This window comes from Callorhinus ursinus, unplaced genomic scaffold (genome assembly GCF_003265705.2).
Source record: "Callorhinus ursinus isolate GAN/ISIS: 27379988/994484 unplaced genomic scaffold, GSC_fseal_2.0 scaffold56, whole genome shotgun sequence".
Lineage (NCBI taxonomy): Eukaryota > Metazoa > Chordata > Mammalia > Carnivora > Otariidae > Callorhinus > Callorhinus ursinus.
This window is the reverse complement of record NW_027397118.1, coordinates 719162-789031: the sequence shown is the minus strand read 5'-3', so window position 1 is coordinate 789031 and position 69870 is coordinate 719162. Positions and strand designations below refer to the sequence as shown.

General features: G+C 53.0%; 2 protein-coding genes across 2 annotated transcripts in view; one reads left to right on the top strand and one right to left on the bottom strand.

The window, feature by feature from the left end:
- The first annotated feature begins 11296 nt into the window (after window positions 1-11296).
- On the top strand, window positions 11297-58026 carry SLC6A2 (solute carrier family 6 member 2). Its single transcript, XM_025852421.2, has 14 exons — window positions 11297-11570; window positions 23280-23411; window positions 25324-25561; window positions 37305-37443; window positions 44282-44416; window positions 46126-46229; window positions 47351-47475; window positions 48269-48381; window positions 49613-49741; window positions 50247-50346; window positions 51658-51758; window positions 52281-52448; window positions 53819-53890; window positions 54486-58026. The coding sequence occupies exons 1-14, from the start codon at window positions 11297-11299 to the stop codon at window positions 54507-54509; spliced, it is 1854 nt and encodes a 617-aa protein (XP_025708206.1). The 3' UTR covers window positions 54510-58026.
- A 5557-nt stretch (window positions 58027-63583) lies between these two features.
- The window catches only part of CES1 (carboxylesterase 1), a 33052-nt gene continuing 26765 nt past the window's right edge, over window positions 63584-69870 (bottom strand). The window contains exons 8-12 of the mRNA XM_025852382.2: window positions 69519-69599; window positions 69099-69246; window positions 65227-65358; window positions 64194-64266; window positions 63584-63947 (exon numbers count right to left, since the gene is read on the bottom strand). Coding sequence (XP_025708167.2) covers window positions 63764-63947; window positions 64194-64266; window positions 65227-65358; window positions 69099-69246; window positions 69519-69599 — 618 coding nt within the window. The 3' untranslated portion in view covers window positions 63584-63763. The remainder of the gene's footprint in view (window positions 63948-64193; window positions 64267-65226; window positions 65359-69098; window positions 69247-69518; window positions 69600-69870) is intronic.

The following is a 69870-nucleotide window of genomic DNA, read 5'->3' as shown; positions in this document are numbered from 1 at the left end:
AAGCGAGCCTTGGGGAGGAAGGAATGGAGAAGACAGTCGCTACTGATAGACAGTGCTGGGGTTCAGACTGTGTCAGCCACAGCCTCCAGACCCCCTGCCACAAAGGGGGCAGGGCCCTGCTGAGCTGGGGAGCTCACATGGGGAGGGGGCAGTCAGGAGGTGGGGAGGAAGGGGGAGAAGCTGGGCCACCAGAAAGAACAGTGATCAAGAACGTGTGCCTTGGAGCCAGCCCAGATCTGGTTTCAAATCCCATTTTCTGTCCCATCTTCCCCATGCGACCATGAACAAGACATCTAACCATTGTTGGCATTAAGCTATAAAATGGGGATAATGATGGTGAGTATTATACAAAATAATACTGGTACTTAGAACCAATACATGCTCAGTGAAGGAAGGACTGCCAAAAATGGAGCAAGTATCCATGTGTCTTTAGTATGTGCCAGACACTGCTGAGGCACTTCATCATCCTGATGCTTTCACGCCTTTCAACTACCCTGTGGGGTAAATACTATGATGGGCCCCATCGTATGGAAGAGAAAACAGGTGCGCATCAGCCCAAGGGGGACACAGCTAGGAGGTGACGGGCCAGGACTTGAAGCCCCACTCAGTGTGAAAGTTGAGTGTCACTGCGCTGGCTTATCATATTAAGGAGACTGGAGATTGGCAGTCTCCTAAAAAACCAGAAGGTGGGGTGCCTGGGTGGCTCAGTTGTTTAAACTCAGGTCATGATCTCAGCATCCTGGGATTGAGGGTGTTGTTGGGCTCCCTGCTCAGCGGGGTTTCTGCTTGTCCCTCTGCCTCTGCCCCTCCCCAGCTTGTGGGCTCTCTCTCTCTCTCTCTCTCTCTCTCTCAAATAAGTAAATAAAAGCTTTGGAAAAGAAAAACTAGAAGGGGACAGTGATGGTGTTTACCACGAAGAGCGGGAGAAAATCACCGCCCTGAGCCCGGCTCCCTAGGTCCCCTGCCCTTGCCCTAAGCCCACTCAGCTTCCACCGTGGGGGGAGAGGGTACACGACCAGGAGGACATGCTTCCGGCAGGTGTGCTCTGCGTGTGGTCTACGGCCTGAGCTACCATCACTAACTGCCTTCAGGTTCCTGGGCTCAAAGGCAGAGAAGGACCAGCCCAGACCAGAGGCAGCATCTCCAGCCCTTAGCTTCATTGTGAGCCACCTCATGCTGAGGCCTCATGATGATCACCTTGATGAGGGTGCACTTCCCACCTCTGCTCATCCTCTCTACCTGCTCTTGGGAGCTTTATGGCCACTCCTGGTACTTCCAAGACTGTCACCCTGAAGTTGAGCATGAAGCAGCTTTTCTCCCTTCCATGCCCTAGAGGGCACCCGTTCACCCGTCCTCCGCCAGGAAGCGGCTGTGTGCTTTTTGCTAAGTGTGGCCGGAGCAAAAAGGAAGGCGTACCAGTGTGAGAGAAAGAAGGCACTCGGGCCAGGCAAAGCCCGTGTAAATCGCTCCAGCCACGCTCAGCCTGGGACTGTGGTCATGCAACATATCACTGACGTTGGAATTCTATTTTTTAAAAACAGGAATTAAGCATGCTATAAACATGCAGATCCCGGGTCCCCACTGCAGATCCACTGAATCCAAATTTCTGGGATGGGACCAAGGAATCTGCGCTTTGAGCCGTCTGCTAGACTAGCGTGATCTGCGATCTGGGAAAGTGGCAAAGAGGGCAAGCCTCTAGGAAGAAGCAGTGACCGGGGCGCCTGGCTCGCTTAGTTATTGGGCGTCTGCCTTCGGCTCAGGTCATGATCCCAGGGTCCTGGGATCGAGCCCCGCATCGGGCTCCCTGCTCTGCAGGAAGCCTGCTTCTCCCTCTCCCACTCCCCCTGCTTGTGTTCCCTCTCTCGCTGTGTCTCTCTCTGTCACATAAATAAATAAAATCTTTAAAAAAAAAAAAAAAAACACAGCAGTGACCTTTGGGGACACAGCTGCGGCTGGCATCACGGAGTCCTGATAAACGAGTCTCTTCCAGGAGTGCTCTCAAAGTCCTTGTCATCGGTTCTCTTATTGAACAGGTGTGTTACCCCCATTTTACAGATGGAAAAACTGAGGCTTAGAAACCAAAGTCCCTCAGCATACAAGTCGTGAAGCCAGGCTTTGAACCCACCCAACTTTTTCTGAAAAAAATTTCCCATTCCATACTCATAATTGTTATACCAACCCATATCTGCCATGCCATCCCAGTCCTGGAATGTGAAGTCCGATAAACTTAACTTAAAATTCTGGAGAAGATCCCTACAGCAAGAAGTAACCCGTTATGGGGTGCCAGGCACTGTTCTAAATGTCTTGCATGTATTTATTCCTTTAATCTCCCAGACAGTTCTGTGGGTGGGGACTCTTGCCATCACCATCGTACCCATTTTACAGATGAAGAAACCGAGACACACAGAAAAGCAGAGGAACATGACCAAGATTTCACAGACAGGAAGTGGTGGAACCAGGACTGGAGCTCATGCTGTGTGGCTCTTTAATCTATGCTTTTAGCAAGTTCACTGCTGGGCATCTCCAGGCTGCAGAAAAAGCTAAACTTGGTCAGTTTCCTAGGAATGGATATCAGAGGGCCAGAAGGGGGAGCGGGAAGGAGGTAGGGGTGGCTGTGAGATTGGGTCCATATGTATTACTGGAAAAGAGAGCATGGAGGCCAGCAGGCAGTAATGTTAAGGGATTCCGGGACGGGTTTCATGCGGGAATCTGCAAATCCCCCAAAACTCTATTTAAAATGCTGTGTCTATTAAAGATGGGAAATAGAGGGAGATATGTGTTGTGTCCTTGGATAGAAAGACTGAATACGGGAGAAATGTCAGTGCTCCCGAAACTGATCTATAGAGATTCAGTGTAATCACAACTGAAATTCCAAAGGGATTTTTCAAGGAACCCAGCGAGCTGATTCTGAAATTTGTAAGGAATAGTATTGCCAAGACACTTCCCCTCCCCCCTTTTTTTAAGATTTTATGTATTTATTTGAGAGAAAGAAAGTGAGAGACAGCACAAGCGGGGGAGAGGGAGAAGCAGACTCCCACTGAGCAGGGAGCCCAACGTGGGGCTCAATCCCAGGACCGTGGGATCATGACCTGAGCCCAAGGCAGAGGCTTAACCAACTAAGCCATCCAGGTGCCCCACCAAGACACTCCTGAAGAAAAAGAGCTGGAGAATCTTGCCCTATCAGATAGAAAAACACATTTTAAAGAAATGCTGTTTGTTTTCCCAGCTTTGTTGAGGTATAATAGACAAAGTTGTATATATTTAAAGTGTATAATGTGTTCATTTGATACACATATACACCCCGATATGGTTACCATAATTAGGTTAATTAACATATCCATCGCCTCACATAGAGTTACCTTTTTCTGCGTGAGCGGTGGAAACAAGTTAGATCTACTCCCTTAGCAGACTTCAAATATGTAATACACTGTGTTAATTATAGTCACCATTCTGTACTTCGGGTCCCCAGCACTTATTCATCTAGGAACTGGAAGCTGGTACCTAGAAAGCAACGTTAGTTAAAACATTGAAGGGAAGTATGAAGGGGAAAACTGTCAAATTTTAAATTGTAATTGAGGAAAATACCAGGTAAGGAAGGATTTCTTAAACAAAGCATAAATACATAAGCCAAAAGAAAAGTTAAAGTAAGATTACATTAAATTACATGAAAATTAGTAACCTTTATTTATCACAATCACCATAAAGAGAGAAAAGACATAATAAGACCAAGTAAAGATGTTTGCAATATAACTAGCAAATATTCGTGCCCAGAATATTAACAACTTCGGTGCATCAGTAAGAAGAGACAGACAAGGGGCGCCTGGGTGGCTCAGTGGGTAAAGGGTCTGCCTTCGGCTCGGGTCATGATTCCAGGGTCCTGGGGTCCAGGCCCGCATCCACCTGGCGGCCTGCTCAGTGGGGAGCCTGCTTCTCCCTCTCCTTCTTCCCCTCCTCCCTGCTCCTGCTCTCTCTCCCCCGCCAAATAAATAAATGAAATATATATATAAAAAAAAAGAAAAGACAAACAAGCCAATAGAAAATTATACAAACAAAAATTACACAAACAACATGCTATCATTTTACAGGAGAAAAAGAAACGCAACTGGCCAGTATGCATATGAAAAGATGCTCCACATCTTTAGAAGTCCGGAAAATGCCCGTTAAAGTCACATCCAAAAGAGTGGCAAAAATTAAAAGTTTAAATAACACCAAGGGTTAGGGAAGATGTGAAGAAATTGGAAGTGAAGAAATAACTCTGCTGAGGAGAGTTTTAATTGGCACGACCATCTTAGAACATAGTTTGACGTTCCTTGATAAAACTAAACAAACACATACCCTACAAACCAGCAATCTGCAAAGTATAGAAACTCTAAAAACTCTTGCCTATGTGCAAAGGAGTTGTCTGTACAAAATTTTAAAGGCAGCATTGTTCAAAAATAAAATAACTGGAAGTAATCCAAATGCCATTCAACAGTTGGATGAATATGAATTAGTTATTATTCATAAAATAGAATGAATATATGCAGTCACGAAATGAGTGAACTCCACCATCATGGGTGAGTCCCAAAAACATATTCAGCCAAAGAAGTCACAAAAATATCTGTAGTGTGATCCCTTTTATATAAAGTTCAAAGAAGGACAAAATCATGTATTGTTAGGGAAATACTGGTAGGTGGTAAAGGAAGACCAAGAAATGATTAGTTGCTGAACGCAGGGTGGTGATTACCTTGGAGTCAGGGAGAGCAGTGAAGGGGTATGTTGAGGGGTACGTTGAGGGAGGCGGATGCAAGGGCTGGTAGGGCACAGGAAATTCTCTATTTCTTACCCCACAAGGTGGGTTCTTACACGTTCATGTCATTAATATTATTTAAACTGGAAACTGGTCTTACCTGCTTTATATACTTTTTCTTAAGTATGATAAATTTCACACTAAATTAAAAATGCTGTGTGTATGTGCATATTTCTGGGAGAATCCACATTTTATCAGATTATCTAAGGAGTGCCTGGTCTTCTAACAGAGGGCACCTGGGCATAAAGGTTTCTGGGGGGTCCCCCCTGCTCTGATATTCCCCAGAGGGGCAGAGTCCTCCTCCTATGGAGGAGCGACCGATAAGCCTCCTATGGCTTATCCTGGTCAGCTGATCACAAGTCCCTCTCCCCCGGAGACAGATGCAAACTAAGTGCGAGTGCCCTGTCACCATAACTCATGTGACCACTTTAAGGCCAAAGGATGTATTAAGGTGCTCCTGCAGTGGAGGGAGGGCCCCCTCTCCTCCCAAGAGGCGGAATCCCTTTGCCTTGTACCCCCCCCTTCCCTTTCTACCTCCCCGCTCCTCTCCTGACCTGCCTTCTTCTTCCTGGGGTTCATCTCCATGTTGCCATTGGACTTGCCCCGGATCTCAAAGCCTGACACCAGCAGAGCAGGAGTCAGGACCCTGGGTGCTGACTCCCAGCCCAGGGCTGTTTCTGCCACACCACCTGCCCCTACCATTCTCATCCAGCTCCTCTGTCCTTGCCTGATTCCCCTGCCCCCCGGGGGGCCACAGGGCTTGGCTGGGCTTGCATTGGCAAGTCCACAAAAGGATGCATTGTTTTATGCTGAATGAGACAGGAGCATGAGAGAGAGGGACAGGATCTGAACTCGTCCCCCAAAGGTCTGGTGCTGGGTAGAGCTTAACCTTCAGAGGCAAGGAGATAGTGGGGGAGGCCCCTCGGAGGCTGTGCAGTAATCCAGGTGAGAGATGGTGGCAGGCCAGGCCCCGTGGAGGTGGGGAGAGGTGAGGCGGCTCCAATCCCCAGAGTGTGCAGGAGCATTGGACGTGGAAGTATGAAAAAGAGGAATCAAGGCCAACTCCAAGGTTTTTTGGCTTGAGAAGCTAGAAGGAAGAAGATGCTATCACCCGGAATGAGTGAGAACCAGGAGGAGCACGTCTGTGGGGAAGCCAGGAAGGGGAGCTTAGGAATTTGATTTTGGACACAGTAAGTTCCAGGCACTTTTTATCACCCGTGTAGAGACGTGCAGTCTGTAGTTGGACCCAGGCAGAGGATGTGAATGTGCAGGTCAACGATGATTGGATGTTCTTTAATGCCAGCGCCTGATTGTGGTCCGTTGGGGTAAGAGCTCGGCAGAGAAGAATCTAAGGCCTGAGCCACCTCTGGGTAAGCTGGAAGCCTCGAGGACCAGGGGGCTTTTGCAGGGGATGTTCAGCCTATGGGGGTCTTTTATTGAGGGGTTTTATGCTATCTGTAAATGCAATATGTAAATGCAAAAGTTGTATCAGTGACTGATGACCCCAGGGCAGGTCAGCTACAAGGACATAGGTCTAATGCCCTGGGAAAGAAAGGGAGAAAGAAAGAAGGAAAGAAAGAAAGAAAATGAAAGAAAGAAAAGAAAGAAAGAAAAAGAAAGAAGGGAAAAGAAAAGAAAAAAGAAAAAGAAAGAAAGAAAGAAAGAAAGAAAGAAAGAAAGAAAGAAAGAAAGAAAAGAAAAGAAAAAACAAGGAAAAAGAAAGGAAGAAAGAAAGAAAGGAAGAAAGAGAGGAAGAAAGAGAAAGAAAGAGGGAGGAAGTGAGGGAAGGGAAAAGAAAGGAAAAAGGGAGGGAGGGGGGGAGGGAGAGAGGGAGGGAGGAAGGAGAGAGGAAGGAGGGAGGAAATCGACAGGCAAACCTCTCCTCTTCTCTGGCCTTAGTTCCCCCATCAGGGCAATGAAGGCACAGGTTCTGAGAGTATCCTCAAGACACCTCCAGTACCCCAGCCCCTTGGACTCCAGGTGTCTTCCAGCGCGTATCGTTTGTGTGTCAGGGTCTTGGCGTCGGCCTGGAGATGTCCAGAGCTGGACTGACAGCACCAGCCATCACCTTGTGCCCATGGCCTGTGTCACCAAGTGCCACCGTAAGTGGAAGTGACGCCTTCCCAGAGATCAAGTTAGCTCTGATAATGCTCCCGCCGTCTGCCCACCCACTTGCCCTCAGGCCACCTGGAAGGGCAGAATGCAAGGTATGGAGAGAGGCCACATGGCCCCATGGCTCTTGGAGTGCAGGGCAGGGAGTCTGGGCCAGAAAGGGAGAGAGACGCCTTCCCCTTCAGTCCAGCCCCAGCCTGGTGTTTCCACTGCTGTCCCCCAGAAGTCTCTGAAAGCACCAGGCGGAACTCTCAGGGCTTGCTGATTGGCCCTCTCTTGGCGTGCAGGAGTGGGGGGATGCCTCCCTCCATCCCTGCAGCAAACACTTCCGGTGCCCCGCCCACACTGTTCCTGCCAATGCAGACCCCACCCCCAGCTTCCTACCGCCAATACCTGGGATGCAGCTAGAAGCCTTTTCCTGGCAACTGGAACATGCTCAGCCCACACAGCCAGGCAGGCTGAAAATGCTGGCAAGTTAGCACCCCGGGCACAGACTTAATGGATAAATACTCCAACTTCCTTCCCCAGGAGTGGGACAACAGAGGCAGGCTCTGTGCAGTCTCCCAGAGGTCCCCGACAGGGCTGAACACCAGCTGCCCACAGCTGTAACTGCTCCTTCATGTCCCCTCTGTTGGTTCCTTTCCCTTTCTTGCCTCCCGTCCCTACTCCTATATAAGTGCTTCCAGGAATTGCCTCCTAAATAAACGACTTGAATTCAAATCTTTGTTTCAGATTCCACTTCTGGAGGAATCCAACATAAACAACCCCAACCAAAGATACCAAACCCAACCAATGATTGAGATCTCTTCTAGTTCTGTTTTGTACACATATCTAGAGCACGAGCCATGTGACAGGATATATTGGGCACCGTCCTCGTCCCTAGTAAGGAAGTCACACAGATGACTGTACTAGACACATAGACAATGCAGTGTAAAGAAGGAGGTGGTTGGGAGGTGGTGGTTATCAGGGAGCTTTACAGTGGAGGTGACATCTGAGGTTTTGAAGGATGAATAGGAGTTCTCCGGGTAGACAAGAAGATGGGGACAGCATAGTTAAAAATCCAGAGGTGTAAAAAGGCACAAGATATCCAGAATACCACTAGTAATTGAGTATCTCCTATGTTGCAAGAGAATAAAGTATATTTTTGGATCCAGTAAAGGGTTTGTAGGGAGAATGAGGAGAGAATTGGAATAGCAAGAGATGCGATTGAATAGACAGGCAGAATCTTGTCTGTACTGCTAAAGGTGTTTAGATAATATCTCGAAAAGACCTGAGGATTTTAAGAAATTGTGCATTATCTTTTTCTGATTGCATAAGTATCTAATGCTCATTGTAGACAAGTTGGCAGATAAAGAGAAGTATAAAGAAGCAAATCAAATTACCTTCAATCCAGGATTAATGAAATCACATTGGTGTGTTGTCTCTGGGGGGAGAAAGAAGAGTGAGGTGATCAGACTCGAGTTTTAGAAAGAGCTCTGGCAGCTGGGGAACATCATGCGTCTGGAAAGATACTGGACATGAGGCGGTCAGCTGGGAGGCTGTTGCAGTGAGGGGATGGGGATGCTGCAGTGGGTGGGGGAAGGCTGGGGCTTCCTGGGGTGCGCAGAGGTGGGAGACTCGGGACCAGCTGGGTGGGGCAGGGGGTAAAAGTAGAGGAGGGAAATATGATCCCTAGAGAGATTCTGAATATCTCCATCCACCAATTGGGGGAGGCAACAGGGACTGCGAGCCGGGAGACCTGGATCTCATTTCGACTTTGTCATTTCCAGCCTGTGAGACCTCAGGCAGGTCCCTTGAATCCTCAGAGCCACAGTTCCCTGACCTGAAAAATGGACAGATGATTTCATTCCTGTTTCCTCACAGGCTTGTCAAGATAGCCCAGGGGTCAAAGGAAATTGACAACCCTGATGGATGGGAACCTGTGACTCTAGGCTCTCCTGAAACTTCGGCTCAGTCCTGCCCCTGACCTTCCTCTGCCTCTCCTCATCAGCCCCCAGAAGGCCAGGGCAGACTCACCATCCACTCATTTTTCCCTTCCTCTCTGCATCCTTCACAGAAGATATTTGTCATGCTGGTCCCTCTGGCAAAAATGTTCTCAACACCCTCATGCACCACCATGAATGCATTCGGTTTCCATACTAATTGATGCCTTAATATGTTCCAGGTATTAGGAACACAGAGGTATATAGGACAGTCAAGGTCCCTGCCCTCAGGGAGCTCATATGCTACCCAAGAGGAGACATATAATAAACAAATACATCTGTATACTGATGTAATGAAGGGAATAAAATAGGGTGACGTGATAGAGAGTGGGGGTGTATTTTAGATTTGAGTGGTCAGGAAGGGACCACTGAACTAAGATCTGAACAACTCAGGCAGAGGAACCGGCAAGTATCAAGGTCCTGTAGTGGGTTTGAGCTTGGACTGTTTATAAAGAACAGAAAGGTCAGCATGCCTGGGTTTGCCAAAATTCCTGCCCATCCCCCTTAGAGGTTGTCACCTCTGTGACACCTTCTTGGCTTACCTCTCTGCCCCCACCCTTTACTTGCTGATTCGCCTCCAACCAATTCCCATACCCCGGTAGTTAAAACCAATCCTGACTACATTGGGTTGTGATGGACTCTTTACACACTGGACTGTTAGCTCTTTGATGGCAGAAACTATCTCCCTGGTTCCAGGAGCCAGCACTGTTCAGGCACACAGCAGGTGTTCATTTAATGACTGAAGAAATTAACCAGCAGACAAACAAGTGAAAGAATGCGTGAACACCAGGTCCAAATGGCTCACTCCTTTACTTGTTTAAATGTTGCCTTCTCAAAATCCCTGAGCAAACTGCATCCCCCCTCCGCCCCACTACCCTTCAACCCCTTACCAGGCTCACTTTTCCCTTTGCACATATCACCTTCCCACACACTGTACAATGTGTTTATTTATTATGCTTCTTCTTATCCCGCCCATCAGACAGAATGTAAAGTCCACCCTGTCAGGGATTTTTGAGTGAGTTGTGCAGGAATGTCTCCCAAGAGCCTAGAACAGTGGCTGTCACATAGCAGGCATATGTAGAACAGATGAGCAAGAGGTAAATGAACGCGTGGATAAATGAATAACGTTCTCAGCCTCAGGGAACAGGAGTCACACCCGCGAATCTGTGTAACAAACAGAGGAGGTCAGGGCTGGGGTGTGACCTTTCAACTCCGAGCCAGCAGGTTTGCGGGCCTAGGTAGGCACTGAGCAGAGCATTCCCGCTCTGTTGATGGAGAAGCTCCGCAGGGTAGTTTAAGTGGCCTGCGGCGGATGACAGCGCTGGTCCTGACTCTGGTCAATTGCTCTCCCTGGTCTTTTCCCGGCCCCCTCTCAGACGCGACTCTGACCCCAGTTCTGGGCGTCTCGCTCTCTTCCCGTGGTGGGAAGTCAGAGCCCGGTGCCCCCGGGAGCTGCGTCTGGCGCGCCGGTGCGTGCTGGCAAGGGAGCGGGCGCCCGGGTCCCCGAGTCGCCCCCCGAGCCCGCGCCGCGCCCCCGCCCCTGCCCAGCCCCGGCCGCGCTGTCAGTCCCCATTAGCGCTAACAGGCTCCAGACGGAGCGGGCCCGGCGCGGGCTTAATGCAATCGGCGCGTTACCTGGGGCGCAGGCTACATTACCAGCCCGGCCCCCGCCCGGCGCGGCCAGAACCAGCCAGCCCGCGCCCCGCCGGCCGCCCCGCGCCTCCCGCGCTCCTCGGGCTGTGCCCCAGCGCCACGCGGCGGAGCCCAGCCCCGGCCCGCGCCCCACAGCCCACCGCGGCCAGGCGGGGAACCCGGGATCCGGGCGCTGCCGGACACGTGAGTGCGCCCTCCGCGCCGCCTGGCCGAGGTGTGCCGGGGAGGCCCCGGCTGCGAGCGCAGAGCGAGAGTGGCAGCGAGTTTGAAGTGCAGAAGGGTGAGTGTCCGGGAGGCTCCTGGGGCAGGTGGAGGCGGCACCGATCCGAGCTGGGGGGCAGGGGGCGGCAAACGGCACTGGCAGGGTCCCCGCCCCTGGGAAACCTCAGCCTCCGCGTGTCCCAGCCCCGCCATCTGGGGGCGAGAGGGAGCGGGCGAATGAGGGAAGCGCTGCGGGGTCCCGAGCCGGACCCACGGGGCGGACGAGGGCGGTCTCCACCTCTCAGTTCCGTCTCAGTTCCGCGCGCCACTACCACTGTTTCCAATTATTTTTTCCAACAGACGCGCTCCCGTTTGGGGGAACCCCGCGTCCGCCCAGTGCGCGCTGGCCTCTGCGTCTCCGCGCTCCCGGGAGGTCCCGGGAGGTCTCGAGAGGCGCAAGCTGGGCGGGATGGCTTAGTGACCGCATCTTTTCCTTTCATCCGCGCAGAGCCTCGGCGTGCTCCCAGTACCGCTGACGTTCCCCTCGCCAACCGCACCCATGCTTCTGGCGCGGATGAAGCCGCAGGTGCAGCCCGAGAACAGCGGGGCGGACCAGGGGCTCGAGCAGCCTGTGCAAGGGCGCAAAGCCGCCGAGCTGTTGGTGGTGAAAGAGCGCAACGGCGTCCAGTGTCTCCTGGCGTCCGGCGCTGGCGACGAGCAGCCCCGGGAGACCTGGGGCAAGAAGATTGACTTCCTGCTGTCGGTGATAGGCTTCGCGGTGGACCTGGCCAACGTGTGGCGCTTCCCCTACCTCTGCTACAAGAACGGTGGTGGTGAGCCCCCTGATGGGCTGGGGGTGTGGACGTGGGAGACGACCTGTCCGCAGCAGCGGCGGGGGATAGGGGCTGGGATGGAGGAGCTGGGATGCGCGCGGGAGCGGAGGAAGCACGCGAGCGAGTCTGGAGCGCAGGCAGGGTCTGGACAGGGCACGTGGAAATAGGAGTGGAGGCCCCGGTGGAAAAGGGAAGTGGAGGCTTGCCCCTGAACAATGATAGGCGCATGGGTGGAAGGACAGAATCTGGGGCCCTAAGCTGGGTGAGAAACACTGATCTTTTGATGGTTCGCAGGAAGAGAGGTGGAGATCTGGAGAGCTCTGGAAGGGGCACCAGAAGTGCACAGGAAGGGACAACCAAGCACACAGGGACCCTAACTCCAGCACTCTGAGCCTTGGGGCAGGGGCCTCTGGGCCAAAAGGGGAGAGGGGACGTGGGCTCCCTGAAGGCACTTGGGGGGCCCTGCACTACTGGGGACAAACACTCTGGAAAAGAGACACACAGAGAGAAGCTAGTGCCAGAGGGAACTCCTGTCTCAGGATGGTGGTTGTGTTGCTGGAGGCGCTAGGATGCGTCATTAGGTACCAAGAACTGGCCTGATCCTGGAGGCAGGAGGCCCATCTGATGGGGATGAAGCCTTTACCTCCGGGGGTCCTGGCCACAATGCAGGGTAGAGTGGGAGAGGGGCCTGGAGAAAACTCCAGTGGAAGCAGCCAGGCTCTCTCCTCTATCCCGAGCTGGGTGACAGATGACCTACCTGCCTGGGATGCGAGTCTAGAGACGAACTACGGCCCATTCAAAGGGCAGAGCCCTGGAAGAAGGGGCCTAGGGGCAGGGCATAAGGTCCTAAGACCCTAGCTCCTTCTTGAGAGCCTTTGTTCCTGGGTGCCCAAACCACCCCAGTGTTCTGCCCCTTGCTGGTGTGAGTTCAGGGGTGCCTGCAGAGAGCCTGGGAAAATGGCAGGGAGGAAGAAATTGGCAAAGGGGGGCCCAATTCTGGAAACTTCTATCCATTGGGTCATCCTGCCTGGCAGTGGCTCTAGCTCACGACTCCAGGTGGTCAGAGGCAGGCAGGGTGAGGATTTGGAACCCGGTAAAGGGAAAGCTTGTGACTGGTCCCATAGGGTCTGGGACCCAGCTGTTTGCTTTGGCGCTTGCTCTGGACCCTCGCTCTGGCTGAGAAATGGGAAGCACTATCCAGAGGGGACACTCTCCCCTGGTTGGCTGCTGCAGCCTCTCAAAAGTCTCTGGTTGGCCTTAAGAATTCTGGCCCTTTGGGCCCAGGGAGGGAGGAAAGGCAAATTCCACGTATTTTTAGCAGGTGGGGAGAATGACGAATGAAAGACATACCGAGACCCTAAGATGCACCATCCAGCAGGTCCTCAAGGGGCCGTCCGAGACTGTGTGTCCCTAGACAGCCCTCTCATGAATCAGCGATAGTTCTCAGGTTCCTCTCGGTGTGAGGCACAGTGCTAGGCTCTGCAGGGGCCCCTTATGTATGTTCATCACCACATCTGCCTGCCAGGAGCTTTAGTCACCTAAAGTGTCACGCCACTACATGCCATTTCCACTGTTGTAAGTGTTGGTTGAAACTAAATGCACCCCAGATGGCCAACTGGACACATTGGCTAGATGGATATTCTAGAGCTCCCACTGACACTTTGAGCTCCCAGGGCCATTGCCGCCAAATGGGAGCACCAACTGCATGCACGGTGATACACCAGGTGCTGGGGGTGGGGGTGCATTACAAACACAGCCAATTTGTCACAGGTTCTGATCTTTAGGCAAACTGGGTGGGAAGCTCCCTCTCTTTGGTCTGAGAACCCTGCATATCACCCACCCGAGTTGTTCGGTCATTTATCTCTGTGTGTTTCGGTCACCCAAACAGACGGGGGCACATCAAGAGCATAGACGGTGGCTTTTTCCTGCCTCTATTTTGAATGCTCAAAATAAGGTCCAGATCCTAGGAATGTGGTAGAAGGTACCCAACAGCCTTCTATTGAATGAGTAAATGAATGGAATGATCCAAGCCCTAACGCCAATCCAGAGACAGCGGGAGCCCCCCCTGCAGCAACTGACCAAGAGAGGGCGCTCGCTCGGCTGGGGTGGGGCCAGCAGGCTAGAGGTCAGGGACCTTGGCGGGCTTCCAGCTTCTGTCAGCGGGACTTTGGGCGGGCCCTCCTGCCTCGATGTCTTCATCTGTCAAATGGAAAGAATGGTTATCACCTCAGAGGGTGAGCATGGGATAATGTGATACAAGGATTGTGGAGAGCCAGACAGGGAGTCTGGCCCCTAGTAAAGGTAACTGCTTCTCTTCCTTAACCACATTTTGATGATGTGGGAAATGGCTGGGAGAGGTGACAAGTGCTCTAAAGGCCTGAGGAGGGGCTGCTTGGGAAAGATGGGGAGGTGCATTGTCCTCGGAGCTTAGCCCCTCGGGATGGGAGGTGCATGGATTAGCCTTGAGACGGTAGGAGGCATTCTTGTTGTTCGAGAATGCATGTGGTATATCATCTCAAAGATGAGGAGCGCGGGCTTGGTGGGAGGGCAAGCCAGCAGAGATAAGGGCAGAGAGGCAAGTTGGGGCCCGGCCCTGGAGACCTTGAATGCCAGGCTAAGGGGCGGGGAAGTTGTACCAGTGAATTTCCACTTGTGGTTGACCCAGGGTAGCTTCACCCTCCATCTCCGAACTCGAAGGCAGCTCCTTTTCTGAACTACCCCTCAGCCCTCTGGGGGAGCTCAGCTGGCCCCTTTGGACCTGCATCTCTGCTGAGCCCTCCTGGCTGCTCCTTGGGGATCAATTCTTAACCCTAATTCTAGAGGGAGCCCCTGAGATGGGTCAGCAGGTTGGCAGGTGGGTATCCTGTAATTGTGGAAGCAGCCCGAAGACCCAAGTTTGAATCCCAGCTCTGTTTCTCTGGGCATGGCCCAGCCCCTCTCCCAGCCCGAGCTCCCCGCTACAGCTGGACCCCCAAGAGCTATCCTTCTCCGATGACCTGGCTCAGTGCCACACCCAAGCCAGGACTCCGCCGCCCTGTGATTTACTAGCCCGGGTGATCTTCGGGTGCCAGTTTGAACATGGTAACCTCCAAGTCTGGCTGTGCATGCTGGTGCAGACCAGAGCGTGTTGTGAAATGTTAAAGGTGCCAATAGTTTAGGCCCCCGGCTAATACTTTCTGAATAAATTCCTGGGAATGATCAGCCTGCCTGAACATCTTCCCAGAGGCCAGCTGCTGGGCTGCACACATGCGGGATGCTACCTATGGGGAAAGCCAGTCTTGGAAATCCCAGAACCTTCTCAAACAGAGAGAGAGTGCCAGGCCGTGGGGGCTGTTTTCAGGGTGCTAGAATCTCCCCTGCACCTGTGGTCTTGGGCCTGGCCTGGGCTGGTCGCCGGGGAGGCGTGGGCAGATCGCCTGGGTCGCCACGTCTGCCTTCCTTGCCAGGAGTGGGGTCTTGGCAATGGCTGCTTCTGTTTGAGACGAGTCCTGGGCTGTTAGACACATGGTCTCTGGTTCAGACAGACCCCAGGTTTGAATCTGAGCCTGACACTTCCTGGAAATGGAGCCCCGGACTCATCCTCTCTGGGTCTCAGTTTCCTTGTGCAAAGAAGGAGAAAGCGTCTACCTTGTGTCAGGGTGATGATGTCGATGACATAACGCCCCCCAGTGTCTGGCTCATAGAAGGGGCTCAGTAAACGGGCTTGTTCTTATTATTGTTATTGTTTGATTATTTTTTTCAAGATTTTATTTATTTATTTGACAGCGAGAGACACAGCGAGAGAGGGAACACAAGCAGGGGGAGTGGGAGAGGGAGAAGCCGGCTTCCCGCCGAGCAGGGAACCCGATGATGCGGGGCTCGATGCCAGGACCCTGGGATCATGACCCGAGCCAAAGGCAGATGCTTAACGACTGAGCCCCTTGTTTGATGATTTTTAATTACAGGCTAGACCCAGGGGTACAGTGGGGTCCTGAGTTTGGCGGGAGCAGAACTGATTCTGGGAGGAAATTAAGGAAGGGGAGTCAGGACAGCAAGGCCGGACAGCAGACACACCTCGGCCCAGGGAATTGAGAAGCAAGAGCTGGGCTCTGCTCTGTGTTCCGAGAGTCTAACCTCCTCCCATTGCTCTTTGCTCACCTGGAAGATGGGGATTAACATTCCTGCCCGGGGGCCCATGAGATGTGGTTCTGGTCCCGGGTAGGGTTCTTCTCCTTCCCTAGTATGCTGAGGGTCTCAGGTGCCCATAGCCCATGGGGGTGGGAACCCTCTTGGCCAAAATACCTGGGCTTCCGGAGGCTAGATGTGAAGTGGTGGCTGTTGCAGAGGTCAGAGGTTTACAAACTCAAGTGCTCTCACATCCGGCCTGGCTGTAGGAGGCCGTCTACACCCTGAGCTTGCCAAACTGATTGGTTCAGCTCAGGCGCACGGGGCCCTCCACCGACGAGTTTGCAGGAATGAGGAGGTGCTCATCAGGGACTAGAGCTGAGTCTTGAATCTGGGGTCATCAGCATGATGTGGCTCATTGCTCTGAGCTGGCCAAAAAGATCTAAAGAAGCTGTTTCCAGCAAGATGGGGTTTCATGGGGATAAATGTTACACCCTTTCCTTTGGTCCCAGACCCAACTGCCTAAGTAAGGATTAGGTCATGGTGCAAGTGGAGGAAGGCCCTGGGACTTTCATTAAGCCGCATCCTCCACGTGAGTCACTGCAGGGAGCCACCTACTGCACAAGAAAGCATTTCCAACATGCCCACCATATGCCCAGGATGAGCATATGGTGATGAGATGAGCAACAGAGATGAGCAAAAGGCAACCCCCTCCCCCTTTAGGGAGCTCATAGTCTAGGGTAGATATCCTAAAATTTAACGTCAAATTGGATTCTGTTATTGGAGGTATCATATCCCGAATGAGGGAGATGAGGGTCTACTATTCTTTGTGGGTAGCATTTCCTTCCATAATGTAGTTCCGAGCATCCGGAACACCCCCCTTTTTTTTTTGTTGTTCATTTTAAAGAGACCAGGACCGAGATGGGAAACCTCAACCTTCAAGGAGCTCTAGGGAAAGTCTCAGCTTCATTAATAAAAATCAGGCCAGACCCTGCAAAGTTGACAGCAGAGGGAGGATTGTCACATGGGGAGGAGTACCCCAACATTAGTTCCCCTGAATTTCACCCACAGGGCCCTCCTGAAAGGAGCCGGAGGTGTTCATCTACCAGGAAGTGGGCATGTTTCCTCGCTGGGGGTGTTCCCTGGTCTCAGAGCCAAGGTCAACTCAGAGGTCAGCTGGAAGCGCCTAAGCTGAATGTGTAGATCACTCTGTGGGGAGCTCCCTCCTGGAACAGCAGGAGTGTCTGCGGAGGCATGTGCCCATGCTCCCGGCTGATCTCAGTGAAAGGCAGGAGTCCAGGGCTGCAAGACTCCACTTGGGCGGAGGTTAGGGGGATCCTAAGGCCCGTGGCCAGGGGCCCACCGTGGTCCTTGAGGCCCCTAAAGAGAAGATAAGTCTTGTGGGGGAGGAACCACGAGGCATCACCCCATGGTTCCGATACCCTGCCCTGGACGGCGTCTGTGTTGACAAACTTGAATGATCTGCGCTTGGTTTCATATAAGAACTGGAGCGTTTCGCTAAAGGAATGGCCGCATGAAGCCAGCTATTTAGCTGGCGAAGGCTCAGAGCGGGCATGCTAAGGCGGACACCCGGTGCTCAAAGCATTGCTTTGGACAAGACCGATCCGTTTTGTTCTCCGTGGCTCTACGGCCAGAAGGAAGGCGGAGGGACAGGGGAGGCTGCTGGGGGAGGGGAGGGATTGAGGGAAGGGGTGCTGGCCAGGTGGAGAGGTTGGCCACCAGGTTCAGCAAAGCCTCAGCTGACCGTGGGGAACTCGGAGACTGGAATGGCTCCCCCAGACTTGTCCTGAGTTGAGGTGAGGAGGCCGGGACTATGCCCTGATGTCAGCTGGTCAGTGGGTACAGCTGTCTTGGGAAGGGGACGTGGCCTTGGGTGCGGTGGCTCTCTTGAACTGAGGCACTGGCCAAAGGCCTGACGACTGAGAGCTGAGCAGTCCTAGCCACGGGGGAGCAGCTCCCTCATTCGTGAGGGGCCTCTGGGCAGCACTGTGGGAGCCCTTTGTGGTCATGGGGCTGGCGGTGGCCTGGGGGGACCCTTGACCCTGTTCCTTCCCGTGGTCCGCACTCTTCTTTGGCCGCAAGGGAGTAGCCAGCCTCCCTTGGGACGGGGACGTGAGGCCCCAAGGGACTGCCTCAAAGCCCCTCCGTGTTGGCGAGCCTCCAGCAGGCGTTCAAGGCTGTGCTCTGTGAAGGACCCGGCCACCCTCAACTCCACGGGCGGTGGCCGACTTGAGATTTCCAGTTTGTAGAGGTGCATTGCGTGCGCTGTCCTGCATGATGGCGGGACATGATTCTCACGCACAGAGCACCTCCTGAGTGCCTCCTAAGTGCTTCTCCTTCATCATCGCCAGGTATCGCAGCAAACTGGTGACACGGAGCCTGTCCTCCGTGCTTTCCCCCACAGACCAGCGCTCCAACTCCCCAGGCCCCAGCCGGGTGTCAGCCTGGAGTTAGCAGACCCCACGGGTTCAGGGGTCTCCCCACTTCAGATGCCGGTCAAGGTCTCCAGCTGTCACCTGTGCTTCTGACCACCTGGCTGTAAATCAGGGGTTTCCAGGATCCCCTCGTCAGGTGCCGTCACTGGCTATGGCAGCTCTTAGAACTCAGGGACGTACTGACTTATATTTTCCAGCTTGTTATAAAGGGTATGAGAAAGGATCCCGAGGAGCAGCCAGATGAGGAGGTACGTGGGGCGAGGTCTGGAAGAGTCCCGAGCGCAGGAGTTTCTGCCCTCGCGGAGTTGGGGTGGGTCACCCTCCTGGCACGTGGATGTGTTCTCCAGCTCAGAAGTTTTCCGAGTTCCATAGTTCAGAGATCTTTACGGAAGCTTCGACACGTGGGCATCATCAGTTTTAGCTTCATCTCCAGCCCCTCCTTCTGTACCAGAGGTTGGAGGCTGGGGCTCAAAGTTCCAAGCTTCTAATCAGGGTTTGGCCTTCCTGGGGACCAGGCCCCCACCCAGGAGCCCATCAAGAATTATCTCATTAGAACAAAAGATCCTCCTATCACCCAGAAAATTCCAAGGGATTTAGAAGTTCTGTGTAAGACGCTCCTATCACTCCCACTTAGAAAATTGCGAGGGTTTTTAAGAGCTCTGTGTCAGGAACGCAGAGCAGAGACCAAATATCTATATATCACATTATGTCACAGGGGGTCTGCCCCGGGCCCTGTGCTTTAGAGAGCCCTGTTCAGCCCTCCTCTGCTTCGCGCTGAGGGCCGGGCAGAGAGAGCCTGCCCGCCTCCCCCCTGCACCACTCTAGGTACTCAGACCCTGGATTTCCCTGCGCAAACACCCCACCCTGCTTCTGGGTCTTCGTGGACCTCCCACCTCATTCCTTCTGTCACGTGGGCCGTGCTGCAGGTGTGCAGGGCCCGGGTCCCAGGGGAGGCCAGGGGCCCACTGTCTGCAGGGGTGTGGACAGAGCTTAGACACGTGGATGCAAGAGTCCACACGTGTGTGCAAAAGGCCTTGCATGTCATTGGACAGCGCTGAGGTGGGGAAGAAGCAGGGTGCAGGCAAATGGGCCCCCCCCCACGCTATCACACTGCTATGCAGAGCTATAGAAAGGGAGGGAAGGTTCTAAAATTGAACCTTATAATAGAACCATCATGAAGGTCTAGTTGTCAAGGTAAGAAGACAGAGCATGTTTGATTTAGAAGGTATGGCCTGATGTGTCGTGTTGAAAAACGTGGCCACATGGGGTGTAGATCTCCACATGTACTCTTGCCCCTGAACCCACCCGTGCGCCTGTGGGGAGCAGCACTGTCTCCTACAGAAATCTCGCCCTCTCTTGCACCCTTATGTCTACTATGCCTCTGGAGTGTTTGGGGAGGGGGCACAAATCTGGCTAAGTATTGGTGTGGACCAAGGTTTTCATGGAGATCTGGTGAAAGCCACAGGCAGTGACCATCCATAACTGAGCTATGGGCACCAAGGAAATAGTTTTGTGGGTTTTTACTTCTTGGTAGATCAGGGTGTGGCCAGAAGGCACAGTTTGAGGAATCTGGCCCCCGGCAGCCTGGGAAGTGGGTTCAGCTAGGTCTCAGGGGACCCTCCTCTCCTTCCTGCAGCCCCTCCCTGATCACACTCTCTCCACCTCACCCCAAATCCCCAGCAGGCCTGGGCCCTACCCCCTCTAGCTGAGCCCCCTACAGGCATTCGCTCTCCTTTCCCGAGCTCCTCCTCATCTGCCCGGGTGCATCCCACTCAGAACTTAGTCACCACTGGGCTTCCCTTCCTGCGGACTGCCATGGCATAGGCACAGAAGATTCCAGAGGCCCTCTCTGACCAGTAGGGTTCCCCTATAGTGGTGGGGTGTCAGGCAGTGTGCACTGGGCTAGAGGTGCTGGGACAGATGCTTTTCTTACTAAATTCATCCAAGCCCATTTGTCAGAGTCCCTTTTACAGCTGATGGTTCTTCTCCTCATGTGTTTGTGGGTGCCAGTGTGCAGAAGGACCGTGAGTGTGCACAGGTGTGCATCTGTGTACATGCATATGAGCTGAAGGCTCGGGAGGTATGCCCCGCAGGGGTTTCTCCAGGTCTGCACACCAGCACCTGCACAACCAGAGCATTCCAGAATCAAGACAGGATTGTGGGCTGTGGCCCCTGAGGTCTTCCGCTCTCAGGACCCATGCGAGGCTGCTTGCAGCTGTTGCAGTGGACAGTGCTACACATGAAGATGTAGCAGGCCCGTGAGAATGTGGTGGTTATAGGCCTTGCAGGACTGTAACTTCTAGAAAGTTTGCAATCCAGCCTCAGTTTCTCTAGGAGCTGCTGCAGGCCTGTTTCTAAGAGAGGCCTCCTCAGCTGACCTCAGTCACCCCTGAAGTCCCTTTTCGGCTCTTCAGCTCTGCCCCAGCTTCCTCCAGATCTTTCTGCAAAGGGGTTTGGGCCAACCAGCTGGTCAATGTCTTCTTTGAGAATAAGGCACTGGCCACAGAGCAGCTTTCTGGTGTTTAGCCACACTCAGCTGTTTCATCTTTCTGGCGGGTTCTTGGGCTGTTGCCTCCTGAATCAGTGGCCGGCCCACATCAAATGCATTCAGAGAAGAGCCTCGGGCTTTTGCAGACCCATCCTCCCTCCTTCTCTTCTCTCCCTTGCGGGGACTCCCAGCCAGGCGCAAGAGGAGATGAATCTCAGCCTGGGCAATCTACCTACCTGTTGGCAGGTGCCACCCAGAGGTGTAAGAGTTGAGAAAACTGGCCCAGGTGAGACACCTGGTTGGCTGGTTGATGTTGCTCTTTCCCTTTTGTTGTAGAAAAGAATGTCACGTCATCCGCAGCAAACCGCAGGGCCGAGATCTGAGCCGTGATTCCCGGCTTTTTCCTTCCCCACTGTCCCTTGGGCCACTGACTTCAGTCTTCAGACCTGTTCAACAGTCGGATAGCTCTATGTCCTCTCCTCTCTGGCTGCCATCTCCCAAGGCAGGTGGCCACAGACGGAGTGGGGCTCAAAGAGATCCAGGTTTGAAGCCCAGCTGCATACTTCCTCGTCTGGACAAGCTACTTGACCGAATTAGTGGTAACTCTCTCGCAGGGACGGTTTTACATGAATAATTCGTGTGTGGCTTAGCATGTAACAGGTACTCACCAATGTCACCACCACCAACTGCCTCCATCAGCATCGCAGCCCCAACCGGGATTGCTGTCCCACCGTGGACAGACGTGGGTTCACATGCCAGATCAGCCCTCTCTGTGTGGGAGAGGGGCAGGGGCGGAGTTTGAAAGCAGGAAATGAGGAGGGAACGAGAGACGTGGGCGCCTGGGCATTGCAGAGAAGTCCAGCATGGACCAGGGGTTGGAATATCGGACCAGGGTACGATCAACAGTCTAGACAGCTAAGCTGGCTCCAGATCCCCAGGGTCAGAACACCCTCCCCTCTAAGACCCTGTTCAGGCTCATGGCCTTCACTAACGCTGGAATGTTCTGGAATCTGCAAAATATGTTGGGAATGGCTCTGGAGCTCTGGAGGCAGGCAGACCTAGGCCCGAACCCCACACCCATCCCTGACTGGCTGGGCGACCTTGGTCAAGTCACTTGATTTCCCCAAGCCTCAGTTCCCTCCCCTGAAAAATGGGTCTGTCCGAGTTTTCTGGGTAAGTTAGATGGGATCCCAGATGTCCAGTGCTTAGTGTCTACTCGATACATAGGAGGTACTCACTTTCTGGTAGTTTCTTTCCTATGCCCACCATGCTGATCCATCTCTTGCTACAGAAGGGAGAGGGTTTCTGAGCACTGAGGCCAACATTTCATGTTTTGTCCTTAAGAGCCCTGGGCTTCCTGAGCAGGAGCCCTGGGAAGAAAGTGGAGATTGACAGTCCGTCCTGGGCGTGTTTGACCCGGGGTGCCATGTGACTTCGCCATGATCCCCTGTAAAATCGAGAACCCTCTCTGCATCTTAGAGTTGATGTGAAAATGGAATGAGACCTTGCCCGGAAAGTGCCTGGAACACAGCCCAGGACGTTCCAGTCCTCATGCTACCGTCATGAAATATTTCCCAGTTTCTGCACTTCGCTGGTGTGGGTGGGCCAGAGAGCGTTTGGTTTCCAAGGTTACGGCATCTTAGCCAAAGGCCAGAGGCGGGGACGAGGTGCACCTCCAGCTGCGTCAGGAAAAGGAGTTGGCATTTGGCTTCGGTCCCGCTTGTAGCCGGGCCTGACATGGCACGTATCCCAGTGAGTCACCTCGTGGCCTCAGAGCCCCCATAAGCTCACCCCGGGGCTGCCGGGCACACGGAGAATCATCTCTGAAACTCACCCATGTCTCATCCCACCGGCAACTCTCTCAGGGATGAGTCGCTGCCCCTTCCTTGCCAGGGGCCCCCTCTAGTTTCTGCGATGCTCTGGGTGGGCTCCTTCCCTGCTCAGACACTTGCTCCGGGGTTTACTTACCTTCAGCCCCTGTAGCAGGGCGAGTGAGCGTGACGTGTTGGAAGACCTGAATGCGAATCCTGCCTCTGTCGCGTACAGGACTGATTCGACTCTCCTTCTCTGCCATCAGTTTCCTCCTGGGGGTAGGGGGACATAGCGACCCTGTCTGATTATGTCTCTTAGTGAAACTAAGAATCCAGTGACCTGAAAATGAGACATATGGAAGCAAATTTAGAAACTCAATCATAGGTAACTTTGGGCACTGTCTCTCTCCCTGTCTGATCTCAATTTTCTGCCCTCTACAAGGAGGCTTTGGGGCGATCGGCATCCCCAGAGCGACGGTTCGCGCAAGAAAAGGTTCTGCAGTTATAGGAATCTGGGGAAGGCTGTACCTCTAAGCGTCCTCAAAGGCCAGAAGAATCCTGCAAGAAACAAGCCTGTTCAGCTTTGATGAAGCCAGATTTTACTGCTCTGACCACAGAACCTCATTAGCATGACTGATGGCTATTCTTGGTACCCCCACAATTATCATCAGTGTGGCAATTATTTGTATTCATGGCTCTGTGTCACTCTATTTCTCTACCACAAAGCACCTTGGGAAGTGGCCCAGGACCTGGGGAATGAGGACCCTGAGGCTCTGGCAGGCGCTCTGAGGGGCAGGCGCGAGGCTGGGCAGGGCTCTGGGGGGTCACGCGCTGCCTCTGTGTCCTCCAGGTGCCTTTCTGATTCCATACACCCTGTTCCTTATCATCGCCGGGATGCCTCTGTTCTACATGGAGCTGGCCCTGGGCCAGTACAACCGAGAAGGGGCAGCCACGGTGTGGAAGATCTGCCCATTCTTCAAAGGTAAAGCATGGGTTGGGGGGAGTCCAAGGTTGTCCAAAAGATTTCCTCGGTGCCCCTTGGAGCAACTGCTCCAGAGGTGGGATCTGAGGTAGACCAGCTCTCGGGCGGGGGTGGGGTTGGGGTTCACGGGTATTGGCACAGTCAAGAGCATTCACCGCTCAGAGTTACGTGGAGAGTGTTTGGTGTGTCAGGAACAGCTTAGCCTAGAAAGTCTAGAAACCTGGGGACCAGTCCAGCTTCCACCGCTGAGTGACCAGGGGGTGTCTGTTTCCCACATGGGAAATATTTACAGGAGTGTCAGAAGTACCCAGCGCACCCCACTCCTCTCCGCTCACGCTCCCACGGCAGAGACATGGTAAACTACTCATGGGCCTTTCTGGGCTCAGCTAGAGACCTGTCTCACAGTCCTTAATCCATCAACCACCACTGATTGATCACGGTTGGGAGACATGGTGAAGCCTGCTTGCATTTGGGACTTGGAGCACATCTGGAGAAAGTAGCCATAGCAACTGGCATTTCTTGGCTCCTGTACATCGATGAGAAGGGCATGGAGTCAGAATTAGTGCCTCCCAAGCGCTGGTTAGTGACCCGGGCCCAGATGGCCCTGAGGGCCCGTATGATTCCTATGCATCTTTACTCAGGTGGCACGTGTCTCCTGACCACCTTCTCTGTACTCAGTCCTGTAGTAGACAGGGGCTGCTACAAGAGGCTTATAAGACATGTGTATTAGTCAGGACTTTTTAGTTTAATTTCCAGAAATCCCACTCAAAGTGGCTCTAATATAGAAGAGAATTAATTGGCTTATGATACAGTAAAGTCCAAGAGGTTTCTGGCTAGCTTCAGGTGCATCTTGATCCAGGTGCTTGAATAAGACTACCTGGAATCTCTCTTCACCTCTCTCCATCAGAAGTCAGTGTCAGCATCCATCTCAGGCAAAGTCTTCTCAGGTGCCAGCAAAACTGGCCATCAGCAACAATAAGATAACCTCCTACCAAGTTTAACAGTGACACAAGAAATCAAAGACACCTTCTATCATCCTTAAAGGTCCCAAAGAGGACTCGCATTGGCTTCATTTGAATCATAGGCCCCTCTATCAACCAATCCTTGTGGCTCTGGCTAAGCAGAAGTCTGAGTGGCCAGGCCTGAGGCATGTGCCCATAGCTAGGTCAAGGATGTGAGGGATTAGCCTTACCCAAACCTCACATGCTAGGAATGCTTGAGGCTACTCCCTTAGAGCAATGCTGCACAGGCAGGAAAAAATGTCTACTCTAGGCAAAGGCCTAGAACTAGCTAGCCCAAGAGGAGCTCCCTGTATCTTCAGGCAGATGGGATTGGCACATGCACAAAGCTGAAGGTTGAAAGTAGGGCCCAGTGCTAATCAGGGAGTTTGTTTGGTATTCCCCAGAAGCAGGTCCTGAGACAAGGATTTGTGTAGGGAGTTATTTTGGGAGGTGATTGTAGGAAGGACTTGTAGGGCCCAGAGAAGGGGAGTCAGCCAGTAAAAGGTGTGTCATCAAGCCCATTCCGCCATGGACCGGGGGCTCATCCCCCTGGGGAGAGAGCATTAGTGGGCCTCACTGTTATTCCGCCCCAGGGGTGAGGGACGCAGGATGAGGGGTCACTCCAGTGCCTCCATCCACTCCGGTACTTACATCCGGCGGCTGCCTGGGGGCAGTCAGGGCCTGGCACTTCTGGCCTACCTGATGAGGGGGCCGAGGGGCTCCAGGGGCGAGAGAGAGCACTCCGGCGAAGGGCTGGTGGGTTCCCATGGCCTACGGGTGGGGCTGCGGAGAAGGAGGGGCGGAGGGGTCGGGTCATGCCAGGGTCGGAGCTGGCTCCCCAGGAGACGTGAGAGGCTCTGGGACGGGGCCTGGGGAAGCCCCTGCCTGAGCGCACTCTGCCCCCCATGCAGGAGTGGGCTACGCCGTGATCCTCATTGCCATCTACGTTGGCTTCTACTACAATGTCATCATTGCCTGGTCACTCTACTACCTCTTCTCCTCCTTCACCCTCAAACTGCCCTGGACCGACTGCGGCCATTCCTGGAACAGCCCCAACTGCACCGACCCCAAGCTCCTCAATAGCTCCATGCTGGGCAACCACACCAAGTACTCTAAGTACAAGTTCACGCCCGCAGCAGAGTTCTATGAGTAAGTCGTCGGCCGCGTGTCCTATTCACATGGGCACTCCAGCCCCTGTGCGGGGCAGGACCTGGGCCAGAGGCTAAGGAAAAACCCCAGCCCTGGTTTGTAAGGTGTGCTAAGTAGCCAGCACCTGCTAGGAGCTGAGGATCCGGCCGTGGACGGGGCAGTGGCGGGCCCCGTGTTCACGGGAGAGTGGGACTGGGGAGAAATACACAAGTCAGCAGGTAGGGAAGCAAGAACATTTTAGAGAGTCAGCAAGCCCTACATGAAATGAAACACATTTTCGGGAGTGTAAGTGTTCTTAAGGAACTAAAACCAGGTATGTGGTAGAAAGGAATGGTGCTGGGGGGGGAGGGACATTAGTTCAGGTGGTCAGGGAGGGCTTCTCTGAGGAGGTGACAGGAGAACTGATGAAGCCAGCCAAGGGGTCATCTATAGGGGCTCGGCCGATGGAGCTGTAGCTCGGACCCGAGCGGAACTGACCTCGAAGCTGTCTCTTGGCCGGCTTCATGCTTCTGTCTCTCTGGGGATTCCAGCGGGGCGAGGAGCTGGAGCTTGTGAGTGAAATTCGGGAGGTGGGAGGCAGGCCAGCTACGTGCAGCTCAGGAGAGGTATTTGGACCACGTGTGCGTGAGAGTCACCGACTGGTGGTAGAAGACAGAACATCTTTTTTAAAAGACACTTTAAAAAAAGATTTTATTTATTTATTTGACAGAGAGAGAGAGACAGTGAGAGAGGGAACACAAGCAGGGGGAGCGGGAGAGGGAGAAGCAGGCTTCTCGCGAAGCAGGAAGCCCGATGCGGGGCTCGATCCCAGGACCCTGGGACCACGACCCGAGCTGAAGGCAGACGCTTAACGACTGAGCCACCCAGGCGCCCCAAAAAGACGCTTTTTATATTGATACCATTTTAGACACAGAAAGTTATAAAAGCAACCCACAGAGCTCTTGTATACCCTCCACCCACTTAGCCCCTTATAGAACCAGAGTGCAGTGATGGAAATCAGAAAATTAACGTTCGTATGCTGTTAACCAACCTGCTAAATTTAGACCTTTTTTTAAAGTTCATCAGTTTGAGGGCGCCTGGGTGGCTCAGTTGGTTAAGCGACTGCCTTCGGCTCAGGTCATGATCCTGGAGTCCCGGGATCGAGTCCCACATCGGGCTCCCTGCTCAGCGGGGAGTCTGCTTCTCCCTCTGACCCTCTTCCCTCTCGTGCTCTCTCTCATTCTCTCTCTTAAATAAATAAAATCTTTAAAAAAAAATAAATAAAGTTCATCAGTTTTCCCACTCATGTCCTTTTCCGGCCCAGGATCCGCTTCCCCTTAGTCTCCAATCTGTGGGAAGTCTTTGGTCTTCCTTTGGGTGTCATGACCTTGACACTTGGGAAGAGTACCAGTCAGTTATTCTGTACAAGAGCCCTCCATGTGGATTGGTTTGCTCTTTTCTCCCGGTTAGACTGAACTTAGGCATTTTGGACAAGAATACTGTAGAGATGGTGCCGCGTCCTTCCCAGTGTGCCGGATCGGGGTGGTACGTGATGCCGGTCTCTTATTACAGGGACGTTAACTGTGATGGCTTGGCTAAGACCGCAGCAGCCAGCTTCCTTCTGTGTGGAGAGAGCATTATTCCTTTGGTCATTCACAAATGTCTTCCGTGGAGCCACTTGAGGTTATCTAAGTATCTTGTTTCTCATCATACTTTGACCCACAATTCTTGAGCATCCTTCAATGACTCTTGCAAGCAAAGATGATTACGATAGCATTTGTCTGATTGTGATTTTTCTACCCATCATTCCCCCTAGATTAATTGATTGGAATTCTTTTGTAAGGAAGAGTTGTCCCCTATTTATTCACTCATTCAATCACTCATTAATTCATTTTTTGAGATACAATTGACATGTAACATTATGTTAGTTTCAGGTGTACAGTGATTGGAAACACGTATATATTGCAAAATGATGACTACAGTAAGTTCGGTTAACATCCATCACTGCACATAATTACAAATATTTTTCCTTGCGATGAGAACTTTTCAAGATCTACTGTCTTAGCAATTTTCAAATATACAGGACAGTATTGTTAACTGGAGTCACCTTGCTGTACGTGGCATCCCCAGGACTTATTGATTGTATAGTTGGAACTTTGTATCTTTTGACCCCCCTCACCCTGTTTGCCCACCCCCCCCCCCTGCTTCTGGCAACCACCAATTGATCTTCTTTATCTATGAGTTTGGGTTTTTTTCAAAAAAGTTTAGGTTCCACATATAAGTGAGATCATATAGTATTTGTCTTTCTCTGTCTGACTTATTTCACTTAGTGTAATGCCCTCAAGGTCTATCCCTGTTGTCACAAATGGTAGGATTTTCTTCTTTTTTATGGCTGAATATTGTGCATATATGCCATGGTGTGCGTGTATGTGTGTGTGTCACTTTCTCTCTCCCCCCCACACAGACACACACACACACACACACACACACACACACTCCATCATTTTTATACATTCATGTATCCGTGGATGTCTTATTCCCATGTCTCGGCTATTGTACATAATGCTGCAGTGCACATAGGGGCAGGTATCTTTTTGAGTTAGTGTTTCCACTTAAGTACCCAGCAGTGGAATTGCTGGATCATAGGGTAGTTCTATTTTTAGCTTTTTTAAAAAAAATGATTTTATTTATTTATTTGACAAAGAAAGAGCATGAGCAGGGGGAGGGGCAGAGGAAGAGGGAGAAGCAGACTCCCCACGGAGCAGGAAGCATGACATGGGGCCAATCCCAGGACCCCGGCATCTTGACCCGAGCCGAAGGCAGATGCTTAACTGCCTGAGCCACCCAGGCGCCCCTATTTTTAACTTTTTGAGGAGCCTCCCTACTGTTTCCTACAGTGGCTGCACCAGTTTGCGTCCCCACCCCCAGTGCATGAGGGGTCCCTTTTGTCCATCCTCAGCTCTTGTTATGTCTTGTTTTTTGATGGTGGTCATTCTAACGGGTATGAGGTTCTGAGAGCTCATGGTGGTTTTGATCTGCATTTCCTCGTTCACTCATTTATGTATGTACGGGCTCGTGGATGGTTATTTTATTCTGTGGTTTTAAATCCAGAACCACTGACATTTATTTTGCGGTTCCCTTGGATCCTGTCATCCTCTAGTCCATTCTTTTATGTCTTGAGGTGGGTGATGGTCAACTTGTCTTCAGCCACCTAGTGGAAAATGCTTGCACGGCCGGCGGCAGGCTCCTGAGAATGGAGCAGGGACTGTCTTTATTCCTGGGGCGGGGGGGAGGGGGTACGTGAGCCCCACTTAACAATCTCAACACCAGTGTGAGCGGATAGGCAGGAAGTCCTGTTACAAGCCGCAGCGTGGGACAGGGAAATGCCACTGGGACCTCACGGTCAAGGTGCACGTGGTCTAGAATAGGATGTGACAAACTTTCTATAAAAGACCAGGTGGCAAATATTTGGGGCTTTGAGGGCCTTCCATGTCTCTTGCCTATTCTGCTTTATTTCCTTTTATCCTTTCAAAAGATAAAAACCATTCTTAGCTCACAGGCCACAAGCCTGGATTTGACTTGGGGGCCGTGGATTTGACTTGGGGGATTCCTGGTCTAGAGAGGTTCTCTACCTGTGCAGTTCAGTGAAGGAGCCACATGTGGCTAGTGGAGCCGTGGAAACGTGGCCAGCGTGACCAAAGAGTTACATTTTTAAATGTTATTTAATTTTCATCAATTTACCTTTAAAGAGTTGCATGGGGCCGTTGGCTACCACCTTGGACAGTTGAGGTCCCGAGGATGAGAAAAGATAGATTCATAAAAGACAGAATGCTAGGACCAGCGTCCATCAGTCTGACAGATTCTCCACCCCAAGGGCCTGGGAGTGAGTCCCGATTATCTGGAGATTAGGGTTCCTTTAGGCCAGTTTCCACCCCTGCCATCTCAGGATGATGGGGCCAAGGAGATACGGTTTGGTTAAAAGTGGCCTCTGGAAAGTCTGCTGCTTCCTAGAACTCAGGGAAATTAGGGGCTCAGGACCCACACCGACCCTCTGTGAGCCCTTGCAGCAAATTTGCTAAGGCTCCCCACCCTGCATGCCCTCCTCCCTCCCTCTGTGTATGGATTTCCAGCAGGCACCCGCAAAACTATGTAGGTTTCGGAATTTGAGGGGGAGAGGGTCCATCGTTGTCATCAGATTCGAAGCACATCTGCAGGCCCCCCAGGACCGAAGCATTGCTGTTACTTACAGGGAACATCTGTTCTCACAGCGGCGTCTTTCCTGTCTCCCTTGCTGTCCCGTGAACAGCTCATCGCTCACCATGTGCATCCAGCTTTCTGTTGACTTCCTTGGATGCATGACTTCAGTGGAAGCTCACAGCCACCCCATGAGGTTTCTGTGACTCTTTCCCTCAGTGCACACACGAAGGGGCGGTGAACATTAGCTTCATTTGCAGATGAGACCGTGAAGCACTGGCCCACAGCCCCCACAGCCCGTGCTGTGTAGAGCCCAGATTCGGGCCCAGGCCTCCGTGAGTGAGCACCTACTTCCGCTTTGCCCCTAGAAACCCCCCCTTCTCCTCACCCCAGCCCCTGCCTTGCCAGGCAGTGAAATCCAGAGCCTGCCGTCGTCCTAACCCCTGGCTTGTATTGCATTCTCGCCATTATCAATGGTCATTATTACTCAGAAACATTGTCATAGTCACAGCTCACATTTGTCTGTCCCTGCCGTTGTGCACCGTGGCTTTTCATTCTGACCACTGTGCTCTAGAATTATTCTTGTTCTATGCCTGAGGGAACAAACAGGCCCACGCAGGAAATGACTTGTCCAGGATCATGCAGTTTAGAGGTGGCATCCAAAGTGGGTTTGAACCCAGGCAGTCTGGGAGGAAAGGCCAAGCTGCCAGCCCAGTGGAGCGATTCTGAACCACGTGGAGAGCTTTAAAACACACAGATGCCTGGACCCTATATCCAGAGGCCCTGATTTCGTGGGTCTGGGTGCAGCCAGGGCATGGGGACTCTTATGAACAGCTCCTCGGGAGACTCTGATAGTATAGCTACTCTGCTTTCCTATCTCAGAGCAAGATTCTTCCTGGTTCAGGCTGACATCCCAACAGGGTCCTGTCATGGGAAATCGAGGAGCGGGGCCTCAGAAAGTTCCAGAACCTTCGGGGAACTTACAGGTGGAGGTTTTAGGCCTCCGTAGTTTATGAGTGTGGTTTGGACCAGAAGGCAGCAGAGGAGGATGGTGCTGCTGATGCAGGCCATTGGCTCCTCGCTCTCCCCTTCATCATCTTGCGCTAAAAGAAAAGGTATGATTTTTCTTTTTGCTCTTGGCAACCCTTGTCCTTGTAAATTAGAATGGAAAACGATAGTGTTGGTCGTCTCTAGTCTAGTCATTATTTGGTTCCTCTGCCAGAGTCTAAATGACCAGCAGGTCTGCCCCAGCGGCGACCCCCCACCCAGCAGGAGAGAGAGAGAGGCCAGTTGGGTTTTGAGACCCAGATTACTTCAGCTACGGCCCTAAACTTCTTCCAGGCTTGGCTCAGCTGTGAGCAGAATGAGGTGGAGGAAGATGACATTCTTCCATGAGCGGGGCCTGGGGCCTGGGGGCCTGGGGTGGGGAGCAGCACCCAGGGCTTCTTTCAGCAGCTGTCTGCTCTGCAGGGCTCACCCCCAGCCCCAGTCCCTGCAAGCTTCCCAGCACACGCGCCAGGCACCACGCATCTCTTCACACGCAAGCCCCACCTAGTTTGCAGAGATGGTGGAGGTTGAAATTACACCTATCTCACAAATAAGAAGGTGGCGGGTCAGGTTTTTAGGGAAGGGGCAGAGCTGGGATCCCAACGCAGGTGGTCTGGGTCAAGGCCCCCACCCTGCACGCCAGGCTCTCCTGTCTTCCTCCTCCGTCCATTCAGGACCTGCGTACGGGAGTCTCTGTGGGTGAGCAGAAGCCCTCCTATGCACCTCTTCCTCACCTCGAACTGCCTTTTGTGGGCTTCGAAGTCACTAAGTCAGGAGCCGCTACTGGGTTTTTTTAATGGCACATGGGCCCTTTTATTTCAGTGTTTCTGCTTTCAAAGAGTCGCCCCATCTCAGTCTGGGGAGGCAGCAAGTAGGACTCCCAGTGCCAACCCTGAGGAGGCCAGGTCCTTTTTTTTCTTTCCCCAGATCCTGCTGGCCAATTCTGTTGCCATCTTGTACTCATTTAGGCTGATGATGGATTGAAAACATCATCCAAGGGAACAAAATCGCTCTTCTCCCCAGGCCCCAGGCCTGAAGCCAAGCAGCCGGCAGCTAAAAAGAAAGGCTGATGGTCTGTAACTTTACGTGTAAAAGGGCACCCTTGGTGAACATGCTCGGGAGGCAGAAAACGTCTACTCCCTGCCTGTCCCTAGTGGGGCAGAGAAGTCTCCCTCCACCCCAGCGCTAACCCTCTGGGCTCAAATGTCGAGGGAGAAACTGAGTCCGTTTGGCCCGCAGACTTCAGAAAGCCTGGACCATGTACTTTACAATGATTCATTTTCATTAAACTGCTGGAAAAGTACAACAAACCCCAGTTAGTTGTGCTAACCCCTGAGGCTTGGGCCTGCTGGGGAGAGAGGCTGGGTTCACATTTCTTTTCCTGGGAATCCGCTCAGGAGTCCGGCCTTTTCACCGGCGAAATATTTGGCAAGCCCCGAAAACCTGAACGTGGTCTTCACATGCACGTGGGGGCCTTTCGACCCTCTGGCTGGACACTGGCGCCATTTTAGCAAGTTTCAGGCCACGTACAGTGGGTCCAGTGCCTTTTATCATCATTTGAATAGTCAAATGGGCCAGATGGTTAGCGACACCATTCAACCCTCAGCCCATTGAAAACAATGAAGAAGCAGAATGAAGAGTCAGATGGCTTCAGCACCTGATTCTGGTTCTCTATCTTTTTGGATAGGCCCACCCTCTCTTCTTCTTCTTCTTCTTCTCCTCTCTCCTTCTCTTCTTTCCCCTGTCCCTCCTCCTCCCTTCCTCCTCCCCATCCTTCTAACCCCCGGCCGCCTCTGTCTTTCTCTTAGGGCATAGGAGAGGAGCCTAAGTCAGGGCATCATTTTGAGTTGACACTAGCCAGGCAGATAGATCGGGCCAGGAAGTGTGTTCTAGATGGAAAGGAACAGAGAGTTCCAAGGCCCAGAGCAACAAGAGCCTCAGATGACGGAGAAATGACAGTGGCTGGCCATGGCCAGGAGTCCAAGGAATGGTGAGCTACGACAGGGGGTGCCCTGGGCAGGGGACAGTTAGGAAAGGCCTCAGGTTCTGGAAGGCTTATGTTTTTATCCTTTGGACCAGGATTTCATAACCTCCACATTTTTAGCGTTAGAGGCTAGGAAATTCTCTGTTGGGGCAGGGTTGTCCTGTGCACTTGGGATGTTTAGTAACATCTCTGGCCTCTGCCCACGAGATGGGAGCAGCATGTCCCTCCACTCCAGATGTGACAACCCAGAAATTGCCGAACATCCCTGGGGAGGTGGGGCCAAAACTGCCCCGGGGAGAAGCACTGAGGGAGGTGATAAAGTGCCTTTGAGGACTCTGGTGAGAGAGGGACCGATTAGGACAGTCAGATGGCTGGTTCTACAGCAGCCCAGACTAGAGTGAAGGGGCCATGGAGAGACTGGGTAGTGGGGTTGCGGGGAGATTTCTGTAACGGTCCAGGGGGAAGAGAATGTGGGTCTGGCCTGGGACACGGCTGAAAGGGTGGTGACGTTGGTAGCGGACCAGGAGGCAGGCTTAGGAGGGCCGGACACCGAAGCTGATTGCATGGGGCAGCTGATGCAGGCTGGGTAGTTTAAAGCTACAACATCTGGTGGGGGGGGTGCCGCAGGGATGAGGGCTGTCCGGGGAGGGGGTACGTGGGCCTTTGTGGGCCACACAGCTTTGCCCATTCACTCATACTTGCTCACCTGCAGACACATATGCCCATCCACCTCCCCCTCTGTCCCTCTCTCCCTCTGCCACACCTCTGCACCTCCTCTCAGCTCACCTGCTCCCCCACGCCCAGCAGAGAAGGTACCAGTCACCCCCTTCCCTGGGAACCTGCCGGCTGACTCCCTGGGGCTAACTCCCTCGGTCATTTTGGGGGCACTCCTTAGCTCCTTTGCTGCTCCTTGAAGGCTGGGACTGGCTCATGATAATTACTATTACCATTTGTGAAGCATATCCTGAGTTCTAGGCACTGTCTCATGTTCTGTGATTTCATCCTCATGAGAAGCATTTTCCTGAGAAAGGAAAGGGCTCAAGATGGGGAATGTTTGCACCAGCTTCTGTGCCCACTCCCCAACCCCGTAGGAGCTCCATGTGGCTGGAGCCCACACCTGCTTGTCCACAGCCGTGTGCCCGGCCCCTAGCACTGCCTGCCTCACCGCAGACGTGCAGAATGAGTTTGCGCAACCAGAGGAAGGATTCAGGCCGCCAGTTGCTGGTGGCAGCGCCAAGGAGGGAGCCCAGGTCTGTCTGACACCCATTTTGGGCCACGTTCTTCTAATTGCCTTCATGTTCTTGCAAATAATAGACCTCAATTTGGAATGGATGAATAAATGAACGCATGAGTTCACGCACAAGGGCAGTGGTAGCCTCCTCAAATGCAGTCACCTGCCCAAGGAAAAGCTAACCAAGTTTCCAGACTCACGATGCACTTTCCCCACAACCCCAGCATCTTCCAGGGTCTAATGCACTGCTCCTAGCGAGCACAGCCCTCTGCCTCTGATTCTGTGGGCTCCTCTGATCCCCAGGCATACAAAATCGTCCAAGCCCACATTTTATGAGTCTCTCCTGAGCCTTTTTTTTTTCCCCTTAGGCACAGAAAGCCAATTTTATTTTGCCAGGAAAGTAAAGACAGTTTCTGGAAGACTCTTGCTCTAAAGAAAACCTGTAATTTAGGCAGACCTATTGTCCGGGAGTGGGGGTGGCGGGCGGTTCTCAGCTTTGGCTGCCCAGGAGAATCTCCTGGAGAATTTAAAAGATGCTGGTGCCCAGGCCCATTCCCCCATGGGTTCTAAGTTAATTGGTTGAGAGTGGGGCCCAGACATCAGGAATTGTTAAAAAGACCTCTGCGTGATTCAAATGTGCAGGGTGAGAAGTTGATAGGCCTCCAAGTGACATTCTCCGTACCTTGAATTTCTCTTTTGGGGGGGAGTGGGTGAGGAGGAAGAGAAGGGAAGGGAGGAGGGGTGGTTGGGGGGTAGAGAGACAGAGATACAGACAGGCAGAGAGACAATTGACTATCCCCCACCCGCCCAGTTTATCCACTGTGGGCGTGCAAAGTTTTGCCATTAGTGTGTTGTTCTTTTGAGTTAAAGCACTCCTCTAGGGAAGGACAATATATCATGCTACTTTTAGCCTTCAACACTAGTCACCCTGGACAGTGTGAGGGACCTGGACAGAAGGGTGAGGACCCCTCCAGGTTGGGGGATTTGCTGCTGAGAGAAGTGAGGGCCTGTGGGAGGCTGACCCTCTGTGCTCCCTCGTTCCTCTTGGGTGGGTCCTGGGTCTCATTTTTTAGAAGATGGATTATTGGATTCAGCAAGAAAGGTTGTGAGCAGGTGTTCCTGATCTAACAATCTGCTCTGATCTAACAAGCCTAACTGTCAGGCCTGGGCTTAACACTGGGGACCCAGAGATGGCTCCTCCACCTCCTTACCCTGGGGAGAGCTCTGCATTCAGCCAGCCCTCGTGTGGCAGGAGCAGGCGTGGCTTGGGAAATGAGCCAAGAGCCACGGGAATGGGAAGGGTTGAAAGATCCCTGCCGGGGGGTGATCATGGAGGCCTCCCAGAGGAGATGACATTAGAGCGGGGGCCTTGAAGGGTATTGGTAGTTTGTAGCCTCTGGGTGTGGGGTGCGGTGCAGTGGAGGTACAGAGACCAGTTCTGGGTGCCCTTGAAGCTCTCAGCTCCCAACGCTTGTCACACTTTATTGTGATTGTGCTCGTAATTCTGCCTCTGGTGCTAGAATGTAAGCCCCCCCACACAAGGCATTGTGTGCAGCTGAGGCCCAGGATGAACTGAGGGACGAATGATCTGGGTGCAGGGGGACACCTTCCCAGGCTGTCCCCCTTCCATGGCAACAGTTCTGCTTTCTTTGTCTTTCAGGGATACGGAATTGTGGTGAGGGGGGGGGGGGTTCCTCCCTCCCCTGGGACCTGGTCTCTTATTGTATCAGTTGGTCTCACTTGACCTTTGATTTGATCCTTATGACTTGGATTAGATTCTAATTAGCAATTGGTCATTTTCTGTGCAATTCTACTGTTTCTTCACTGAAGATTGAATGAGGAACCCCAGTAGTCTCAAACCTCATTTTTCTTCTATTTGTTTGTTTTCCTTACTTTCAAATACCCTACTTTTTATCAAAGGATACTTCATATTATAAGTATTGTCAAGAAGTGCATGTCACTGAGGGATGGTTCAGGAATGTCACAGCCAGAGCACAACCATGTTACCAGCACCCAGATCAAGAAACATAACTGGCAAGTGTCCCAGAAATTCCTACAGTGTCCCTTCCCATTCTGTACCCCTGTCGTCCCCACCCGGGGAGCACCTGCCCTTCCTGACTTCTAACTCCTCAGGTTAGTTTTGCCTGTTGTAGTTTATATGAGTGCAATTAGAAAGTACCGACTTCTTTGGGTTTGGTTTTGACTTCATTTTTTTTTTAAGATTTTATTTATTCATTTGAGACACAGAGATACAGAGAGAGAGCATGAGCAGTGAGAGAGGCAGAGGGAGAGGGAGAAGCAGACTCCCTGCTGAGCCGGGAGCCCGATGCGGGGCTCGATCCCAGGACCCTGGGATCATGACCTGAGCCAAAGGCAGATGCTTAACCAACTGAGCCACCCAGGCGCCCCTTGGTTTTGACTTCTTTCTCACAGGATTTTGCGTGAGAGGTCCATCCATAGAGAGCTGGTTGCCTCCTGATATTCCATTTTATGAATGTATCATAATTGATCCATTCTACTGTCAATGGGTATTTGAGTATTTTTTCAGTTTGAGGTGATGGTGGTTCATGCTGCTGTGAACATTCTAGAACATGTGTTTTGGTGAACATATGTACACATTTCGGTCGAGTACATACCCAGGAATTGGATTGCCGGGGCATGGGATATGCTTACCTTTAGCTTAGTGGTTATTCCCAAAGAGAAGAAACGTTTATTCTCATCTAAGTCCCTAGACAGGGATGTATAAACTCAGCAACATGAACATTTGGGACTGGATATAATTCTTTGTTGTTAGAGGCAGTCCTGTGCATTGTAGGATGTCCCCGGTCATGATCCTCCAGATGTCAGGAGCACAGCCTCCCTCCCTAATTCATGACCTCAGAGAGGTCTCCACACCTTGCCAAATGTGCTATTGTCTCCCCGGGGTTGGGGGGAGGTCAGAATTACCCCATCACTCCGCTGCTCTAGGCTGTGAGCACTTGAAGGGCCGGGACATTTCCTGTTATTTTTCCACCATCTCCCTAGGACCAGGCGTGCCGGTGGCACTCCTGAGATTTGTGTTATTGTTTTGAAAACAGACGTGAGCGGGAAGACTTGCTCTGCTGGCCCAGGGCAGGCCCGTCCCCGGGACTGGCCACCACTGAGCAAGGCAGACCCACACAATGCAGGGCAGGGGTTGGTGCAGCCCAAGGCCAGTCTCCATCGGTGGGCATTTTCGGGGACTGGCCTGCGGCCACGGCCTCAGTCATTTTGTCTGACAACACCGTTCCGCCACCCCCCCCCGGCCCCCTCCCCTCTCCTCTGGGCAGGCGTGGCGTCCTGCACCTGCACGAGAGCAGCGGGATCCATGACATCGGCCTGCCCCAGTGGCAACTCTCACTCTGTCTGATGGTCGTCGTGGTCATCCTGTTTTTTAGCCTCTGGAAAGGAGTGAAGACCTCAGGAAAGGTAATATCTTTGTTTCTATTTAAGTTGGGACATTGGCCTGAAAGAGAAGATCTTTTTTCCTAGCTGTCACTAGGTGGTCGGCAAAAAGCAAGGGTGGGAGAAGTGGAGGTCCAGAGCCTGGGTTTGCCCCCATCCCGGCTCTGCCACTGCCTGACTGGGAGGCCCGCGACAAGTCCCTTCCCTTCCCGAAGCCCAGGGCTCCCTCACCCAGGGGTGAGGGGGTACATCAGGGCTCCACACTTCTCCACCAAAGCCCCCAGGGACTGGGACACCCCAAGGGTCTTGGGAAAAAGCCTCAAGTGACCTATTGACATGTGTTTGATAAATCACAAAGTCTGGCCTAAAACCGGATGCACATTTGCATCCTTCTCCGGAATATAACCATTTCCTTCACTATCACATCCATGCGCTTTGTCCAGCAGAGTACTGAGTGCCTGCAAGGGTCTAGGTTTCCTGGGAAGAGGGGCATTGGTGGGGGAGGAGGGCCACCAGAGTCGGCATTCTGACCTGGGTGACACCTCCCCCTACCCCTGGATTCAGTCCCTCAGGGGGAGAACACGCATCTCATGGCCCATGTTGATTCTGAGCCCGGGGAACATCAGAACAACCCCATTTGGACCCTGTGGGGTCCATGTGGAGCCCCACTGTCATTTTTTTTTAAAGTTTATATTGGTTTTTTTAAAAGATTTTATTTATTTATTTGAGAGAGAGAATGAGAGAGAGAGAGTACATGAGAGGGGGGAAGGTCAGAGGGAGAAGCAGACTCCCTGCCGAGCAGGGAGCCCGATGCGGGACTCGATCCCAGGACTCCCGGATCATGACCTGAGCCAAAGGCAGTCGCTTAACCAACTGAGCCACCCAGGCTCCCAGGAGCTCCACTGTCTTAACGAGGCTGTAGGTGAGAAATGGTCTTTCCAGTGTTGTGATTAGCTACTGCTGTGTAACAAAACAGCCTGAGATGTAGTGATGTCAAAGAACCATTTGGTACCTCTCACGATGCTGTGGGTTGACTGAGATCCGACAGGTGGGTCTTCTGCTCCATGTGATGTTGCCTGGCTCCATATCTGGGGACTTGGCTGAGCTAGAATGTTCAAGATGGTGCACATTCATGGATGGTAGTTGGTCCTGGCTAGGAGCCCAGCTGGAGCCATAAACCAGAGCGTCTTGGGTTGTTTCCACAAAACCTCTCCAAGTGGCTTGGGCTTCTCACAGCATGGCGGCCGAGTTCCAAGAGCATGTTCCAGGCAGACAAGCCCCAGCGTGCAAGTAGCTCTTCTCGTCTCCGCTTGTGTCATGCTTGCTGTTGGCCCAATGGCCAAGACAAATCTTGTGGTAAAGCCGAGAGTCAGTGTGGGAGGGGACTAACCCAGGGGCAAGTTCACTGGGGGTCATGAGGCAACAGTCTACTGTAATCAGGCAGGTGGGACTTTGTGAGAGAAGCCTTATTAAACAAGTGACTGGGCCAGTGGCATGCATCAGGGTGATCTCTGGTATTCCTAGAGTCCTTGGTCATGCCATTGAGAGCAAAGGCAGTGGCAGGGGACTGGCAGCCAGTAGGGCTGAAACCTGTCAAGAAAGGCTTGACATGGAACCTCCTGTCCGCATGTTGAAGACACAATGTCTGCCCCAAGGAGGAACCCAAATAAAGTGCAGAGCAGGGCTGCAAGCAATTCTGAGATACAGCAAAACCAGGTGAGAACCACTACCATCCCAGCACCTGGCACATAGTAGGTCTTCAGTAAGTATTTAGTGAAGGATTCATGAGGAAAGGAGGGAAGGTAGGAAGAAAGGAAAAAGGGTGGGTGGATAAATAAGTTAGGGAGCCTCACTGAGTGTTCTTTTGAATTCAGTACAGCGTATTAAGCCTTTATGGACACGTACTGTGTGCCAGGCTTGAAGCTAGTATTAGTGATGTAGGAATAAACGAGGCACAGTCCTTCTCCGATTGCTTATCATCTTATGTGCATTACAGACAGGCATGGGTCACCCTTTGTGACTGTTTCTTGAGTCTTCATCCAGAGACACACGTGTGTCCCCCTCGAAATAAACGGTAATGGTCACAAACTGTACACATACTATTCTATGTTTTGCCTTTTTTTTTTTTAATTTTTTGACTTGGCTTTAGAGATCATTTCATATCAGGTGCTCAGGTTGCATTTTAACTGAGGTGCAAACTGAACATTTCAACTGTCCTTAAATCAATTTAGCGGATCGCCATAATTTTTTGACAAGGAAACGAACTGGAATGCATTGCACACAGTAAAGTTGGAGCTGGCTTGTGGGGTTTGGATTTTAGCTATAGCAATCCACGTGTTTGAGTGTGTTTTGTGTCCGTGTACAAGGTGTTTATTACCGTGAGTTGTCGTGGTTAAAAAAGTGAGAGATCCTGCATCAGCATTTGCTCTTTGAGCCAAGGCCATGGAGAAGGTGGCGTTTGGCCCAGGTCTCTAAGGACAGGAGCAGATGGGGACGGGGCAGAGGGAGGGCATTTTCAGCAGGAGGAACCGCCTGAGTAAAGCCACAGACTGATGATAAGGCGCAGAGCTGAGCTTGCTCAGTTCCTCTGTGCAAAGGCACGTTCGAGGAGTCATGCCCTCCCCTTCGGAGTGTGAGGAGGGGCTGGTGGCAGTGGCGGGAATGCTGCCCTAGGGAAAACCCCCCACCAGGTGGAAACGAGTCATACATCAGCCACAGCCCACATTTTCTGTAAATCCCCCCAAAAGAAGCCACGGTCCACATTTTGCATAAATCTCCCAGAGCTCTGGCCGCTGAACAGGGAAGGGCAGTCCCTGCGAAGGGAGCTTTCCAGAATGGGGAGCTTCATTCAGGATATTCCTGTGCCCTGTCTTTAATTATTTATATAAAGTGGCTCATGAGATAATCAAGAGCATTGCTTCTTTCTGCCCAGACTGCATCTGGAACAGGATGGGGCTTTTCTTAGCAGGCTTCTGCAGCCACAGAGCAGCCCGAAATGAATTGCAAATGTTCACACTTTCCATCTTGGCAAGTGAAGGCTCTGTAGCTGGGAGGAGATGTAACTCCACCGCGGCAGCTGGGGGTGGGGGGCACAGTCTGAATCAGGGAAAGGGGTGACCCCACACCACACACTCTGACCTTGGCCCATTGACCACCTCAGGGCAGAGGGCGGAGGCTTGAGTGGGGAGTTAGCCCCCAGGGAGTCAGTTGGGCAGCATGTGCACTGAGGCTTGCAGTCCTGGAGTCCTGCCTGCCTCCCCCATCTCTGGAGTCCTTGGCTGAACTTGGCTCTTAGATGATGAGCCCCTAAATGTCAGACTGGAAGGCACACAGAGGCCATCTACTCCACTCTGCTCGTACACACAGGGAGGCTGAGGCCTGGAGGGGGACAGGGTGTCACCACAGTCTCAAGCATGACTAGGACTTGGCCTTGGCTCCCAGATCTCAGTGGAGTGAGTGATTAAGAACACGGCTTTGTGGCCAGAGCACCTGGTTGGAGTCCAGGCACCACTGTTTCCTGCTGGGTGACATTGGAATTAAGGCCGCTCCCTACTGAGGGCGGTTAATAATCGTGCCAACCTCCAGGGCCACTGGGAGGATGGAGGAGAGGTCGTTGGTGCGGGGCTGGCAGATGGAAATTGCTCAATAAATGATCCTTGCCCTGCCTTTGACTCCTTCCTCGGCACCCCTTCCAGCGCTCCGTCCCTGCCTCAGAGGCTTGCAGACTCTGCTGCCGCTCAGTGCAGCTGTGGGGAGGGGCGGGCCCAGCTCCTACCCGCTCCGTTTACATAGTGGACTAAGTTTTCAGAAGGCTTGGGCTCCCCTCTGCCTGAAGATAAATCAAGACAACAGAACTGGCTGGGGGCGGCCACCATGTTCCACCAGTGGTACCGCTAGGCTCTGGGCTGTTTGGGGGATGGGAAAAGACAGACCACCTCTCAGATTCTGGCAAAGAGGGGTGGGGTTGGGGAGAAAGCTGGACCAATTAAAAAAAAAAAACCTGAGTTTTAGAATTTTTGAATTGAAAGGTCATTTTGTTCCTTGTGAGTTTCAAGTCCTAATTCTACCCAAGTCTTCCCACGAATGGTTCAATGCAAGCTGGTCTGCCTTACTTTAGTGACTTAATCAGACCCTGTTATAGTGAAGAATATCGTCTGCACATGAGCAATGAAGATGCTAAAATATTTACAGCTTGGTGGGGTTTTTTATGTAACATCAGTTCATACCCCTCACCCCACAAATCTTGTATGTCTTCGTTATTTGTGTAAATGTCCCTAAAACCCAGTTTGGAGGATCCCACATTCTGAATCATTAGAGGTTAAATCAATGCAGTTTTGTAGTGATGAAGCACAGACATTTATCATATCTGTGTCAGAGTAGACCTTAGTGGTGACCCCGAGCAGTGTTTCTCGACCTTAAATGCACATAAGAATCACATGGAAGGCTTGTCAAAACTCAGTATTGCGGGATCTCTCCTTGAGAGTCTGATTCCATGGGGGTGGGGCAGGAATTTGCATTTCTGACAAGCTCCTAGGTGATGCTGATGTCTCTGGGCCATGGGCCTCACCTTGATCTAGGCAATCCTTTGCCTAATGCCTGGATCTCTGGCAAGATCTGCACACCTTCAGTGACGGGGACCTCACTGTCTCCCCATCTCCCTGGGAAGCTCATACTCTCTTTAGAGAGCTCTCTTCATTAGAAAGTTCTGATTATCAGCCATTGGTTTGAGTTTGGAGCCTCAGACATGACTAACGAGTGCTGCCCGCAGACCCCCACGGAGATTCCTTGGAGTCAAACCTGAGGATGCTTTTTGATGGGTGGAGTATGGTCTCACCTGGCCTGCTAGGCTAGCCATTGGGCCTGCAGCTGGTAACATGAGTTGTAGGGGAACACAGCAGTTTGGACCCAGTAAAAAGTTATATGAGGGCTCCTCCCGTGCCTGTCACCAAAGAGTTAGACCCATTTGTCCCAGTTTGGGAGAATAAATCCAGGATTAATATGGAGCCAACCAACCAGATGCAATGGCTTCACTTTCCAAGGCCTGTTTTCCTCCTTATTTGTTTTTGGCAATTTGTCCTCCTGTTCCTGCATTTCTGAAAGAAAACAGATCCACAAAGACTCCACCCCCTCCCACATAGGACAAGGGACCGATGGAGGAACAACTGGATAACATGAAACAGAGGAGCCTGATTCCTCTTCTGATTCCCTCAGAAGACATGACCAACCACTGATGCATTGAATTACTCCCTGACTCATTTGCTCATTCATTCACTTGCTCATTCTTTCATTTGTTCTTGGACTAATTTGGTCATTCACTAACCCTCAGCATTATCACTGGCTCACTCATCTGTCTACCCATCCATATACTCAGCAATTTACTTACCCAACCACCCATCTACCATTTAACTATCTACCCAACTATATATCCAACCATCCAGTCATCCGTCCATCCAATCATTCATCTGTATAACTGTCCAATCATTCATCCATCCATCCATCCATCCATCCATCCATCCATCCATCCACCCAATAATTAATCTATACAACTGTCCAATCATCCATCCATCCAGTCATTCATCTCTGCAGCTGTCCAATCATCTATCCCTCTATCCAACAAATGTTTTTAAGCACTTATGTATGCCACGTGCATGATACGCATTTGAAAAATATAGGGGTTTTGCTTCCAAGGAGCCCCTGGTGTAATGGGAAGGATGGACAAGAAGGATAAATCCCAGTCCTTCCATGTAGGTATGGAAAACAGAACTTCGTTTTTCACATTTCATTTTTTGCGTTGAGCCCATCTCTTTCTAGGCCAGCAAAGAACTTTACCCTTAGTCATGTTTCAGGGCTTCCAAATTCTCCCCAGGGATGTGTGAAGATTCTAGAGGCTGCATAGTGTCAGGGCTTTGGGAGGAGGGACCCTCTGGTCCTTAAGTCATGGATCCTCTTTTGCTTTAGCTGAGTCTTCTTGGGTCTGGCTAACCCAGCGCTGAGCAGATTTTTTGCTGGAGGCACAGTCTTCTTTCTGCAAGGCTCTCCGTGGCTACACTTGCCTAGAGCAGTGATGTTTAACCTTGACTGCACATTTGCATCACCCAGGGAGGGGGGAAGCTTTCAAAACATACTGAAGTGCAGGCCCCACTATGGACCGATTCAATCAGAAACCCCAAAAATAGGATCTGGACTTTGACATTTGAAACTATAACGTTGCACAGAGTACTCTAATGTCTCAGGCGTGAGAAGGGACGGGGAGGAAGCCCATACAACCTTCCTCTGTCCCTACTTTTGGTCTCTGTTCTTCCACCTTGGGCAAGGGGGTAAGAGAAAGGTCACTTTTTAGTCTGGAGATAATCTCTTTCTGTCTGGGTTTCTGGACGAGACGGTTTGTCTTTGTCCTAAATCCAACCCGCGATAAAGAACAGCAGGAGATTCTGCTTCCTGCCCCACCGCTTCCCTTCTTGGCCAATGAATTCCTTCTTGGGCAATGGGTTGGGAGGCTATGTTTGAAGGAAGGTAGAGGAGGTGGAGAGCCGAGGAAGCGGGGAGGAAGCGGGTGGAGAGCTTAGGTGGGTGTGCTTAGATCTGCCTGGGGCAACTTGAAGGGGTCAGTAGAGGCGGCTCAGGGAAGAGGTGTTGGGAGCCGTGAGAACCCCGTCTCTGCCCTGGCTGCCCTTCACTCCCGGGGCTGTGCCACCTCCATGTGCGGACTCTCCCGCCTGGTTCCGGGCTGCTCAGGGGAGTGGCCTGGCCCTAGAGATGGAGCTCGGGGCACGTGCCCGGGGTACAGGAAGGTTTGGGGAGGGCGTGCCTGGGTCCCTGGGTGAGGGCCTGACCCCGATGGCCCGCCCCCATCCACTGCCAGGTGGTGTGGATCACGGCCACGCTGCCCTACCTCGTGCTCTTTGTGCTCCTGGTCCACGGCGTCACGCTGCCCGGCGCCTCCAACGGCATCAACGCCTACCTGCACATCGACTTCTACCGCCTAAAAGAGGCCACGGTCAGTGCCCAGGGGACCGCCCGCCCTCGCGCCAGGGTTGGGGAGGGTTCTCGGGACGAGCGGTAGGTAGGAAATCTGGTCCCAGTTCCACCACAAATCTGCGGCGTAGCCTGGGACGGAGGACAGGTGCTTCCGTCTCTGGGCTGCCGCTTCTCCGTCTGACTGACACCCACTTGCTTTGCACCTGACACTCCCCCAGCTCAGATGGCCCAGGATTCTGTGGCTCTGCGTGGTGTCCTTTGCAGACCCCTCTTTCCGAGGGGAGCAGGACTCTGTCCTGAGTCCTGGTACCGGCCATGGCCCCCTAGCTCCCCCCCCTACCCCAGCCACCCCAGCCCTAATTCCACGCTCTGGTCCCCAGCCTCACCCTCGGCTGCCATCAACTTGAGGTGGGGAGAAGCGGCGGCGGGAGGCGCAGGGCGATCTGGACCCTGCTGACCCCCCGCCCCATGCTTGCCACGCCTCCTCCAGTTCACTGTCCTGCCCAGAGGCACGGACTAAATGAAGGTGGGGTGAATGGGGAGTGGAGCCCAAGGTAGTGGGATGAGGTTGGGATCAGAGACAGCCTTGGAGGTACCCAGTGCCTTGAGCATCTCCCAACCATGGCCTAGATCATTTCCGCCTCCTCCCTGAAGCCCGCGTCCATGCTCACACCTTAGCATTTCCCCTCACTCTTCCCAAAGGCTTCTTCACACTCTCTGAACCCACAGTAACCCCCACAGGCGGGAGCAACATAGGCTCAGGAGGGACGCGTCCCAGTACACACCTCCCATAGTTACAATGTCCCAACACACCACAGTGGTATAGCCCAATAACCAAGGGGAAAACCTATTTCCTTAGTAACTGTCAGAAAGCTAACAGAGCTTAGGACTCGCACCGGTCTCGTAAATTGTGAAATAAGTCAGAGTTCTGCTTGTTCTCCACCTGCTCAAATATCCTGTCTTTCCGACGAGTAGAAACTGAGCCCGTGTGATGTCTCAGGGAGCAGACCTATCCTCCATCGGATTGCTTCTCTTGTTCCAACCTCTGCTCGCAGAGTACGGGGAGCCTAGGATAACATGAGCGAGGTGCCAGAAAACTCGAAAATCCCACTGGCATGGGGCTCTCGGTCCAAGTGGGCTGGGTGTAACTGCCCCCCCCGCCCCGCCCCACGCAGATGTGCAGACAGGTGAAACTGACTAGGGCGAGACATTGTTTTGGGGGTGGGTGCTCAGATCTCTGGGCTTCCAGCCACGTGCTTTCATCACCCACAAGATGGAATAAGTAACCCCAGTGCCCTCCCCGCCCAGGAGTCAGCACTGTCTGTGGGCTGGTGGAAGCTGCTAGGAATCCTTGTCCCTTTTCTGAAAATGCTGTCTGTGTAACTCCTGAAATGGTCCTACCTTTTGCCCTCACTCCATCCACATTTGAGCCTAGCACCGTGAGTTCAGTAACTTCCTTTGAAAATCTCGACATCAGACTGATCCCGTGAGTTCGTCCAGGCTGAGCTCGTTCATGGTCACCAGAGCCAGGAGCTGCTAGAGGGGCCGCAGTCTCTCTCCACCAAAGCTTCGCTCAGGCCCCCAGGGAGGAGTTGCGTGGCTGCCCATCTCCGGGTCAGACCTCGCTTCCTCGGGTCTCAGACATCCCTGGGGCTCCCCTGCCTTCCCGGAGCAGCCTTCCCGTTCTCTAGGAAGCAGAGGGTGATGGCTCTTGTCTGCCCGTTTCAGGTATGGATCGATGCGGCAACTCAGATCTTTTTTTCTTTGGGGGCTGGATTTGGAGTCCTGATTGCGTTTGCCAGTTACAACAAATTTGACAACAACTGCTATAGGTAAGATCCTTGTCAGGGCTCTGGAAAGCTCTAGATCCTGGGGACCGACCCCTGCAGGGATGGGAGAGAGGGTTCTGGTCTGGGGCAAGTCAACTCTTCCAGGGTTTCTCCCTCTGTGAAATGAGGCAGAGTGGACCTTCCGTGAACTCCAGAGGGGGTGTTCTATGAACTCTGACGTGGGGGGCTCCTAATGATGCATCTCAACGCAGGACACCTCTTAAACAGGCAAGGTCCTCACCTGGGAAGGTCAGGGCCCCCAGCGCCGGGAGGTCATGGGGACAGGCAGCTGGTGCAGAGGAGCACTGTGTGGCTTTTGAGAGCAGACGGCATTGTCTGTCTGTCCATCTGATGCCCAGACAGGCAAGGGCTGGTCGCATGAGAGGTGAGGGCCTGGCAGAGTCAGGGGTGAGACCGCAGGGTGGACTGAGGGGTCTGCTCAGGGCAGCAGTCAGAAGACCACGTTGTAGCTCGGGTCTCGCTCAGCATCTGACACTTCCTCCCATGGGCCCAGTGCGGTGAGGCCTTCAGACGGGGGCACGCCTGGGGCCCGCTCCCGTCAGACAGAACCACAGCCCCTCTAGTGTGAGACAGACGGGGATGGACATGTGCCAGGGCGGCAGGCTGGGGAAGCGGGGTGATCAGCAAGAGCGGGAGGGGAGCTTGAGGGGAGCCTTGGAGGATCGTTGGCATTGTGACGGGTGGACACAGAGCAGAAGGCACACTTGGTGGGGATAAGCCTGAGCGGAGCCGGGGAGGTGGTGCGTCGGTGGGCCAGCAAGCTGACTGGTCTGGTTTGTTCCAAGACTGCGTGTTGGGGAGTCATGGAAAGGAAGCCAGGAAGGAAGGTTGGGTCATCTCAACAAAGCTCTTGAAGGCCTGGGTGAGAAGCTGAGAAGCAGTAGGGAGCTACGGGCAGTTTGCTGAAGAGGGAGGCTGGTCATGTGATTCCCCAACAAGAGTTGGACACCAGCTCCTGATCTCAAAGTGGTCCTGACCCAGTGGGGCACTGGGGTCCCCATGGCAGCGGGGGGTGGGGTGGTGTTGGAAGTAGCAACTCCATAGACAGGGGAGCAGGGTGGGGGAGTTAGGCCACTTGACCCCATGGTTCTCCTCGCCCCCAGGGACGCCCTGCTCACCAGCACCATCAACTGTGTCACCAGCTTCATCTCTGGGTTTGCCATCTTTTCCATCCTCGGTTACATGGCCCACGAACACAAGGTCAACATTGAGGACGTGGCCACTGAAGGTGGGTGCACAGACACGGGAGGCACTGAGAAAGCCAGCGCGCCCCTGGCCGGCGGCTTCCCTGTGGGTGGCTGTGGGAACGAGAGGGCCGGACCTGGAACCTTCCACACCGTCCGTATCACGGGCTTTCTCTGAGGCCATCGGTGGGCGTTCCCGGCCATCCTGGCTCCTGCCTGTGCAATGGAACCTTCCCGTGAGTCGGGCTAGGCGGGACCAGTTGTGGAGCCCTGGGCTGAGCACTTGACATACCCTCATTAGTTCTCACGGTGCTGTGAGGTGAGTGTGAATCGGCCCACTTTAAAGGTGAGAAAGTGGAGACTCAGGCCACGGGAGTGGTTCAAGGTCACCCAGCTCGTGAGCGACGGTACCAGCATTCAAGGCCTGAGCAGTCCGGCCTTGGACCCTGCCCTCCCCTACTGCTTCTCCTATTCTTATGGCCACAAAGAAGCTGGGGCCTGGCAGGGAACTCGAATGGGCTCGGAGGACCACAGACTTTGGAGAGTAAGAGGCTCCCTGAGGGTGTGCGGGGGTGGGATCTGCAGCCCGTGGCCTGCCGCTGTCCCCGCTCGGCTCTCTGGCCTGGCTGCTGGAGGTCCGCCTCCTTGGGGCATAAGGGACTGTGAGCTGCAGCTGGAGTCACCTGTCATCCGCAGACCCCGGGATCGCTCTACCCCAGGGGACTGGCCAAAAATCGCGGGGTTGGCTGGGCGGATGGGGCCTCGGCTACTCTTCCGCCGTCCGCATTTCAGACCAGCAGGCCCAGCCCTTGACGAGGTCCTCCCTGCTTCTTACAGGAGCCGGCCTGGTTTTCATCTTGTACCCAGAAGCCATTTCCACCCTGTCGGGATCCACGTTCTGGGCCATCGTGTTCTTCGTCATGCTCTTGGCTCTGGGAATTGACAGCTCAGTGAGTGACCCTGCTCGGGAGATCATGCCACACACACTGGGGGGTGGTGAGGGGTGGGGACACTGAGCCTGACCCACCCCACCCCCCAACGACTCAACCTGAAGTACCCACCTGATGGCTAGTCGTTTCCAAGAAGCCCTAATTAAAGGCAGACAAGGAAGTGAGTTCCTCTAGGCCCAGGCTAAGGACCAGTAGAAACCCCAATGGCATCACAGAAATCCATCCCAGAAGCTGCCATCAGATGAGCCGGCCCAGGCCCTCCTCTGGCACCTGGGGAAACGGAACTTAAGGAGCACATGGGTGGAACATTTCTTATCTCACCAGGCACTCTTCCCACTGGAGTTCATCACCAACAACCAACGAAAACACTCGCAGTCCCATTGGTTTCTTAGAACCTTTTGTTTTACCTGTAGGCAAGATTAGATTTACCGACCTCTTTAGGTCTGTGCCCACCTCTGGTACGTCACGCCTGGAAGTTTGCCAGAAGTCTCGGGCTAGGGCTGGCGAATGAGGGTCCTCTTGGTGCCTCTTCTTTTCAGTCGGTAGATCTGCCAGGAGCAATGTGTTGAGAAGGATTCTGAGGCTGCTTCCAGGCTCATAGGAAGGAATCTGGATCTGTGGTTAACACCGTCTGCGGGGGCGGCGGGGGGGTACAGGGGCAGGTATAGGGAGGGAGTGAGGGCATGCGTGCTTCTCGCCTGCCACCCCAGGCTTGGGGTGTCGCTTGAGTAAGCACATGATTCGTACTCACGGGAGACCCTTTCAGACTCTGAGAGGCTGGCGTGGGAGGTGACCACTTGCTTGACAGTTGGAAAGGCAACGAGAAATCCTTGTCAGAAACTGTTGCCTGAAGTTCCAACCGCTAGCAGCTTTCCTCTGGGAGTGGTTTCCAGAAACTTATATGCAAAGAGACGACATCCCTGAGCATTTGGCTTTACCCCTTGCACCCTCCTGGGCTCATGGGTCCCCACTCAGGGACAGTAGACTGGGACCTGTTGACCAGAGGGAGACAGAAGTTACCTCTTCAGCCTCTCCCACATAGTTCTGAGTGGGCCTGAGAGCAGGGCAGAGTGGGGTGAAGATGAGGAGGAAGGCGAGGCCGCCACACCAGGGTGCCCCAGCCCCCCCCCCCCGCCCCCAGGCTTCGGGAGGTCCGAGGGAGCCTGGGGCCTGAGACTCCGCTGCGGGCCGTCCCTCCTACCTGCTCCTCACTCTGCCTGGCCCCGTCCAGATGGGAGGCATGGAGGCCGTCATCACGGGCCTGGCGGACGACTTCCAGGTCCTGAAGAGACACCGGAAACTCTTCACATTCGGTGTCACCTTTGGAACCTTCCTCCTGGCCCTGTTTTGCATAACCAAGGTGAGGAGGGGCTGGGCTCTGGGTCACCTGGAGCTCATGGGGCTGTATTTCAATCCAATCCGGTCAGGAATTCCCAGCCTTGGAGCTGGGGTGGGGTGGGGTGGGGGTGGAGGGGCTAGGGTAAGCTCAGGGGGAACCACGGGGGGACCAGCATCCTCAGCCCTGTGGCCTGATTCCCCCACCAGGGCGACCCCCCAGTGTCCCCAGTCTCTTCCACCTCTGAGCCTGAGGAATTCCAGGCGACTCTTTGAAACGGCTGATTTGTTTGAGGGGCAGCCGAAGTCCCTTTGAAAGCCAGCTCACTTGTTCCCAGCTGAGAGACCCACCCTCAGCCTTCGGGAGAATGCAGATACGTGACATCAGACAATAGCACCAGGACCCCGACACCCACCTTATCAGGCAGGGTTCTGAGCCAGGGACACGGGACAGGGGCGTCGGGATGGATGTGACAGTCAGTGGCCATTTCTGGGCAGGATGGCCTCAGGCTTTCTCTCTCCACGCCCAGGGTGGGATGTACGTGCTGACCCTGCTGGACACCTTCGCGGCGGGGACTTCCATTCTGTTTGCTGTGCTCATGGAAGCCATCGGCGTCTCCTGGTTCTACGGTACGTGGGGGGCCCCGAGCACGTGGAAGAGCCTCGGTCACCGCCTGGACATGCAAAGGCTCTCCATTTGCAGGACAGCCACTGCTGACCCCAGGGCGGAGCAGGTGGCTTCTTGGGCACAGCTCCCCCCACCCACCAGCTCATCTTTGCCTTTGAACAGAAAGCTGCAAAGACCCCCCAGGGCCGCCCAGGGCCAGCTTTTAGAGAGGAACGCAGAGGAAGCTGCGGATCCCCCAAGCCATAAAATTCCTTCTAGAATAGGGTGGCCACGGGTAGCAAATAGAATCCAAGACACCCAGTTACACTTGAACTTCAGATAAACGATGAGTACTTGTTTTAGTACAAGTATGTCCCAAATACGGGATGCAGTTTTAGTTCAACTAAAACTGTCTCCATTGTCTCTCCGAAACTCTGTCTGAAACTCAGATGGAACCAGTAGCTCACGTTCTCTCTGGCAGCCTTATTCTGGAGCTGGACGGGGAGAAGGTGCCACAGGTTGTCACCTGTGTTCCGACTGTTCCTTTCTTTCCCCACGAGTCACATCAAAGAGTCGACCAGTGTGAGGCTGGACGATCCTGCACAGTGACGTCACCTGGGGCAGGTCCCCTCCACTCCCGGAGCACTGTTTTCCCTCTGCAAAAACAAAGCGGAGTGGCACGTAAAAGGCGGTACTATATATTTTTTTAAAATTTTCATTGAAGCGTAGCCAACATGCGGTGTTGTATTAGCTTCAGGTGTACAGCATAGCGATCGGACACTCTGTACCTTCCTCGGGGCTCGCCACCATGGTGTTGTCACCACCGGTCACTGAACAGTGTCCCTATATATTGTCCCTTATCCTCCCCGTGCTCCATGACTTATCTACTTAAGAGCTAGAAGTGTGTACCCCTTACTCTCTTTGCTCGGTCTCTCGCATCCCCCTGCCCGGCTCCCCTCTGGCCACCGCCCTTATGTTCTGTGTATTGAAGAATCTGGTTTTTCCTTTCTCTCTTTTTTGCTTTGTTCCTTTGGTTTGTTTTTTGAGATCCGGCAGGTGAGAGGAGTGGTATTTGTCTCCCTGAGACTGCCTGACTTCACTTAGCACGGTGCCCTCTAGGTCCATCCATGTGTCACACACGGCACCTGCTGGGGGTGACTTCCGCACCAGCCAAGCGCCCGCGCCCGGGTGTCCCAAGTGCCATGGTGCCCACGGCTAGCCTCACTGCACCGCCCTCCCCCCGTCCCGGGGCCTGACCCTCAGGGGAGGGCCACAGCGGGGAGGCCGGGGGCTCTTCGGGGGCCATGTGACCGGCCTGCCCTGTGTGTGCCCAGGTGTGGACAGGTTCAGCAACGACATCCAACAGATGATGGGGTTCAAGCCGGGCCTCTACTGGCGACTGTGCTGGAAGTTTGTGAGCCCCGCCTTCCTCCTGGTGTGTACGGGCCCGGCCGGGGCTTCCTGGGGCGAGGGGGCTGGGTCCAGGCAGGGGGCCGGGGATTGAGGGGGGGGGCGGGCATGGGCTTGTGCAGACATGCAGATGGGGTGCGGGGATGCCCAGTGCTGTTCATAGCATGGGAGGCTTCCACCGTGGCGGGTCTCCAGCTGGGGCCGGGTCCCCTGAGCACTGTGTGTCACCTTCCCGTGCCTCGACTCTGTGTCTTGCTCCTTCTGTCTCCTTTTGGTCATCGTTGGCTCCTTGAATGCTTCTTCCTTCTGTCCCTCCTTTTTTTTCTCTCCTTCCTGCTTTCCTGCGTTCCCTGCGACCCCTCGCTTCCCGCGGGCCTGCCGCCGCCTCCCTCCCACCTGCTCCCCTCCCGCCCCTCCCTGTCTCTCTCTTCCTTCGGTCCCTTCCCCCCGCCCCCCCCCCCCCCCCCCCCCCCCCCCCCCCCTCTGGCTCTCCTCCTTCGCCCCCCCCCCCCCCCCCCCCCCCCCCCCCCCGGTGGTGTCCCCGCAGTTTGTGGTGGTGGTGAGTGTCGTCAACTTCAAGCCGCTCAACTATGACGACTACGTCTTCCCGCTCTGGGCCAACTGGGTCGGGTGGGGCATCGCGCTGTCCTCCATGGTGCTCGTGCCGGCCTACAGCATCTACAAGTTCTTCAGCATACGGGGCTCCCTCCGGGAGGTGAGCTCGGGGTGCGGGCCGGGTTTGGGGGGGAGGGCGGCATGGCGGGGCGTCTCCAGGCGTCCCTGATGAGCCCAGAGAGGGCAGACCCGAGGGCCGGACCCCAGAGCCACCAAGACGGACAAGTCGCCGCCACGCCCCAGCCCGCGTTTTCACATTTTTAACCCCATGGACCTCGGCAAGGTCAAGGGAGCGCTTAGCACGCGGCCTGGCACAAAGGAGGCGGTCAGCGCACGCCCCCTGCTGTCGGGTCCGCGTCGCACACGTCCGTCCCTGCTGTTACTGTGTAGGAGGGCACCCTCAGCCCTCGCGGCCACTTCTGAGGTCTGTCATGCCCCGGATGGCCCCATCTCCCAGTCGGCGCTCCCCGTGACCTGGCCACCTCAGCTCTTACCTGCCTCTTTCCCGAAACCCGACGACTACCAGCCTAAACCAGAGATTTCCAGAATTCATTCTCTTCTTTTACTCGTGCGCATTGTGTGTGCAGATACACGGAGAAGGGCTTAGGAAGCGGCGCGTTTCCTCTGAAATGATGTCTGTCCTGTTTGGTTACGCAAAGGCCCTTCCCTTTATAAATCATGGCGACAGTCTTTGCCTCGTGTCCTTACTTTGCAAGATGAAGCTTCCATTCCTCTACCCCGCCCCGTAGTGCCCTCACTCCCCAGCTGCTGGGCTGGGAGGGTGCCTGGCCCCTGGGCCCTAGACGGAACTCCCCAGGGCTCACATTGGAACCCGAGGGCAGACAGACAAGTGAGGACGGCGAGGAGTGAGCCATACAAGGACTTCGGGGAGAGGGTCCCAGGCAGGGTTGCGTCTGTGCGCTCCTCCTGGATCTGCTTGGAGCTTTTTACTTTTCACGCTTGGGGAGCAGGGAGGGCTCCCCGCTGCGTAGTGATCCCTCATTGGCCCCAGTGCATCCCCCGCCCTCCCCGAGTCCCCGGCCTGTGTCTGCAGCACGGCAGAGACGCCTGCCCTGACACCCCGCCGTGCCCTCCCTGTGCCCCGGGCTCGTCCCCTGTGGCACTCACTTAGCTGCGGTTTCACAATGACCCATGTGTGTATGTGTTCGGTGACACACTTGCAAGGTCCCCCAGAGCAGAGTCGGTGTGTGTCTCTGGGGCCCCGGGGCCTCCCCGGGTGTCGGGCCGCGGTAGTCGGCCCGGGACACAGCCACTGGCCAGATGACTCAAGGTGAACAGACCCGCTCCACAAGCAAGGACAGGGGGTGTATTGTATGGGCCTCACAAGCCGTTCATGCGGGACTTTAGGGCCAAATAGCAGGTGGCCTGTAGCTGGGGGTGGCTGCCGGCTGCTGGGATGGTATCCCCGGGCCCGGCTGAGGCCTCCTCCCCGTCTTCATCTTGTCACAGAGACTGGCCTACGGCATCACCCCGGAGAACGAGCATCACCTGGTGGCCCAGAGGGACGTCAGGCAGTTCCAAGTAGGTGCAGGCTGGAAAGTTCTGGGCGGGGGCCAGGCCCTAGCGGCTCCCCACTGCGTGCTGGCTACACGCCCACACGCCCCCAAACCCCAAGCAGCTGGGGGCTGTATAGTCCCACGGCTATGGCGTCAGGAAGGGAGGAGAGGGGCCTGTCCTCGGCGTCTACCAGCTTCTGCCTGACCCTCAGCTCCTCGGTCCTGGGAAGCCCAATGTCCGGTCTTTCCTAAAGCTTTATTCTCTCTCTCTCTGAGTGGTCGCCACGCTAGGCTGGGGATCTCTTATCTTGGAGGAAGAGCTGCAGGTGCATCAGTAACACGTTGACCTAAGTCCTTTTCCCTTAAAATCCTTGGGGTTGGGGTTTTGAGGAGGGTCCCGGTGAGCCCCTTGTTTTCAGACTTGCTGTGAGGCTTTGGGAGGCTTCTTGGCCTTTTCGGGGGCCTGAGTGACAAGCAGGTAATCAGCCTGCATGTTCTCCGGGGTCTTTGGAGTGAGGGCTTGTGTCCTCTGCCCGCCCAGTGCTTCTTGCTGCCCTTCTCAGCTGGGGTCCCCGCCTGTCCCCGGCCCCGGCATAGACACCTGTTCTCTTCCTCTGCAGCTACAGCACTGGCTGGCCATCTGACCCGGCCCCAGGGAGGAGCCCTGCCGCGCCCGTGTCCAGGTCCAAGGCTTCGCTACCACCCCGGGCACAGTCTTGAAAATCCTCTCCTGAAAGATGTGTCTTTCCATCCCTCTTCCTCTTTCCCCAGTTACAAATGGTTTAGTGACCTGGTTTTTATTCACCTTCTGTTCATCGGGCCCGGGGGCTTTGAGTTCAGATTTGGAAAGCCTCAAGGGAGAAGAGGAGGGGAGGGAAATGGAAGAATAACTTCTGTTGAACCTCTTTTGTGTGGAGAAGGTCTCACGCCGCTTTGGGATCTGGCCCAAGCTGAGCTCCATGGCTCGGGCGGAATTCCCCACCACGCGTGCTTGTACTTTGGGTCACGGAAGAAATCCTGTCGGCCAAATCAGAGAGGGGATGTTCCTCTTGGTGAGACATCATAAAGCCAAACACACACAAAAAGCCCCGCTGGGTCTGGGGCAGGGAATCCTTTCTCTTGCCACCTGGTCAGCGCTGTGGTGTCTGAACCTTGGTCAGGGAGCTGGGGTTGGTGTGTCTCTGTCTTGGGTCTATGGATAGATGCTTTGGGGGATTGTGAGCAGAAACCTTCACAGTCAGTTTTCACTCTGGCTCAGCTGAGTCTGATGTGTGTGTGTGTGTTCTGGAACATTCTTCCTGGGGAATCCCACCCAGCAAGGTCTCCCACCCAGTACGGTCCCCGGGCTTTTCAAGTGATAGGGGGTGGCCCCGAAAACTCCCTTTGTCTCTCTTCATGGTCTGGACTTAGCACCTGAGGGCAGGGTGGGACCAAGTACAGAGCAACCTGGTCACTCAAGTCGAGGGGAGAATATTCTGAGTTGATGGAGCGGGTTGGTGGTTTTAGAGAATTTCCAGCTTAACTTCTGTTACATGTTCACGCGTGGCGCCCTCTGGTGGTGGTGGTTAGTTTCAGCTCCTTCAGAGAACGGATTCGTAGTTTGGTTAAGGTGGTGGCATCTGTTTGGGGTTTCTGTTTATGGTTTGAGTCTCTTCTTATGTACCCGCTGGAAATCGAGTTCAGAGGTTCTTGTTGTGACTGTGGAAGCTCCTGTTGAAGAATCTTGGGCCATAAGTAAATAAATAAAGAGGCCACTTATACTGGGGGTGTAGGAAGACACACATCCGGAAGGTGCTTTGCATAAACCTGGGGTGTCCCTGAGCCTGACCAATGGATCATGCAGTTTGTGGAAGAGGGTTATAAGAGGGCCAGCTGGGGGCAGCGAGGTGGTTTCCTCTCTGACGGTCCTGAGATTTCCCTGCTAAGTCAGTGTCCGTGGGTCATTTTTTGGAGAAAAGAGGGAAAATCAGAAGACTTTTGGTCTTTTCGTGTAAAAAGGCCAGCTCTAAGTCTGCGACAGCCCAGGTGGCAGGTGTCTTAGACCACTGTGGAAGGCGGGTCCTGGGAGTGGAGCATCCAACAGAGTAGAACAGTAAGATGGGGGTCTGGGTGATGAGGGCAGGGTGACCCATCTCGGGTGGGATCTGGCCCCGTGAAGGGTAATTCTTCCCTCGGTGTTACGCTTGTTTTCCACAAAGCACTTTCATCCCTGTCACCTCCCGTCTTCCCAGCAAGGGCTGCAGGGCCGGTCTCTGTCCCCATTTCCGAGATGGGAACACCAAGGCCCAGCATTTCGGGCACTCTGGTTCAAGCGCTGTCAGCTCCTAAGGGATCCAGTCAGACCCTCAGCTCAGATCCCTGGACTGTCAGCCCAGAGCACTCTGAAATCCCCTGCACACTAGGGTTTCCCCCCACCCAGGCTGTCATTAAAAATAAACAAAACCCAGTCGAACAGCCAGATGGGGTCTCTTAGCCAAAGAACAATGTGTTGGAAGAAGGAGAGAGGGGAGAGGATGTCGTTTGGTCCCATCTAGCTAGTTGCCAGAGGAGATCGTTGAACCGCTCCCTTTCGGATGAACACAGCTGCTCCGGGGAACAGCGGGGTGTGACCGCGGAGGCTGGCTGGCTGAAATGAGGGTGAACAGAAAAGCCTGTGTGTATCAGAACAGGGACACCCTCCAGAGAGAAACTGCCATCCGCATGTGGCCTTTCTGCCTCTAGATATTTGTCCCAAGGGTGAATCGGAGATGTGGTGCTAGCTGATCCAACACCAAACCAACGCAATGGTGCTGCTTTTGGTGGGGGGAGTGGGCTCCTGAGCCTGGGGCGAGGGGCGAGGGCGGGTGTGGCCCCCCTCCCCTGGGGGTGGCAGGGGGACCCAGGAAGCCCTTGGAAGCCTTGGAGGTGCCGGCAGACACTCTGGGCTCACCTTCCACCCACACTTAGTGGAGGGGGAGTACGTCCTTGATCCTGAGTCACGCTTGACTTCTTTTTTGTGGCCTTTTTTTGATAGCAGAGGTTACCCGACATGAGGGTACTCCCGTGTACTGTATATGACACTTTTGCATTTTACCAGATTTTTAAAGGATTATTATTTTCCATGAAATGTAAAATATCGGTTTAAGACCACCGCGTTAACATCTGCTCAGTGTCCAGTGATTCCGTGTCCACCTGTGAGCGGGTCTTCATTCTAGATGCAGAGGACACAAAGGAGAAAGGGGAGCTGCCAACTCTTGCCAAACGTCCTGCTGAATACAAGTCTCCGAAGCTGCCTTAATTCTCGGACGGCAGCCCCGCCCGGGGTGGGAGGGGGTGTTGGCTGTCTCTGGGTGTAGGACCCGTTTTGCAGCCCTGGTGATGTGAGCCCGAAGCATTCTTACCAAAGAAGTCATTTCTTAGTAGAGAAGCCCGCTGAGCTCATTTCATTTGTTTATTTCCTTTGGAAGCCAGGGGAGGGAGAAGGGAGAAAAGCATGCACAGCTCAGCATTCCGAGCCACAGGGACCTGGGTCTGCAGCCTCGCTGGGCTCCTGGGGAGGGGGGAGCTTTATCTCTCGGGGCTTCGGGGTTCTCTGCACAAGCAAAGCTTGGATCCCATAATTGAAGGTCCCATCCAGTTAAAAAAATGCTCCTGTCTCCATGACAATGTTCTTGTGCTAGATGTACAGTGAGGGAAGTACATCGTTTACCGCAGGACCTTCCAGAATGATCTGGTGACCCGTAACCTGTGAAGTAGAGCAATGTCCGATTTCTGGCCTCCAGAATGTGGATTTTTCTGGACATTCAGTAGTTCCTCCTTCTCTGGTATGTCCTCAATGGATGCCAGAAACACTGGGTATTTAAAAAATAAAATCCAACCCTTTTGTTTTGAGGATGTTGAGGGTGACGCGTGTCATGCCCATGTGAGCCCCAGGATCCGCAGCTAGGCGGGCGTCCGCATCGTTACTGCCGCCAAAGACACTGGTAAATGTGAAGTTGCTTTTGGGGTACCCGCCCTCGTCCCTCTGCTTCTCCACTTCTGTGTAAATAAGGATTGTTCCAGTGGTGCCCTCTCTGTGTCATGGACTGTACCAATGTCATGCAGGTTTCTCTGTCTGGTGTGGATTTATTTTAAAAGCTGTTCTCTTCATGGAAAAATAAGTCTACAGAGTAATAAAGGATATTTCCTGTGCCACATATCTGGTAGTTGGGTTCTTTCTGCCAAGAAGGTAAAATGCTATGAATTGCGTAAGGCAGCGGGTGTGTCTGCGATCAGCCTCCCGCTGGTAAAGAAGAGCCTCTGGTCATAGAGGTCCACTTCTCACCCAGATAACTCTTTGTATAACCCTTGGAACAGGAGACTAGAAGTGGTGAAATCTGTAATCCCAGCTCTGAGAATGACACATATTTTTTAAAATTTTTTATTTATTTTTTAAAATTCAAAGTACTTACTAAAATAGATACATTTGTTTTATTTAAGACATATTTTTATTTAAATAAGAAATGGATACCAAGTAACACCAAGTTAGGTATCTAGCTTTGCTTTTTCATTTCTGGGGCTGAATTTCAAGGGGATCAGAACCTTCAGTTGGATTACATTCGGTGCACAATCCATTATTGCATGTGTGCATTTTTTTGCGGAGAGAAGGTATATTAACACGTAGGTCCTTGTTGCTATGTACTATTATTATTATTTTAAATAACTATTGTTACTATTTTTGTTATTATTTTTAATTTTTAATTATTATTTTTAAAGTGACATCGATATAAACGAGGTATTGACAAAGAGCAATCCAGTGTATGTCTCCAAATATGTAAAGGCTATCAGGGAGTGGGTGGTGAACCCAAGGGCTGAACTGAAAGCAGCAATAGGAAGTCCAAGAAGAGAGCTTGCAAGATTAGACCAGAACAGAAAATAGGCTGGAAGTGGTGAGCTTCCCATCACTAGAGATTTGTAAGCAGCTAGCAGACAATGTCTCTCGGGTAGGTTATAGAGGGGACTCGGTGTCCTGCAGGGGTTGGGGAGAGAGGTTGCACAACCTCTAAAGGCCTTTCCAGGGAGCTTCTTTGTGGAGAGTCATGAGCCCAACCTCGTGCGGCAGCGTTGACACAAGCAATACCCTCGTGCCAAGGATCTTGGGGTGGGGAGTGATTTGGCCTGTCAAGTTGCCATTGGGCAGACATCCCAGAGAGGGTATTAGAATTCTGATTGTTCTGTTTGAACTCTAAAATCGGACTTAGGGTTTTTTATAATGAATCAAACGAAAGGCAGCCCCGTTTCCAGCCTTCCCTTTGTGCGTGCTGACATTTAATGAGTAAGCCGCCCTGCGGGTGTAGAGGAGGGAGGCTGGGCCAGAAGCAGAAAGGGCAGCTCTTCTGGGGACCACGGGGCGCCTGGCAACCCTGACTGCCGCCCTGTGCCCTCGGCTGACAGATGTGGCCGGAGAAGCCCGCACAGGTGAGCCTCGCTTGAGGCAACCAGCAGGCTTTTCCACGTCCCCCCATTGAATCGCACCCCTGACCTGCTTGGGGAGAGCTATAGCTTCATTTCTGTCTCCTTCTGAAGGCACTGATAGGTGTGAGGCACTCTCTTTGGGCCTCAATTTGTTCATCTGTGTAATGGGTCAGGGGTTATGAAAACTGTTTATGGATGGACTTCCAGACTTTTGGAAATTTTTGAATTTTGTCTTTGATGAGTTTGTGTCTACTTCTGGGGGAGAGAGAATGCATACGTGCATCAGACTCTCAGATGTTTGAGACTCATGGGTATATATATAACCTTTGGGGGCCTCTCTCTTCTGGTGATATGTGGTGTTGGTCTCTCTTCTCCAACCCCAACCAAACAAGGATGACAACAGAGCTTATTTCTAAATGTCTGTCACCCTATTCTTGTTGGGTTTTCACTGAACCCATCCCACATCCACCACGTCCTTGGTTTTCCCGACAGCGACCCTGTGAGGTTGGTGGCAACAACCACAGTGTGCCCACCGGACAGACCAGGAAGTTGGGGGCTGGAGTTGACAGGTGACCCATTCACTCAAGGACTCCCAGCCACTGAAGGACAAGAGCTGGGGCCATGGGGAGGACTAAATGTTAACATTGTGTTCAGAACAGTGCCTGCTCCGCAGTTCATTGTTACATGTTTCGTGCAGATCAGCTCAGTGACAAATGTCCATCTCCCGCCCCTCCCCCACGTCTGCCCATTTCAAAGGCAGTCTGGCCATTGCTGCGTTTTCCTGCAGCCCAAACAGTGTCTCTGTTCCTTTGTCTCCTCCTTTGGCTGGTGCCGCCGAGGTCTGAACTGGGGTCTGGGTAGCCAAATCCGAGTCTCCCTGCGCCCCAGTGCACGTGACCCCCTGGCAGGAAGTTCAAGCTTTGGGAAATACCAGGGCCCACAGGCCTTGCCAGGCAATAGCCAGGATTCTGCAGGACCCGCCTGCCCCCCAAGCCCTCCGCTGTCAGCCCCCATTAGGTTGTTGGCACGAGAGAGGCTCCCCCAGCTGGGCATCGACTCAGGCAGACCTCAGCTGCTTGACCTCAGCTCCAACCCAGAGGAGGAGCAGACCGAAGTGTGGTGGCCAGAGACTCCTGGAGGATCTGGCAACTAAGTGCCTTCTGGTGGACTGCTCATCAGCTCCTGGCTGTGTCGGCCTCAGGCCTGGGAGGGGCTGAGCAGCCACTGATAAGGGCTTCTCTGTCCCGTGGGCTGTGATCAGTTTCTCTCTTGGGGGGTACTCAGGGCTCAGGTCTTGCAGGGTGAGGACAGGCAGACCTGGGTTGGCATCCACAGAGGCCCCTCGAAGCTGGCTGAGCGGGTGGGGATGCATGTCTGCTGAGCAGAGCGTTTCTGCCCGCTCCAGCTTCCCTCTCACCTTCTGGGGCCTGACTGCCCCTTAGCAACGGAAGAAGCGGATCAACACAGAATATGGCCATGGCCGCCAGATGGCACTAACGCACACTTCTGCCGCCGCGCAGAGGCCGAGGAAAGCAGGGAGGACTAGGGGTCTTTGTTCTCCAGACCCTCCTCAGCGCCTGTGGGGACCCTCACTTCCCCGAACCAGAGGAGTGAAAAGTAATTCTTGTCTGGATGAAAAGATCCATTTGATTTGTTTTGTTATATCTTGGGTGGATTTATTTACTCATTGATTCACTCATTCACTGATGAGAACCTAGTCCTAGTATGTACCAGAGAGGAACTGGAGTGGACAAAGAAGGAATAACCCTTGTCACTGGGAAACTCTTAGTCTGATGGAGGGCGCAGATGGTATGCTGATAAGGAAACATATATTGAGCACCTACTGCATGCTTATTTGTAGCCCACAGGTGTCTCCCCTGTGCCTTCAAAGTAAATCCAGACTCCTTCCTCATTTCATTCCTGCTCTCTGCTCTGGTCACCCCATACTAGCTGCAGATGTGTCCCCAAGGACACCCCATGCCCCTGAGCCTCATCCCTGAGCCTTTCCCCATCTCTCTGAAACTGGTTGACTCTTATCTGTCCCTCATGTTGTCCCCCTTAAAAAAAAAAAAAAAAAAAGCCTCTCCTAACCTACCCCTCCCACCAAACCTGCCACAATTTGTTGAAAGGATCTTTCAGGGGACCAGCAGCCTTGGGGACAGAAGGCAGCAAACACTTCTATTTATCTCTCCTGTGTCTAGATGAGTTCCTGGCACATGGTCGGCCCTCAGTAGATGGTTGGGTTTACAGAGATGAGAGAAGGCCATCTCCAAACCTGGCAGAGAAATCATGCACAGAACCCCACCTGGGGAGACCAGAGAGGGGTGCCCACAACAGATGATACTTGAGCTGAGTCAGGGGGAAAACTCCAGGTCATGAGATCTGAAGAAATATGCAGCGGAAATTTCTAAGTGGAAGGGCAGCAGAGAAAAGTAAAATCCAGGACGCCTGGGTGGCTCAGTTGGTTAAGCGATTGCCTTCGGCTCAGGTCATGATCCTGGGGTCCTGGGATCGAGTCCCTCATCGGGCTCCTCTGCTCTGCAGGGAGCCTGCTTCTTCCTCTCCCTCTGCCTGCTGCTCTCCCCTGTTGTGGTCTCTCTCTCTCTCCCTGTCAAATAAATAAAATCTTAAAAAGAAGAAGAAGAAGTAAAATCCAGAGGATGAGGGCCCTCCCAAGCTGGGACAGGGAGATGGAACTTTTTCCAGAGGGCAACGAGGAGCCATTAAAAAGTTTTAGGTCGGTGGGTGGATACAATCATACTTGGGTGTCACATAGTCTATCTGGAGGTAGTTGCTGTGTAACAAACCACCCCTGAAATGTAAAACAGTAGCCATGTATTTGGCTGATGGGTCTGCAGACCACCCGGCAAGTTCCACCGACCTGGCTGGCCTCAGCTGATCTTGACTGGGCTCACTCAAGTGTCTGCAGCTGTGGGTCAGTGGGAGGCTGGCTGGGCCTCGACAGCCTCTGCTGGCATGGCCCCCCTCCGTGGGATGTGTCATTCCCAGCAGGCCAGCCTAGGCTTGTTCACAAGGCAGTCACGGGGGTTCAAGAGCATGCGTGCACATGGGCAAGTCCTCTTGAGGCACGGCATCACTTCTGCATATTTTACTACCAAAGCAAGTGAAGAGGCCAGCCCAGACTCTTAAATGAGTGGAGCTGAAAACTCAGGTGGCAAAGGGTGCATCTCTAGCAAGGTGAACACAAGGGTGGCCAGTCAGATGGATCGCTCTGGCTCGGAAGCATGGAGGATAAGGGGAAGGGAGACCAGTTAGGAACCTTTCACCAGCCCAGCTGGGAGGCCAAGGACAGATCCTTTGCAGAGAAGTGCTACGTGAGTGGAGTTTCCTGAGCGCTTCGGAGGTGCCTGGAACTGGCTTAGTCCTGTTGGAGGCTGGGAAGACCACCAGGGCCAAGAGACACTTCATCTCAGGGGAAGTAGGAGTGAGACTTGGGAAGCACCTACCTAAGCCGCCCCTGCATGGTTAGGAGTCTGGAGGCTGCAAGAGACCAGTCTGAATGCTGCCCCTGGAAGTGTCAGCTCAGGCACAATCCAGAACCCCCGGGGACATTGCTGGGGTCTCTCTGCCTGGAGTTATGGTCCTGGATCCATCCCTGAAGCAGATGTGGCTATATGGACATCGCCCACTGGAGGGCAGCAGAGAACCGTCAGTCAAACGGGTGCCTTTGGCAGGAAGCCCCTGAACTCAGGCGATCAGGACAAGCCCAGAATAGGATTTTTATGAAGTGTCCTGTTTAGGAAGGAAGGATTGCTCTGCAGGCTCAAGTTCTACAGCCAGGTTTATATGTTTATATGCTATCATATATTTATATGCTAAGGTTTATATCCCAGCTCTGTCGCCAGGGTGGGCTTCATAGGTGTGAGACCCAGAGCCCTAGGCTGGTGGTTGGTTTCATGCTCTGCTATTGTCATCTTGAAATTCTTAATAATTTGTTAAAGTAAAGGCTTATTTTTATTTTGCACAGAAAATTATGTACTTGGTCCTGTCTGCCACTTCCTCGTTGTTTTCCTCAGGCCTCATGTTAACGTTCATGAGGTTGATAGCACGTATTCACCTCAAAGTGTTGCATGGAAGGAGGGACACTGCACTCTGGCCACCCCAAATCCCGTTGTTGGAAGCTGTTGAGGGCCCAGACACACAGAGCAGAGGCAGAGTCCCCCTTGGCAGCTCCCAGGGCCAAGCCGTCCCCACCAGAGGCACCTTCCAGACAACGGTGCACACCCTATTCATCCTTTTCTGAGCCCAAGACACAGACACTGACTTGGTCTCCAAAAGAATTTATTCCCCAAATTGAAGCCACAATTCCCCCTCCCTGACCTCTGCCTTCCTCCACCAGACAATCCCCAGCCTTCACAACAAGATCCTCTTTGCCTCATAAACACCTTCTCTAGAACACCCCTGTCTGGGCTCCCCGGGCCCCAAGGCCAGCCAGGCCTCCCATTCACAGCTCGACGTGTTTTGAGTGAGGTGGCTTTTCCGCTTCCCCCTTGGCCAGAAGCTCAGTCCAGAAAGCCACTTCCTGGTCTTTTAGCTTCTGGGCTGGCTGAGTGGTAACTCCAATCTGCAGGTACCCTTCCTTCTGGTCGTATGCGGGCCAAGAGGGCAGCCCTTCCCCATTGGGGTTCCTGGGAACAGAATCAAGTGAGAATTACCCAAAGCTACTGTGGGTCCCCCAACAACACTTTGAGATTCACGAGACCTCTTGGTTTCATTTCCACCAGGAAGCTCATTCACCTCCAGAGGCAGGGAGTTCACCAAATCCTAGGGAGCCTGTCCACTCTCAGAGAACTCTCAGTGTCAGGGTCCCAGGGCTGGGAATCAACACGCCAGGCCCTCCCCCAGCCTTGCTCCATCTTTGCCACTGGGCTCACCCATTCCGGGCGAAGTTGGCCCATAGTTTCATCACCATCTTGCTGAGTCTGCCCTCCTCTTCTGAGGCACCTCCTGTGGGGAAGAAGAAAAAAAGCCTTTGCTACTCCAAGCGTGGTTTATGGTCAGCAGCCCTGGACAGCTTGTGGGAAATTCAGAATCTGAGCCCTACTCCGGATCTGCTGCATCAAAACCTGCATTTCAGGAAAATCTGGGTAATTTGTGTGCACTTTAAGCTCGGGAGTTCCTGATGGAGGACGCAGGGGGAGGGCTACGGTCAGTCCGTAAGCCGGCCACCTTTGTCATCTATGCCTATACATCCTGCCCTCCCCTCACCCGTCGAGGTCCCAGCGCCACACCCAGGGGGTCCACCACGGCAACCCCACCTCGGGTTTGTGCTCCTTGGGGCCTTTCCTCAATCTCCTTCACCCACCCACATTTTTCAAAGAATCTGAAAAATAACCCGAGCGCTTAACGCCCAGAGGTGCTGGTATGTCATAAACAGTCCTGAGGCGAGTCACACGCATGGCATCTCTAACTGCTGCTAGTTAGGACGTTGGAGATATTTGTGAGAGGTCTTCTTTAAAGTATTATATTATTAAATATATTAAGTTTAGAAACATGTGTTTTAGGTAGATAGATGGTTGAACAGACACACAGATGCACATTAGTCCCGATTCAAGGTCAACACCCATTCTGACCTTACTCTCACTCACATTCTGGCGCACTCTTGGGAGTGGGCGGGGAGCGGTGGCATTCTGGCCCTTGAGCAGGGCCCTGTAGGTGACCCGCCAGGTGTCTTAGGGATACCCGGGCCCAAATTCTCAGACACTACAAACAGGGACACATGTTTACACCTTCTCCATCATGTGGGTCGAAGAAAGAGAAAGGCTGGAAATCTTTGTAGCTCAATCCTGCTCTGGTGTATTTGGTAAGAACCAGAGAGAAAGGGGGACCTGCCCAAGGCCGCCACCAAACTGAGACTCAAACCCAGATCTTCTGACTCCAAGTCTGTAGTCACCAAAGGGCCATCACCTTTCAAAAGTGGGGCCCCGAAGACGGAGAAGAGCTCATCCCCGTGGTCCCCTACCACCATCTTGGGTTTCAGGTCTGACGAGAAGCTTGGACGATACTGGAACTCATACATGTAGGTGGGGGCTCCGGCATCTGGGAAGAGATGGATTCACACACAGTTCATTTTACCAGACGCACACCTGGGTGGCGCCGAGGTCTCCGGGGCCCTGGGTGCTCAGGGACAGGGAGGTCCACCCGGGTCCTGGGTACACGACAACAGCAACATTAATAGCCACTGCCCAGTGTCAGAGTCAACTGTGTGCTACACACTGTGTGGACCTGCAGAAAACCCCCAGTTACCAGCACAACAGAGAAATAGAGCTTTGGGAAAGGTCCGTGATTTGCTTAAAGACGCACCTTTGGTGGAGGTGAAACTGGCTTTGTGCCAGGTATTGAGTGGCTCAATGAATGCAGGTTGAATGAATAAAATGTTGAAACTGGGGGCGTACATCCATTCAAACTGACTATTGTTATGGGGCCTTGGGTCAACCCCCACAGATGCCGTTGCCTACCAATGTGTTCCCACACACATCTACGTACAGACAGCTGACACTCCCACCTTTCACTAGAAACAGGCTGGGTCCGATTCCTTCGCAGGCTGTCTGCAGCCCGGCAGGTGCCCTCTATTCTGCCCAGTCTGAATAGTTTCCAGTGTTTTTCTCATCTAATTTCTAGGGAGGAGTGACGCAAATCTGAGTTGCTGGTCTGACAGCTATTTAAATACAAACATGGGGAAAGGGCACAATCTGTCTCTTGCATCTCGGGAAACCAAAAACCCAACATTTTCTATTTCTCCATCACCTCGTATCTTGCTTCCTGCCAGGCCCAGGGTGGTGGCAGCAGAGAGAAGGGGGATCTCTGAGGGAGGACAAAGGTGGCTCTCTCGTCTTTTCCCAGTCCCTGCTCTTGGAACCCCCTTTCTGAGCCCCCAGAAGGGCTCAGCTTTCCTGCAAATGGCTTCATCCAGAGCTGTTCACTCACTCCTTCAGGGCTAAGTTGGGGGCCAGCATCCTGGGGAGCTCAGCGCTTTGCATGGACCCTAGCACCCCACAGAGGAGTGACTCTGATGGGGGGATGGCCGGGCCCCCAGTGGGGCTGGAGGAGACATTGTACAGCTTTTCCCCCGTGTGTACAATAAGAAACTTGGAAGGAGCAGAAACAATGGATGAACAAAAAGATCACTTATAATCCCACCGCTCGAAAACACCTGTGTTCGTATTTTAGCATATACCCTACCTACGCATATAAAATGGGATGATGTTGGATATGTCATTTTGAAATAAATGATAATCATTTCTCCATATCATTAAATATTTGTCCAAAAATGACAACTATATATGCCATCCCCGCATGAAGATGTGCAATAATTTATCGAATTGCCTCCCTCAGCCCCGTCAATGAGCCCTTGATTTAGCAAGAGGTGTTGTCTGAAAGAAGCAACCCTCTGTGGGTCTGAAACCCACCTGTTAGCAGCTGCTTCAAAGTCAAGCAGAACTCGCTGAGAGAAGGGGCTGTAACTTCGCCTCCACCACTCAGAAGTTTTAGGAAGGAGCTCCTTGACTTTTCGTGAAGGAGAGAACTTCTTTGGGCAGCATGCTGCACAAAAGATAATTTTCCTTTTCTTCCCCCCCCCCTTTTTTTTAGCTTTCTGCCTAAAACCACAGAGATGTATAAAATTCCTACAAGCACAAGTTTCCAAAGGAAAGTAGGGCACAGATTAGGATAACAGGAAAACGGGAGAAGCAGGGAGGACAGAGTTAGTAATCTAAGTATGCCATTGAAAACATGGGGATGGTCTTTCTTTCTTTTTTTTTTTTTTTTGGCAAAGAAAAGCTTATGAAATCAGCAGCATTATCTTTATTTTTAAATCTGAGTTTCCCAAGTGAGAGAATTAAGAAATCCCTCTCATACCCTGGAAAGGAATTTCACAACATGTATCAGGAATTTTAAAATGCTCTTAGGGGCCCGCCTGGGAATTTCACTTCTAATAACCAATCCTAAGAAAACTTTTAGAGACTTGGTTAAAGATTTATGCACATAAGGCTGAGCATAATCTTTTTTCTTGCATTAAAATACGGATCTGGCTAGACTATCCAATAGTAGAGGAATGCTAGAGTAAATTTTGATGCATCATTCTGTGAAACAGTGGATGTTTTTGAAGACTTTTCATTGATATTGAACAAAGGCTTACAAAATAGTGTTTTATGAACAAAACATAATATAACATTAATTTCTAAGTTATATGTAAGACGTGGAAAGATTATTCGAAGAAATATATCAAAAATTTATAGCAGCTGTTTCTCGGTGGAGGAATTCAGAGTAGTATCGAATTTCTTCTTCACGTGTTCTCACATAATATCCCAGTGTAGGATATTAAATTTATATGCAGAGGAGTTCTTTCTTATCAGAAAGAGAGTGAGACAAATACAAAATGAAAGAGTACCATCGATAAAATCTGTGTAGTCGTGGTAAGACTCTGAATTCAAAGTCACAGGATACCAGATTAAAAAAACACAAGTCCAGTAAGGCTGGGACCAGCAGACAAAGCAGAATAAGATACCACAAATCAGACTTGTATCCAGAGGCAAAACCAAGTTTATGAAACAGCAAATTTGACGCCAGGTGGCCCCTGGCTGACGAGTTTCGTCAGGACCCTCGAGAGGAGGAAGGAGCACCTGTACTCACTATACTGAGGGCTTGAGAACAGAGCAGGTCAGCTCAGCTGCTTTTTCTCATGCCTAGAAAGTCCTGAACTTTAAAACCCTCCCGGCATGGTTAGAGAGAGGTCTGTACCAAGAACCATTTCCTGGCTTGCAGACCAGGTGAAGGAGGGGTCCTGTGAGGACCTCAAAAAGACACTCAGAAGGGATGCATCCTCTCTAGATGCACTTATCCATTCCTGATCTCATACTCCACCCACACAGCCTCGGATCAATGTTGGATGGTCCTGTGATAGGCCCACCACACACCAGGATGGACAGAAGCCAGCAGCAGACATGGACACTCTCTAGAACACCTGTCTCCACACCTCCCATTGCTCGCTTTTTTTGTTTGTTTGTTTGTTTGTTTGTTTGTTTTTGGTCTTGGACCACCAGCCTGATTCTCTGCTTGGCTTCAGTCTACCCCCAGCTCCACTAGACAACAAACTAGTTTGCCCCTAGCTCTGATCTTGGAAACCTTCCAAGACGTATCTTCTAAGACTGGCCCTCTGGCCCCAGAGACCACAGGGACGTCAGGGGAGGAGCCCCTGTGGTAGATGCTGCTGGTCCCTCATCACATCCCCAGCTTCTGGGCACACTGGCTGGACTTCCCCCTCTGGCATCCGTAGCTCTTTGCCTGAGGTCTTTGGCCACCAAGTGACTATTCTGCCCAGGTGTGCAGCAAGTCAGAGCTCCAGGGAATTAATAGCCCCTTGGGAACCGGCTTTAACCCATGACTCCCGGGAGTGGGAGGCTAAATACCCCAGCTCCCTTGCCACTCGCACGGAATAGCCCAGAGACATGACTGGAGACATGACACCTCACAGTGGCTACCTGCTTACTGTGCAGCTCCGGTTGGCTTCCTTCTCCTTACTATGCCACTCCTCCTCTCCTCTACTGGTGTGTTCTGGGACCCCCTCCCAAATAAGCTACTTGCATGCAAATTCTCTCTTCGGAGTTGCCTTCTGGTGGACCCAAAGTGAGATGGTGCCCCATCCCTGGCCATATGGGATTGGCCCTGGGGGCCTGACCCTTGGTAGTTTCCACCTATGTGTCTATGCTGAGAAGTGGGCAGGACAGACAGAGAAGCCGGTGTGGTCGGTGTTCCTCTCCTGTCCAACCTCTGGGACTCACTTCTGTGGTGACGGGCCACAGTCACAGATGGGACACCAAACATCAAATCTCCTAACATGTCCAAGAACAGGTCCTTCTTTTTGACAGGGTCATCTGTCCCTCCTAAATACTTCTCAGTGGCCAGCGGAGTCAGTTCCTCAGGGATTCCCTGAAATGGAGCAGAAGTAGAAGTGACCCCTGCCCCCAGCCCGGTGAATGATGCGGCTTCTAGAGCCCAGGATGGCTTGCGCGAATGGTGACTCTCTCCAGCCCTATGCAACCACCCCCCACCCTGCGTGGTGATGGGGGAAGGGCAGAAAAATGGGGACAGAACCCTCCATCCCAGGGCTTTACCCTGCCATTTAATTGCTCAGCGATTTGGGGCAAGTCTCTGTCCCTCTTTGGGTCTCAGACAGTTCCTGCGGTTCCCTAGTCTCTTACAACAACGGGGTAGGACTTCCACAAGAGTGATGTGGCCGTCTTCTGGTCCAGCTTGCCCTCAGAGAGTGGGTAACCCATCATCTGTTAGGACAACAGTGACACAATTGTGAATCATCAAGAACTAGCAGAAAGAATCAAACTTATCAACAAACCACACCAATACGGGCTAAAGGTCACTTTGTCGTGACTTAGACAAGCACGGGTCCTTGATGTGTTGGGCAAAATCAGTGAAACAAATGGGCTTATATTATCCAGAAACTCAAGCTGCGCCAAAGGATAAAGTCAATGTGAAGAGAAGCTGTCCCAGGCCTTTGCAGGATGTGTGTGTGTGCATCAGGCAAGAATTCCCACC

Coding starts and splice junctions, on each gene's coding strand:
- SLC6A2 (XM_025852421.2), top strand. CDS start 11,297: ATGCTTCTGGCGCGGATGAAGCCGCAGGTGCAGCCCGAGAACAGCGGG. Junction 11,571..23,279: donor CTGCTACAAGAACGGTGGTG/GTGAGCCCCCTG, acceptor TGTGTCCTCCAG/GTGCCTTTCTGATTCCATAC. Junction 50,347..51,657: donor CGGCGTCTCCTGGTTCTACG/GTACGTGGGGGG, acceptor GTGTGTGCCCAG/GTGTGGACAGGTTCAGCAAC.